Genomic DNA, 72,089 nt, shown 5'->3' on the forward strand with positions numbered 1-72,089 from the left:
GCACTGATAACTATTTATACACACGCCTTGAAAACTAGCATTTTGTTCTTAATAAATTCCATATTGATTTCCTTTGGGTTATCTTACCCTCTTGTCTAACAACTTGGTTCCTGTGTGAGACTTGTTATTCCCGCTGTCAGTTGAGATGCCGGTCGGCCGAGCGGACAGCACGCGGGACTTGTGATCCTGTGGTCCTGGGTTCGATCCCAGGCGCCGGCGAGAAACAATGGGCAGAGTTTCTTTCACCCTATGCCCCTGTTACCTAGCAGTAAAATAGGTACCTGGGTGTTAGTCAGCTGTCACGGGCTGCTTCCTGGGGGTGGAGGCCTGGTCGAGGACCGGGCCGCGGGGACACTAAAAAGCCCCGAAATCATCTCAAGATAACCTCAAGATAGTGCACCAGGAGAAACACTGCAGTGCAACAAGTCTGAACTGCACTCTCACGTCACCCCTTAGGAGTGCACTGGTCCTCTTATCTGCAATGTGTCTATATGAAGCCCTGATTGCTACGAGCTAGGTTAAAGTACAGTGACAGTTATCTTGAAGGTTATCTTGAAATGATTTTCGGGGCTTTTTAGTGTCCCCGCGGCCCGGTCCTCGACCAGGTCTCCACCCCCAGGAAGCAGCCCGTGACAGCTGACTAACACCCAGGTACCTATTTACTGCTAGGTAACAGGGGCATAGGGTGAAAGAAACTCTGCCCATTGTTTCTCGCTGGCGCCCGGGATCGAACCCGGGACCACAGCATCACAAGTCCAGTGTGCTGTCCGCTCGGCCGACCGGCTCCCTTGTGTACTAATTGCGTGATTAATTAGAGCGAAGTGAAGCACTGTCACATCAAGAGCAGTACCAGGGAGGTCGGCTATGTTTTGTGCTACAGTGTGCATTTCCGGCCGTGAGGACAACCCTGAGGTCAGTTTCCAATGGATGTTGCCGCGATTCGTGACGTATCCTGACGCCGCCTACGCATGCGACTGTGTGATTCAAGGAAGCATGCGCGCTTTCATCCGTTGACTAATTCGTAGTCTTGGTTGTTATTGGCTAGAGTCCCTGCTGAGGTCCTCGTGCTCCCAGCTCATACAGGTGTGACTGAGCAGGAACTCTGCAGGGACGACACACCTGCAGGGTCAGGTGTGTCGTTGCAGAATGATTGATAAAGATTATTCCACTCAACAGGTGGCACGGGCATGAATAGCTCGTAATATCGTTGCAAGTAGATGTGGGTATATACATGGTCTGACAGCCAGCAGACCTTGGAAATAATTACCACCAATTTCTAGCTTGGAGCAGTAGCTTAAGGCAAAAGACTGAACATCACCCTAAACGTGACCCCATCCCATGTTGGAATCCCATTAAACGGGAAAGCCAATGAAATTACTAAATTGGCAACTCGTCATAGAGTGATACATAAAACATTCCAACCCAGCCAAGACTACATAAAATACATCAACAAAAAACTCACAACTCAACAAAGCCCATCTACACCAGAGAGTAGCTGAAGGTTCGCCCTCGGCAATATGGTATAATTAGCCCACCAAGTTAGATAGGTTAAATATCCCAAAAGGAATCCACAGGGAAGTAGTAGGTCGGATATATTGACTACGTCTAGGGTTACAGATGCAACTGGGAGCTTGGTGAACCCAGACAGAGAGCATGTATCTTCTGTCAAACAAATTGTGATTGTTTGACAGAAGATGCATCACTGCCTGCCTGTTCCCAGTTAATATCTGTGCTCCTTGCTGCGTGGCCCCGTGTGCTCCTGGCACAGTTGCACCGTGTGCTCCTTGCACAGTTGTCCTGTGTGCTCCTTGCACAGTTGCACCGTGTGCTCCTTGCACAGTTGCACCGTGTGCTCTTTGTACAGATGCACCGTGTGCTCCATGCACAGTGGCCCCGTGTGCTCCTTGCACAGTGGCCCCGTGTGCTCCTTGCACAGTTGCCTCGTGTGCCCCTTGCACAGTTGTCCCATGTGCTCCTTGCACAGTTGCCCCGTGTGCCCCTTGCACGGTTGCACCGTGTGCTCCTTGCACAATTGTCCCGTGTGCTCCATGCACAGGTGTCCGGTGTGCTCTGTGACGGTGTCCCACCCCCTATATTTCTTCCTTCCCAGCTTAGAAGTGTCATATCTCCGTAGCCTGAGTATTCTCTGATGTTCAGGGAACATTTTCATGTGTGGGAAAACGTGGAGCGTGATTAAGCTGGCTGTAAAATGGCCAGCTAAGTTTGATAATGCTAGGGGCTTACGCCTTTTGAAGCACAGGACGGTGTCGAGCCATCCTGTTTCCCGCCAAGACGTCCTGACGCTTCCTGGCACCTGATTGGCCAGGTGAGGTCACGTGCCGGAAATGACCAATGACGAGAACCCTCGGGCGGTGTGACGTCATGAGGCAGAGGGCTCAGGGGGCGGCTGGCGCCTGGGCGATAAGAGTACGTCACGAGCCGTCATAGAGGGAAGACGCGCTCGGGGTGAGCTCCGGGTCTAGAGAGCCCTTACCAGTAGATTCAAACTCCGCTTCGATTCTGCAGACAGTCTGAGAAGCCATCCAACTTCCGTGGAGTGCCCAGAGGCAAGGACGGACCGGATTAGAGAGCCAAGAGCTCTATCAAGAGTCTGCAGCAGAGGGAACGTTGGGCTGGTAACGTCTGCGACGCCCAGAGAACCACGTATTCTACATCAAGCAAGTAGCTACGGCCGGGCCAAATCTGCTGGCAGTGAGGCGAGGGGAAGCTGTGCTGGACTGCGAGGTGTCGGCAGTGCCAGTGAGAGTGGAGGAGGACGACGGAGGTACCTGTCTCCAGTACCCCAGAGAAAAGGAGGAGGAAGGCAGTACTTGTTGGGAGTCAGGACGGTTAGGACGCGTTACCACGAAGGCCACGGAGGAACCTGTGTGTGTGGTGGGAACTAGTCGTCGGCAGAGCAGACGCCAGGACCAGGAACCTTAACATCCCTCAACGGTGGACGAGTCAACTTCGTGGTTGGAGTGAAATAAAGTAGATAATTGTCCCTCCCTTTACCCCTTTTGATCTAGGTGAACTAGAGTATTTTGTATGTGTGAACATTTCTTCTCATTTTATTGTCTAAGTGATAGAATATTAGGCTAGGTGCCAAGAGCATTTAGTTGTGAGTTGGTGCATGTGAGCATTAACGTGGTGATGTTAGTGATCCTGGAAGGGTAGCTGGTGTGCAAAGAGCCAGCAACGTACCCTGAAACGCCCAGCTGATCGCATTGCTAGAGGCGTGGGAAAATCACGACGTTCTGACAGGTAGAAGTGCCAGCTGATCGTGCTGTCAGAGGCGCCAGGTGTGCCCCGCGGCTCGAGGAGTGGACCCAGTCAGCTGACCGTGTTGCTAGAGACGTGTCATCGAGAAGTGTTGCCACCAGCGGACGATTTCCCCCTTTTGGCATTTCTTTATACAATTTGTATGTGTATATATGTTTTTCTTCAGTAAACCTTTTAAACTAATTGATGAGTTTAAGTGAGCCTCCAGTTTCTAGGGCTATATATATATTTATGAGGCCATTAGTGACTCCTTGCACTGCACGTGACATTGCATCCTTAGCCAAGATAATTAATGAGACCACTGACGTGTTGCTGGGACACGAGTATAAACACCCAGCTGCCGACCTCAGGACAGACCAGATACAGCAAGAGAAAATGTCCCAGTGGCAGGACAGGCAGGTTTAGGAGAGTTATAAGAAGCTTGAACCTCCCCACTCGCTAGGGGTGTATAAGGGCAGCCCTTAGTTGACTGAGGGAGCCCAAGGGCGAGCAGTGGCGCCCAGTACTGAGGGGCTAAAACCCGTGGAACGACCCTAACCACAGGTAGGAAGGGGGTGAACACCTGACAGCTCCTTGCACAGTTGCACCGTGTGCTCCGTGCACATTTGCCCAGGGTGCTCCGTGCACATTTGCCCAGGGTGCTCCTTGCACATTTGCCCTGTGTGCTCCTTGCACAGTTGCCCGGCGTGTGCAACTGTGAAAGAACCAGCAAAATTCCTGTCAAGTCTCACAGGGTTGCCATGTTTGGAAGTGTTGGGATGCCTGGCGCAGTCCAGTGACCTCCCCACATGTTGCCACGTGTGTGCTGGCGTGGGACCCCTCCCCCCCCCCCTCTCCCCGCTCCGTCGTGTTACCTTCTCATTTCACCTTCACCAAAATACTCTCAAATGTTTTCATGAAATTCTTTCCCCACCATCAAATTAATACGTTCCATAACTCTTTTCCTCTCAATATTATTATATAAATAGTATACTGAAGGAACAAGACGCAATTGTCTCTGGCTCCAAGTAGCGTCCTGTGCGCCTTGTAGCGTCCTGTGCTCCTTGTAGCGTCCTGTGCTCCTAGTAGCGTCCTGTGATCTCTGTAGCGTCCTGTGCTCCTAGTAGCGTCCTGTGATCTCTGTAGCGTCCTGTGCTCCCTGTAGCGTCCTGTGCTCCCTGTTGCGTCCAGTGCTCCTTGTAGCGTCCTGTGCTCCTTGTAGCGTCCTGTGCTCCTAGTAGCGTCCTGTGCTCACTGTAGCGTCCTGTGCTCCTTGTAGCGTCCTGTGCTCCTTGTAACGTCCTGTGCTCCTTGTAGCGTACTGTGCTCCTAGTAGCGTCCTGTGCTCACTGTAGCGTCCTATGCTCCCTGTAGCGTCCTGTGCTCCCTGTAGCGTCCTGTGCTCCTAGTAGCGTCCTGTGCTCACTGTAGCGTCCTGTGCTCCCTGTAGCGTCATGTGCTCCCTGTAGCGTCCTGTGCTCCTAGTAGCGTCCTGTGCTCCCTGTAGCGTCCTGTGCTCCCTGTAGCATCCTGTGCTCCTTGTAGCGTCCTGTGCTCCCTGTAGCGTCCTGTGCTCCTTGTAGCGTCCTGTGCTCCTTGTAGCATCCTGTGCTCCTTGTAGCGTCCTCTACTCCCTGTAGCATCCTGTGCTCCCTGTAGCGTCCTGTGTTTCCTGTAGCGTCCTGTGCTCCTTGTAGCGTCCTGTGTTTCCTGTAGCGTCCTGTGCTCCTTGTAGCGTCCTGTGTTTCCTGTAGCGTCCTGTGCTCCTTGTAGCGTCCTGTGCTCCTTGTAGCGTCTTGTGCTCCTTGTAGCGTCCTGTGCTTCTTGTAGCGTTCTGTGCTCCTTGTAGCGTCCTGTGCTCCTTGTAGCATCCTGTGCTCCTTGTAGTGTCCTGTGCTCCTTGTAGCGTCATGTGCTCCTTGTAGCGCACTGTGCTCCTAGTAGCGTCCTGTGCTCCTTGTAGCGTACTGTGCTCCTAGTAGCGACCTGTGCTCCCTGTAGCGTCCTGTGCTCCTAGTAGCGGCCTGTGCTCCTAGTAGCGTCCTGAGCTCCCTGTAGCGTCCTGTGCTCCTTGTAGCGTACTGTGCTCCTAGTAGCGACCTATGCTCATTGTAGCGTCCTGTGCTTCTTGTAGCGTCCTGTGCTCCAAGTAGCGACCTGTGCTCCTTGTAGCGTCCTGTGCTCCTTGTAGCGTCCTGTGCTTCTTGTAGCGTCCTGTGCTCCTAGTAGCGTCCTGTGCTCCTTGTAGCGTCCTGTGCTTCTTGTAGCGTCCTGTGCTCCTAGTAGCGTCCTGTGCTCCTTGTAGCGTCCTGTGCTTCTTGTAGCGTCCTGTGGCCTAGTAGCGTCCTGTGCTCCTAGTAGCGACCTGTGCTCCCTGTAGCGTCCTGTGCTCCCTGTAGCGTCCTGTGCTCCTTGTAGCGTTCTGTGCTCCCTGTAGCGTCCTGTGCTCCTTGTACCGTCCTGTGCTCCTTGTAGCGTCCTGTGCTCCTAGTAGCGTCCTGTGCTCACTGTAGCGTCCTGTGTTTCCTGTAGCGTCCTGTGCTCCTTGTAGCGTCCTGTGCTCCTTGTAGCGTCCTGTGCTCCTTGTAGCGTCCTGTGCTCCTTGTAGCGTCCTGTGCTCCTTGTAGCTTCCTGTGCTCCTAGTAGCGACCTGTGCTCCTTGTAGCGTCCTGTGTTTCCTGTAGCGTCCTGTGCTCCTTGTAGCGTCCTGTGCTCCTAGTAGCGTCCTGTGCTCCTAGTAGCGACCTGTGCTTTGATTGTTGCCGCCGAAGGCGGCTAGTTTATTGTGCACCCCATACTCATCCTGTGAGCGGTAGCGCAAAAGCATTACAGAGGGCACAAAAGGTCTTTATCAGACCTCATCTTAGATTATTACATAAACAATTTCTTCAATCCTTCACACTTTATAGATACAATGTCAGCTAGTTACAGAGAAAGTGTTATTACAAGAGCTACATATTTACAGTAAGTCATCATACATTAATGGTAGGTCTTATCGTTAATACATAATAGTTTGGCCAATGGGGATATTACAGAGTCATAGGGGAGCTTCTGTTTATTATTAGTCCTCACAATACACTACTTGTTTCTGAATCTCATCTGTCGTTCATCTACTGGAAGCAAAATGTGGGTACAGTGCAAGGATTTCAGGTAATTTATCCATGGTAATAAGATAGGTTGCCATATCATACAGAGTGAGCTTAGACTTATCTCTAAAAGGCTCAATTTTACAACAATCCAAGATATAGTGTTCGAGTGTGTGTCCCTGCCTATGTCCACACACTTTACACTTTACTTTATCTAGATCCCTATACAAGCCGAACTGCCAGAGAAGGCTGCAGTAAATAAAGACAGTATTGAATGGAATCTTGAGTTATCAAATAGGTCCCTTAAAAGTGTCATTAGACGAGAACTCCTAGATGGATTTGAAGAAAGTAGAACAGTGCAAACTGGAACTAGTAGGTCCATTGTTCATCACAATGAAATGTGTGAAGTAAAACATGTGTATGCGGCAAGTAACAAAGTCAGTAGACTAACAGATGTTGTCACAGCTCGTATAAGACTTGGCGACCTGTGCTCCTTGTAGCGTCCTGTGTTTCCTGTAGCGTCCTGTGTTTCCTGTAGCGTCCTGTGCTCCCTGTAGCGTCCTGTGCTCCCTGTAGCGTCCTGTGCTCCTTGTAGCGTCCTGTGTTTCCTGTAGCGTCCTGTGCTCCCTGTAGCGTCCTGTGCTCCCTGTAGCGTCCTGTGCTTCCTGTAGCGTCCTGTGCTCCTTGTTGCGTCCTGTGCTCCTTGTTGCGTCCTGGTCTCCCTCTAGCGTCCTGTGCTTCTTGTAGCGTCCTGTGCTCCTTGTAGCGTCCTGTGCTCCCTGTAGCGTCCTGTGCTTCTTGTAGCGTCCTGTGCTCCTTGTAGCGTCCTGGTCTCCCTGTAGCGTCCTGTGCTTCTTGTAGCGTCCTGTGCTTCTTGTAGCGTCCTGGTCTCCCTGTAGCGTCCTGTGCTTCTTGTAGCGTCCTGTGCTTCTTGTAGCGTCCTGTGCTTCTTGTAGCGTCCTGTGCTTCTTGTAGCGTCCTGTGCTTCTTGTAGCGTCCTGTGCTCCTAGTAGCGTCCTGTGCTCCCTGTAGCGTCCTGTGCTTCTTGTAGCGTCCTGTGCTTCTTGTAGCGTCCTGTGCTTCTTGTAGCGTCCTGTGCTTCTTGTAGCGTCCTGTGCTCCTAGTAGCGTCCTGTGCTTCTTGTAGCGTGCTGTGCTCCTAGTAGCGACCTGTGCTCCTAGTAGCGTCCTGTGCTTCTTGTAGCGACCTGTGTTCCTAGTAGCGTCCTGAGCTCCCTGTAGCGTCCTGTGCTCCTTGTAGCCTCCTGTGCTCCTAGTAGCGTCCTGTGCCCCTAGTAGCGTCCTGTGCTCCTTGTAGCGTCCTGTGCTTCTTGTAGCGTCCTGTGCTCCTAGTAGCGACCTGTGCTCCCTGTAGCGTCCTGTGCTTCTTGTAGCGTCCTGTGCACCTTGTAGCGTCCTGGTCTCCCTGTAGGGTCCTTTGCTTCTTGTAGCGTCCTGTGCTCCTAGTAGCGTCCTGTGCTTCTTGTAGCGTCCTGTGCTCCTAGTAGTGACCTGTGCTCCTAGTAGCGTCCTGTGCTCCTTGTAGCGTCCTGTGCTCCTAGTAGCGTCCTGTGCTCCTTGTAGCGTCCTGTGCTCCTTGTAGCGTCCTGTGCTCCTTGTAGCGTCATGTGCTCCTAGTAGCGTCCTGAGCTCCCTGTAGCGTCCTGTGCTCCTTGTAGCGTCCTGTGCTCCTAGTAGCGACCTGTGCTCCTAGTAGCGTCCTGTGCTCCTTGTAGCGTCCTGTGCTCCTAGTAGTGTCCTGTGCTCCTAGTAGCGTCCTGTGCTCCTAGTATCGTCCTGTGCTCCTTGTAGCGACCTGTGCTCCTAGTAGCGTCCTGTGCTCCTAGTAGCGTCCTGTGCTCCTAGTAGCGTCCTGTGCGCCCTGTAGCGTCCTGTGCTCCTTGTAGCGTCCTGTGCTCCTTGTAGCGTCCTGTGTTCCTTGTAGCGTCCTGTGCTCCTAGTAGCGTCCTGTGATCCCTGTAGCGTCCTGTGCTCCCTGTAGCGTCCTGTGCTCCTTGTAGCGTCCTGTGCTTCTTGTAGCGTCCTGTGCTCCTAGTAGCGTCCTGTGCTTCTTGTAGCGTCCTGTGCTCCTAGTAGCGTCCTGTGCGCCCTGTAGCGTCCTGTGCTCCTTGTAGCGTCCTGTGCTCCTTGTAGCGTCCTGTGTTCCTTGTAGCGTCCTGTGCTCCTAGTAGCGTCCTGTGATCCCTGTAGCGTCCTGTGCTCCTTGTAGCGTCCTGTGCTTCTTGTAGCGTCCTGTGCTCCTAGTAGCGTTCTATGCTATTTGTAGCGTCCTGTGCTCCTAGTAGCGTCCTGTGCTCCTTGTAGCGTTCTGTTCTCCTAGTAGCGTCCTGTGCTCCAAGTAGCGTCCTGAGCTCCTTGTAGCGTCCTGTGCTCATTGTAGCGTCCTGTGCTCCTTGTAGCGTCCTGTGCTCCTTGTAGCGTCCTGTGTTCCTTGTAGCGTCCTGTGCTCCTAGTAGCGTCCTGTGATCCCTGTAGCGTCCTGTGCTCCCTGTAGCGTCCTGTGCTCCTTGTAGCGTCCTGTGCTTCTTGTAGCGTCCTGTGCTCCTAGTAGCGTTCTATGCTATTTGTAGCGTCCTGTGCTCCTAGTAGCGTCCTGTGCTCCTTGTAGCGTTCTGTTCTCCTAGTAGCGTCCTGTGCTCCAAGTAGCGTCCTGAGCTCCTTGTAGCGTCCTGTGCTCATTGTAGCGTCCTGTGCTCCTTGTAGCGTCCTGTGCTCCTTGTAGCGTCCTGTTCTCCTAGTAACGTCTTGTGCTCCTTGTAGCGACCTGTGCTCCAAGTAGCGTCCTGTGCTCCTTGTGGCGTCCTGTGCTCCTTGTAGCGTCCTGTGCTCCAAGTAGCGTCCTGTGCTCCTTGTGGTGTCCTGTGCTCCTTGTAGCGTCCTGTGCTCCCTGTAGCGTCCTGTGCTCCTTGTAAAGTCCTGTGCTACTTGTAGCGTCCTGTGCTCCTTATAGCGTCCTGTGCGCCTTGTAGCGTCCTGTGTTCCTAGTAGCGTCCTGTGCTCCTTGTAGCGTCCTGTGCTCCTCGTAACGTCTAGTGGTCCTTGTAGCGTCTAGTGCTCCTTGTAGCGTCTAGTGCTCCTTGTAGCGTCTAGTGCTCCTTGTTGCGTCCTGTGCTCCTTGTAGCGTCCTGTGCTCTTTGTAGCGTCATGGTCTCCCTGTAGCGTCATGTGCTCCTCGTAGCGTCCTGTGCTCCTTGTAGCGTCCTGTGCTCCTCGTAGCGTCATGGTCTCCCTGTAGCGTCATGTGCTCCTCGTAGCGTCATGTGCTCCTCGTAGCGTCCTGTGCTCCTCGTAGCGTCTAGTGCTCCTGAGCTACTTAAGCCTATTATATTCCTAGTAAAGATCAGGTAAGGTGGCAGTTCTCTCCTTCCATATTTGTGCCATCATTTTGTGTTGTGAAGCGCCGTTGCATAACGTTCATTAGGTCCACCATCTTCCTCAGTGTGGCCAGTGCTCAGTTTATAATATATGTCGGTGATTTAGGTCCCTAGGATTACTCTCTCTCAGTTCAGTACACTGTTGTTTTGAACGAGGCGTAATTCATCTGTTCGTTCCGTAATTCATCTGTTCGTTCCGTAATTTATCTTTTTGCTCTTTTATCTCTCTGAAGGTTCCGTAATTCCTCTGAACGTTCCGTAATTCATCTGTTCGTTCCGTAATTCATCTTTTTGCTCTTTAACCTTTCTGAGAGAGAGAGAGAGAGAGAGAGAGAGAGAGAGAGAGAGAGAGAGAGAGAGAGAGAGAGAGAAGGGGGGGGGAGAGGGGTCATGGCAGCAGACAGGGTGACAGTTGACACTAATTCATAAAAGAGGAATTTAGGAGATCATTCCAAACAAGAAGAGAGTGGGGAGTCACGGCGGCTCAAGTAGGGTATGTATACAAGACATCGAGACCAGTGTTGGAGCCGCACCCCCTAAATATGTGATGCTGAACCCCTTTCCAAGATCAAGAGGCGTACAGGGTGATCTCCTGGGTAAATTACCAGCACTCCAGTGTCCATTCCTGGTCGACCGACGGCAGCGGGAGTGTGGCTGCCGAGGTCGGCTGTTTGTTCTGTCAGGGAGTGGTTGGGCACTGTCTGCCTGCCCGCACGTAACAGTCTGGTGCATCAACCAGAGCTCCCTTTGGGGGTTTAAATCCCCACTAACCCTCTTCTGGTGATATCTAGCTTGAAGCATTGTATATCCAGCATACAGCATTAAATATCCAGCATGCACCAACTGTATATCCAGCGTGCAGCATTGTATATCCAGCGTGCAGTATTGTATATCCAGCGTGCAGCATTGTATATCCAGCGTGCAGCATTGTATATCCAGCGAGCAGTATTGTATATCCAGCATGTAGCATTGTATATCCTGCATACAGCATTGTATATCCAGCGTGCAGCATTGTATATCCAGCATGCACCATTGTATATCCAGCATGCACCATTGTATATCCAGCATGCAGCATTGTATATCCAGCATGCAGCATTGTATATCCAGCATGCACCATTGTATATCCAGCATGCACCATTGTATATCCAGCGTGCAGCATTGTATATCGAGCGTGTAGCATTGTATATCCAGCGTGCAGCATTGTATATCGAGCGTGCAGCATTGTATATCCAGCGTGCAGCATTGTATATCCAGCGTGCAGCATTGTATATCCAGCGTGCAGCATTGTATATCGAGCGTGCAGCATTGTATATCCAGCGTGCAGCATTGTATATCGAGCGTGCAGCATTGTATATCCAGCGTGCAGCATTGTATATCCTGCATACAGCATTGTATATCGAGCGTGCAGCATTGTATATCCAGCGTGCAGCATTGTATATCGAGCGTGCAGCATTGTATATCCAGCGTGGAGCATTGTATATCGAGCGTGCAGCATTGTATATCCAGCGTGCAGCATTGTATATCCAGCGTGCAGCATTGTATATCGAGCGTGCAGCATTGTATATCCAGCGTGCAGCATTGTATATCCAGCGTGCAGCATTGTATATCCAGCATGCAGCATTGTATATCCAGCGTGCAGCATTGTATATCCAGCATGCAGCATTGTATATCCAGCGTGCAGCATTGTATATCCAGCATGCAGCATTGTATATCCAGCATGCACCATTGTATATCGAGCGTGCAGCATTGTATATGCATTATGCAGCATTGTCAGAGCAACAACCTGGGAGGTCACCATGATTATAAACCAATACACTATTGTATAAACAAGCTCCCGTGCATTCAAAACGAAATATAGTTTTTATGAAACACAACATAATGCTTATAAAACACATCTCAATACTTGTAAAACATCACATACTTTGAAAAATATCACACATTTCAATACTTTGAAAAAACTCATAATGCTTGTAAAAAATGTAACTAAAAATCATGATTGTTAAAAAATTTGATTTTCAACTAGCACACTGTACACGTAGAAGGTCACTGTGTGCTTGTTAAACACAAAACACATGTCAAACAATACCTCACTCCTGTAAAATAACCATTTGTATAAAAATTTACCATGCTCGTAGAACAACACAAAATGCTGAACAATATGCATTGATTGTAAACAAACACCATTTTTTTTTTAAAGACAAGCAACAGTTGTTAAACAATACACTAATCAGGTAAAACAACAAATAAATACTTGTAAAATATCACAATATATGAAGAAAACACAAGATACGTGTAAAACATGACTCGGTGCTTGTCAGACATACAATGCCTTTCAAATATCCACCATGCTTGTAACACAGCTTGCCTGTAAAGCACACAAATTTTGTATAGCAAGGAACAATGCTTGTTAAGGAAACCAGCATGCATGTATCACAAAGTACAATGCTTGAAAACCAGCATTTAATGCTTATAAATCACCAAGTAATGTTTCCTAAAACCACGCACCGTGCTCGTAAAGCCTCCATCTCACCACCAAGCAATAAATGCTTCAGCAAACAATAACTTTTGTTCAGGCTAAAGTGTGAGCAAGAACTGGAACCTGTATCTTCTTGAAAGTAATTTAAAAAGGTCTTATATGTTATTAAATGCCTCGCTTATTTCTACTCGGTTACTGCATTTAATGGCTACTTGAAGGTATTTCTCTTCCGTGGTTGAAATTTCGGTTAGAAATCATTTTGGACTATTTTCAGGCAAGTATTTTGGTTAGGAAAATATTCAAAGCGCATTATTTGTTTTGTTTGAGTACATGCTTTGATTGTCTTTATTCTCATTTGTTTGTTTTCTTTTGTTCATTCTCAACGTTAATTCTCAGTTTCTGAACCAACTCTCACTCTTCACTCTGGAGTTAACTGTCAACTGTCATTCCTCACTCTGGTGTCAACTGTCATGCCTCACTCTGGTGTCAACTGTGATGCCTCACTCTGGTGTCAACTGTCATGCCTCACTCTGGTGTCAACTGTCATGTCTCACTCTGGTGTCAACTGTCATGCCTCACTCTGGTGTCAACTGTCATGCCTTACTCTGGTGTCAACTGTCATGCCTCACTCTGGTGTCAACTGTCATGCCTCACTCTGGTGTCAACTGTCATGCCCCACTCTGGTGTCAACTGTCATGCCTTACTCTGGTGTCAACTGTCATGCCTTACTCTGGTGTCAACTGTCATGCCTCACTCTGGTGTCAACTGTCATGCCCCACTCTGGTGTCAACTGTCATGCCTCACTCTGGTGTCAAGTGTCAGGCAAATGCCATACTGTCACTCTCTACTCCACTCTTGTGTTCCTGTTATTGGTTTTCCTAACGCTGTTTTCCTCCTCTGAGATAATGTGTCTCATCACCCGCTAAATAAGTGTTTTGTGTGTGTTTCTCACTAACGCGCCATCGTTATCACCTCGTTGGTCACTTACGATAGGAAATACTTGGAGATAGTGGAAGAATAATGAAAGGAAAGTAATGGTATTCTTTACCTGGCCTTAAGTTTCTTAGTCTATCCTCAAGGTTGCACGTCTTCTGCTAATAATTCAAATCTTTTTCCAAGCGGTTGAGAACTTCAAATTATATGGTAAAATCCTCCTATACAAGTCCACTACGGGCTCACCATAGCCCGTGTTATCTTACCTTGAGTTGGTTTCGGGGCTTAGCGTCCTCGCGGCCCGGTCATCGCTACTTGGTGCTATTTGGAACTTTTTGTTCCGAGTAGCCGAGTTTATAACAACAACAATCCTCCTACATCCCAATATGTGGCGCTGGTAATATTTCTAGCGTAAATAAAGTGAACACATGTATAAAAACACTCACAAAGTTTAATAAATCGACTTTACCATATGAAGAGTAATGGTATGAATCTGACATAGAATATTCTCAGTCACCGTATTAGCAACTTGCTAAGATTAATGATATCTTTGGAAAGAAAATTACCTGAAGTAGAAGGCCTTTTTTCTGCCCGTGAGCGATATAATCAAATCATCTGCAACGTAAACAATGACAGTGTTTTGTTTGCCATCCATATTACAATATTCTTTCAGGAGTTTAGTGATCACAAACTCACAGACTAACAGTGATAAGAGAAAGTCATGAAGGTTGACACGTTTGTTTGGGATCACGGGTTGTTGGGCATTACCGAGAATTATAATGACGTTTGTTAAATCACATATACTGCTGGCAAAGGTTTCCATCTCAACTGGTCACAATGAAGGACGCAAGATATGACTTTTCACCCATCTGTGTCTATTACAGAGAAGGGTTTTTTTAGTTTGTTTGTTTGTTTGATTGTCTAAGGATGGATGCAAGGTTAGCCTCACCCAACTTTGAAGGGTGGAATAATCTAAGCCACTAGACGGACATAGACAGGTTAACCAGACCACACACTAGAAATTGAAGGGACGACGACGTTTCGGTCCGTCCTGGACCATTCTCAAGTCGATTGTGTCCTGGTCCGTCCTGGAATGATCCAGGACGGACCGAAACGTCGTCGTCCCTTCAATTTCTAGTGTGTGGTCTGGTCAACATACTTCAGCCACGTTATTGTGACTCATCGCCTGCATAGACAGGTTAGTCTCGCCATAATTCAAGAGAGACCAGCGTGATATGGGTCACATTCTGACCCCCGGAGACTTTCTCTGGCACCGTCAACTGGCTACCACAAGCTAAATATTTTTGAAAACAAACGCTTTATAACGTTATCTTAAAGTAATGTACACTTTGAGACTCGCTGATCTCGAAAAAATAACATAAATTTACTGTTATTCATACTTTGGCCACAACAGTATAAAACAGACGATCCTCCCACAACGTCAAAGGCTTCTTTAGCCCCGCCTCCTTCTCAAAGCAGACGGGTAACTATTATTCATGTTAATACTTCACACTACTAGGCTCCTCCCACCAGCAGACCTCCCACGTGCGAATGGTGTACTATTATATTATTTTATAAGAGAAAGCAACACAGAGACAGTGAGTGAAAAGACAGAGACAGAAGAAATGAGACAGCATGAGAAGGAGACAGAGACAGACATACATGCAGAGACCGATATACAGACAAATAGAGAGAGACATAGATAGACCTGTAGAGAGATCGATTCGACCAGGGAAAAGATAGAGAGACAGTCAGAGATAAACTGACACATATAGACAGTATTATACAGAGACAGACAGATGCAAGCACAGAGAACAAGACAGACATAGAGAAAAAATAGCGATAGGGATAAGAAGAACAAGAAAGGGATTGGGGGCGAAAGATGGAATGTTTGAAAAGAGGTAAAGAGAGAGAGAGAGAGAGAGAGAGAGAGAGAGAGAGAGAGAGAGAGAGAGAGAGAGAGAGAGAGAGAGAGAGAGAGAGAGAGAAGACAGAAGAAAATGAGGGAAGAGAAGTAGATAGGAAGGGAGATTTAGAAAAAGTGAGGAGAGGAGCGAAAAGTGTGAGAGGGAGAAGGGTAGAGAGGCGGGAGACAGGCGGAGGTTTGAGAGGGGAGATGGGAAGAGAGAACAGAAGAAAGGGGAAGATTGGTTGGGAGAGAGGGAAGAAGAGAGAGGGGGAACCCGGGCAAAGCCGGTTAACCCTCCATTGAAGGGTTATAAACCCATGAAACTGCTTATCTGCCGAAGCCGTAAATGCAGAGAAATTACTTCAGTTTATTATCCAGATATAAATAATTCTTAAGAACAGTGGAAAAACTTTTGACAAGCCGCCGACTTCCTGTCTTTGTCTAGGTACCCCAGGAAGATTACGGCCCTGAGGTATATTCAGGTAAATATATCTCTCACACTCACCTTATCAACTTGTCTTCATGGCCACCCTTATCTAACCCACTGATACACCCAGGTACACTGTCTTATCTAACCCACTGATACACCCAGGTACACTGTCTTATCTAACTCACTGATACACTCAGGTACACTGTCTTATCTAACCCACTGATACACTCAGGTACACTCTGTCTTATCTAACCCACTGATACACCTAGGTACACTGTCTTATCTAACCCACTGATACACCCAGGTACTCTGTCTTATCTAATCCACTGATACACCCAGGTACACTGTCTTATCTAACCCACTGATACACTCAGGTACACTGTCTTATCTAACCCACTGATACACCCAGGTACACTGTCTTATCTAACCCACTGATACACCCAGGTACACTGTATTATCTACGCTATTGATACACCGAATAATAATAATTTAATAATCTCTCATAATATCATACATTCTCATAATTATCTTCCTTTTGCGATGAACAACATTCGAGATAAAAAAATTCACTCTAAAAATAATCTAAAAATTTAAAATTTGTGTTATTTAATTCGGTAATTTTCACACCAACGATCCGGAGCCGCCCTAGCCCACTTCTCGGTGATTTATGAAGCACAAGCCGCAATACTTCTGCTGTTCTAAATTTTTCTTGGCGCAGAAACACAACAAATGTTTGAACAGCACAGCAAAAAAACAATAACATATTAGCCAATAGACTGCTCGTATTCAAATGGAGATTATCTTCACAGGCTGGAAGCGTTCATGACAGTTTATGGCGTAACTTTTGATCCTGATAGACACAGATAGTGTTCTACTGTGTGGGTATAACACTGAGCTGCTACTGGTATTACACCCAGGCGGCCCAGGTTCCTGTCCCTGTGGGGTCATACATTGGTCAATTGAACATTATCTTGGAGGACTATACGAGCTTTACACCCATGTGGCAGTGCGATCCTCGCATGCTCAAGGACTTCCCTGGTTCAGTGGTTATATTAGTGTGGTTCAGTGCATGGTACCAAGTGTATGGTACCAAGTGTATGGTACCAAGTGTATGGTACCAAGTGTATGGTACCAAGTGTATGGTACCAAGTGTATGGTACCAAGTGCATGGTACCAAGTGTATGGTACCAAGTGTATGGTACCAAGTGTATGGTACCAAGTGCATGGTACCAAGTGTATGGTACCAAGTGCATGGTACCAAGTGCATGGTACCAAGTGTATGGTACCAAGTGTATGGTACCAAGTGTATGGTACCAAGTGTATGGTACCAAGTGCATGGTACCAAGTGCATGGTACCAAGTGCATGGTACCAAGTGCATGGTACCAAGTGCATGGTACCAAGTGTATGGTACTAAGTGCATGGTACCAAGTGCATGGTACCAAGTGCATGGTACCAAGTGCATGGTACCAAGTGCATGGTACCAAGTGCATGGTACCAAGTGTATGGTACCAAGTGCATGGTACCAAGTGTATGGTACCAAGTGCATGGTACCAAGTGCATGGTACCAAGTGTATGGTACCAAGTGTATGGTACCAAGTGCATGGTACCAAGTGTATGGTACCAAGTGTATGGTACCAAGTGTATGGTACCAAGTGCATGGTACCAAGTGTATGGTACCAAGATTCGAATTCTTGGAGGGATAAAGAGGTTGTAGACCAACCCATCATCAGAGCAGAGGGCAGCGATGTTCTCAACTTATAATTGGTACCCTTCTGAATGAGTGAAAAGGCTGCGCTTGAGTAGTTGAAGCTAAGTCAGTATTTGACTTATTGCTTGGGCTGGAGGATAGGTTTGGCCCCCTAGCCAAACATATTGGCTTGGGGGCCATTCATGTTTAACACAAACGCGCGAGCGTAAGCACGCACGCACACACACCCACACACACACATATAGGGTGACTGTGTGGACAGCACGCTGGACACGTAATCCAGTGGCCCGGGTTTGATTCCCGGCGCCGGCGAGAAAACATAATGGGCAGAGTTTCTTTCACCCTGATGCTCCTGTTACCTAGCAGTAAATAGGTACCTCTGAGTTAAACAGCTGTTACGGGCTGCTTCCTGTGTGTGTGTGTGTGTGTGTGTGTGTGTGTGTGTGTGTGTGTTTTTATTTAGTTAGTAGTTAGTAACAATTGACTGACAGATGAGGGGCGAGCCGAAAGAGCTGAGCTCAACCCCGCAAGCATAACTAGATGAATAATGTGCCACAGAGTAAACTTGACCTTGACACACTGCCTGAATTTGTTACTGAAGAACCTACCCTGCTGGTCGGTGACCTTAATGCCAGACACCCTCACTTTGGTGCCAACTGTCATCAGCCCAATGTCAGTGGACGGAAACCACTGTCACTCTATGTCAGGGAAGTGAAAACCTTAGAGTCCTGGGTGATGAACAGCCAACTCACCTCAGAGGAGGAAGACTAGACTATGCTCTCCTGCTGAATGCACAGGACACGGATGCCAGTACACACATTGTGCACAGTTTATGTAGTGACCACTGGGCACTGATTACCACCGTCGACATGAGCAAGAGAAGGAAAGAAACGAATAAAAGAAAAAGGTTATCACTCGGACCAGATATGAGGCCGCACTTCATAAACAGGATGAGTGACTAGTTCACGGAATACCAAATCCCAGAAGACATTGACACATTTGTTGATGACCTTAATCACCAAATTGAGAGCTGTCTCAGAGTTCCGCGCCGTACGCCTGGGCGAAGTAACCCTCAGAGGAAGAAAATAAAATGGTATGAGAACGATTACATAAAGATGTTTAATGCAAATGTGCGAGACATGAGTAGAGAGTACCGGAGATATCCCACTGAAAGTAACCAAGAGTTGTTTAAAACTGTGTGTCAATTAGCCAGGGAAGAGAAGATTAAAGAGCGGGAACGACAATGGCGTGACTTCACTAGCTCTATTGGAAGAGAAACATCTGCAAGACAAGTGTGGGCAAAAATTTCAGATAGCTAAGGGGGGGCAGAGCCCGGCCTGCGGCTCACAAAGACCCCCAGGGTAAGGCTGAGGAACTAATTCACAAGTGGAGTGATGCAGCATCCTCCTCCTCCTCCCTCCCTGCAGAAGTAAGCAGGGAACAGCTCCTGCGACATAGTGACAGAAGGATTAGGATAACAAGAGCACAGTCTAGTGATGACGAGTATAGGGAACCAATCACAGCCCAGGAAGTAAAGGGGGCTATGAAAAAGGGTAAAAGTACTGCACCTGGTGAAGATGGCGTCACCTACGACATACTCAATGCACTGTGTGAAGTGACTGGGAAGCCACTACTCCACTTTTTTAACAAGTCATTCCTAAGTGAAGTGTTACCCACACAATGGAAACATGCAATAATTGTCCCCATACCGAAACCCAATGACCCTAGCAATTACAGACCTATCAGTCTAATGTCATGCACTTGCAAGATGCTTGAAAGAATCATCCTAAACAGACTGTTGCACAAAATAGGCAGGTTAGAGGAGGGGGTCAATGGATTTGTTAAAAGACGGAGCACAGCAAATTGTATAGTTAATTACTTGGCTAATGACATAGTTAAGAACTCTATGTTTGTTGACATCAAAGTAGCCTTCGACAAAATGCAGGGGATTGTGATCTTGGACGAGCTTGCATGCATGTGTGTCAAGGGAAGACTCATGAAATGGATTAAAGCCTACCTCACAGGGAGGAAAGCTAAGGTCTGCTTTAATGAAGCAGTCTCGAGAACAGTGAATATGGAACTCGGGACCCCTCAAGGTGGAGTCTTAAGCCCTACACTATTCAATGTACTTATGAACGCCATTGCAAATATTGGTTTTCCGGAAGGAACACAACAAGTGGGATATGCAGATGATGTCCGAATACAAGCTCCCACCTTGGGAAAAATTAAACAGTCCATTGAACTCCTCGGAAGGAAATGTATTGAGCTCGGTTTCACTCTCTCTACAAACAAGACAAAAGCATACTCTCGTCATAAGAGGGGGAGAAAATGAAGAACTACAAATTAATGGTGTAACACTTGAATGGGTTGACCACTACCGGTACCTTAGCGTCACTGTTGGCTCTAACAAGGGGAAGAAAGAGGAGCTCAACCAACTCATACGAACATGCAAAAGTCGACTCAGGGTACTGAAAGCCATGACCTGGAATGGACATGGAGCCTCTATTGACGTGCTTCAATTGATGTACACAGCCTATGTGCGCTCCGTCATAGACTATGCCGCACTAGGTTTGTGTACCTACTCCCAAAGCGATATTAAAAGGCTTGAATGTATTAAAATGAAGCCATGACAATCACTCTTGGAGTTCCAAGAACTGCCAAAACGTCCAATCTACGAGAGTTGTCCCTCCCCAGTGTTAAAAGCAGAATTAAGGAACTGAATGCTAAGCTTGGAATTAGGATAGCCAGAGATCCCCATTACAATGATATTGCTAAGAAAAAACTGAGCTCTGTGTTACTTACAGGTGGAAACATGAGAAGCAAAAAATGGCATCACAGATCAGTCTGCTACATGGAAGAGCTTCACCTGCTTGAGCAAGGCCCGTGACCTGCCTGTAGAGAGGTTACCTCCCTGGGAGGATGACTCTTGCAGGATTATCATCAATGAAATGGCAACGAAAAAATTCAACATGATACCACAGGGAATGAGGCACAAGTATCGTGTGGAAATTTATAAAGAAGGCGGGGAAGAACTAGATCAAATCTACACTGACGGGTCATCTAATCCTGTCAATGGCAGGGCTGGTGCAGCATACACGGTAATTAGGGATAATACTTTCCAACGCAGAAATAAAGAAAGAGCTCACTGAGAGCTATGCCTCTTCAATGCAAGCAGAGCTAACTGCCATTGTTATGGAGTTAAGGTTTCTTGAACGGAACACTAATAGTGCAGTGAATTGCACTGATTCCAAAGCAGCACTGCAAAGCCTCAGTAAAAATCGGGCAGAAAATCTTGCAATAGTATCTGAAATTAAAAGAGCTGTGAGAGTACTTACCAATCAGGGAAGAATCATCAAGTTTCTGTGGATCCCCTCCCATGTTGGAATATGTGGGAATGAACGAGCAGATGTGCTGGCCGCTGAAGGCGCTGAAGGAGACCATATTGAATACTTCATACCCAAGACTCTACTACAAATTAGAGGTATTGTCAGGCAACATCACCGTGACAAGGTAACTGAGGAAATGAGGATAGAAGCACAAACTAGTGAATCTGTACGATGGTACAACATGGTTGCAGCTGGCAATCCCAATCAGTATGGACGAAGAGGAGGAGAACGCGGGAGAGAATCAGTAATAGCGAGAATCCGTTTTGGATACAAATATCCTTGGAGATTCGAAATGGAAAAAACAGTTTATCAGTGAAGTTGCAGAATCTGTGATGAGAGTGACGGACACCGCCTTGACCACTATCTACGTGAATGTGAACACCTGAGAGACATTAGAAATGTGTAGAATAAGAAACCCTGTATTGTTTGAGTTAGGAAACCACTATTGTCATATATTGATATTGTTCTTAATAGATTTCCCCATTTTGCACCCTCAAGATAACGTAAGCTTTTAAGGGTTGACAGATGTTAATCTTCTTGTTTGAGGAGCTGTTCACTTGAGACACTTAAGCAAGTCCCAGCTGTGACTGGGTACAAGTGACAGGATGAACAACCCAGTGGATTTTCTTCCTATTGGGGAGTGTTGTACATGCTGCTATGGAGGTATGTCCACTCACAAGATGAGTGGCGCTGCCCAATACTGTCACTATGGCGGTGTGTCCACTCACAAGATGAGTGGCGCTGCCCAATACTGTCACTATGGCGGAGTGTCCACTCACAGGATGAGTGGCGCTGCCCAATAAACTCACCCCTCGGGGCAAAATTAAAAAACAAAATTAGGTGAATAAAACTAGATGAACACACACACACAAGGATGAGAGAAACCTGGTTGACGAAGGGTTATTGAACCCGAGGAGCGGCACTGAAAACAATAGGGTGGCATTCCGAAAGGGAAACTTTGAGTAGATAAGAAAATTCCTAACAGATATAACATGGGAAACAGAGCTCAGGGAAAAGATGGCCCAAGACATGATGGACTACATCACGCAGAAGTGTACGGAGGCCGCAGACAAGTGTGTCCCGGTCCAAAAGGAAAACAATGAAATGTAGATGAGAAACCCATGGTTTAATCAGAGATGTAGGCTAGCTAAGCAGAAAAGTAAAAGGGCGTGGAGAAACTATAGAAATAACAGGACACTTGAGAGTAGAGAAAGATACCAGAATGCCAGGAATGTATACGTCAGGTTGAGAAGAGAGGCAGAAGGGCAATACGAAAACGACATCGCAAGCAAAGCAAAGACTCAGCCTAAATTGCTGCACAACCACACCAGGAGAAAAACAACACTAAAGGAACAGGTAATGAAATTGAGGGTAGAGGGCAGGCAGACTAACTACAAACGACAAGGAGGTGTGCGAGGAACTGAATAAGAAACTCCAGGAGGTCTTCACATTAGAGCAAGGAGAAGTTCCAGAGATAAGAGAGGGAATAGATAACCAGGAACCAATTGAAGAGCTTGAGATTACCAGCGAGGATGTAAGGAAGCTTTATCTAGAGTTGGATGTGACAAAGGCTATAGGCCCAGGTAGAATTTTCTCATGGATATTAAAGGAAGAGGCAGAAACACTATGCCTGCCACTCTCCATAGAGTATAACAAATCACTGGTAACATGTGAACTGCCAAAAATTTGGAAGACGGCTAATGTAGTCCCGATATACAAGAAAGGGAATAGATAGGAGGCACTGAACTACAGGCCAGTGTCCTTAAGTTGCATACCATGCAAGTTGCTTGAGAAGACTGTGCGAAAAAAGCTAGTGGAACATCTGGAGCGAAAGAACTTTTTAACACAGCATCAACATGGGTTCAGGGATGGCAGGTCCTGCCTCACAGGATTAATTGAATTCTACGACCAGGCAACAAAAATCAGGCAAGAAAGAGAAGGGTGGGCAGACTGCATATTTTTGGATTGCCGAAAGCCTTTGATACAGTACCACACAAGAGGCTAGTGAAAAAGCTTGAGATAGAGGCTGGAGTGAAAGGGAAGGTACTCCATTGGATAAGGGAGAACCTAATCAACAGAAGACAGCGAGTCACTGTGAGGGGTGAGGTCTCAGATTGGCGAGACGTCACCAGTTTCTGATATATGTAAATGATCTTCAAGAGGGTATAGAATCGTTCCTCTCATTGTTTGCTGATGATGCAAAAATTATGAGATGGATTAAAACAGAGGAAGATAGTAGGAGGCTACAAGATGACCTAAACAGACTGAATGATTGTGCTGACAAATGGCTACTAAAGTTCAACCCAAGTAAATGTAAGGTAATGAAACTAGGCGTTGGAAACAGGAGGCCAGATACAGAATAGGAGATGAAGTACTTAATGAAACGGACAGAGAGAGGAGTTGATATCACACCAAACCTGTCACCTGAAGCCCACATAAACAGAATTACATCTGCGGCATACACGAGGCTGGCTAACATCAGAACAGCCTTCGGGAACCTGTGTAATGAATCATTCAGAATCTTGTATACAACATATGTAAGACCAATCCTGGAGTATGCGGTCCCAGCATGGAGCCCGTACCTTGTCAAGCACAAGACGAAGCTGGAAAAAGTTCAGAGGTATGCCACTAGACTAGTCCCAGAAGTAAGAGGCATGAGTTACGAGGAGAATCTGCGTGAAATGCACCTCACGACACTGGACGACAGAAGAATAAAGGGAGATATGATCACCCCCTACAAAATTCTCAGAGGAATTGACAGGGTTGATAATGATAAACTGTTTAACACGGGTAGTACGCAAACAAGGGGACACAGGTGGAAACAAACTACCCAAATGAGCCACAGAGACGTTAGAAAGAACTTTTTCAGTGTCAGTAGTTAACAGATGGAATGCATTAGGCAGTAATGTGGTGGAGGCTGACTCCATACACAGTTCCAAATGTAGATATGATAGAGCCCAGTAGGCTCAGGAATCTGTACACCAGTTGATTGATAGTTGAGAGGCGGGACCAAAAAGCCAAAGCTCAACCCAGGCAAGCACAACTAGGTGAGTACACACACACACGCGCCCATCACTTCCCTCCCCGCCTGCACTCGACCCTTTCTGTATTTTCTAAAGAGTATTGCAACATTTTGTCTGTCTATAAAATAGGATGCAAATAGCCGAAGCTACTCAATCAGTTTTGGACCCGTCAAGTTACCTAAATAAAGTTCATCAGACTGGCCGCCCAACAAACCTGTGTACATTGTAAAGAGACTAACATCACTCTTGGTGGTTAGCACAAGGGAAATTTTTATACAAATATGAAAATTGAAGCTCAACAAATCCCCTTTAGCAGATGGGGGCATTGCCAGGGTGCTTAAGGAATGTATTGAACAGCTTAGTTAGCCCTTGTCTTGCATGTTTAATGAGCATAAAGACTCGAGCAGATTACCAGTGTTGTTTTGGGGCTGCTAACGTTATCCAGACTGTTAACAAGGAAGATGGATCACTTCATCCAACTATCGTCCAATCACCATAACATCTATTCGGGGCAAATTGCTTGAATCGATAATTGCTAATAAGTATAATAAAGTTAATTTCAGGGATTAGAAACGTTCCTTATGAAGAAAGATCAATAAAGCTTAATTTACGCAATTTAGGAAGATGAAGAGGGCCGTATACATGAAATATTCATTGGAACATCAGAACATTGGAATAAAGGAGACTGAAGTCTGATAGCATATATCCGGTTATTTGTGTATATATGTATATATATATATATATATATATAAATATATATAAATATATATATATATATATATATATATATATATATATATATATATATATATATATATATATATATATATAAATATATATATAAATATATATATATATAAATATATATATAAATATATATATATATATGTCGTACCTAATAGCCAGAACGTACTTATCAGCCTACTATTCAAGGCCCGATTTGCCTAATAAGCCAAGTTTTCATGAATTAATGTTTTTTCGACTACCTAACCTACCTAACCTAACCTAACTTTTTCTGCTACCTAACCGAACCTAACCTATGAAGATAGGTTAGGTTAGGTAGGGTTGGTTAGGTTCGGTCATATATCTACGTTAATTTTAACTCCATTAAAAAAAAATTGACCTCATACATAATGAAATGGGTAGCTTTATCATTTCGTAAGAAAAAACTAGAGAAAACATATTAATTCATGAAAACTTGGCTTATTAGGCAAATCGGGCCTTGCATTGTAGGCTGATAAGTGCGTTCTGGCTACTAGGTACGACATATATAAATATATATATATAAATATATATATATATAAATATATATATATATAAATATATATATATATATAAATATATATATATATATAAATATATATATATATATATATATATATATATATATATATATATATATATATATATATATATATATATAAATATATATATATATATAAATATATATATAAATATAAATATATATATATATAAATATATATATAAATATAAATATATATATATATATATAAATATATATATATATATATAAATATATATATATATAAATATATATATATATAAATATATATATATATAAATATATATATATAAATATATATATAAATATATATATAAATATATATATATATATATATATATATATAAATATATATATATATATAAATATATATATATATATAAATATATATATATATATATATAAATATATATATAAATATAAATATTATATATAAATATAAATATTATATATATATATACTAAATATATTAAAGTTTCATTGTTCATACTTTGTGTTTTACGTGTTCCTCCCTCTCACTTACCACAGACAACAGGCAAGCAGTCTATCTTTTTGCTTAAAGTGTGACCAGGCTTTGACACCTGCCATTGGAGGACTGCCGAACATCTACCCTTCAACACTTTCCCGTCACATTAATATGTGTCACATTAATATGTCACATTAATATGTGACGGGAAAGTGTTGAAGGGTAGATGTTCGGCAGTCCTCCAATGGCAGGTGTCAAAGCCTGGTCACACTTTAAGCAAAAAGATAGACTGCTTGCCTGTTGTCTGTGGTAAGTGAGAGGGAGGAACACGTAAAACACAAAGTATGAACAATGAAACTTTAATATATTTACTTTAAACATAAATGAAAATAAAGACAAAAAATCTCGGGGGAATGAAAAATACAATTAAATAACAAAGATAAATGCAAAGACAATGTGAGACACAATAGTATAAAGGTGAAAGGGTAAAATGGTGCTGAGAATATCGGCTATGGCTGAGACCTCCCTTCGTATACAAGCCAGTGAGCTTAGTATGCCAGAGAGAGATGTCAACTCTAAGAGCACAAAGAATATTCTGAAGTTGATAGCTGGTCAGGGCTCCGACTTCGATTCAGGGTAGATGGCGCAGAGGTGCAGTGTGTAGGTGCGCGGTCGGCGAGTCACCAATCAGGAGCAGGCAGGCTGGAATCGGTAGTTTGCTGGTTGACGACAAGCCCGTGTGGAGGGTGTGTGGAGTAGGGGGAATCTTGGGTACGTTTTGCCTCCTGGTCAAAACGTTTTGTGCTACCGGTGGACGTATCTTGAATGTAGCATCTTATACTTATTAACTGGACGTAACTTGAGGTAGGGAAGAGCAGGCTTAATCTCTGTAGAAAGAGATTATCGTCACAATCTAAATATTATGTATATATATATATATATATATATATATATATATATATATATATATATATATATATATATATATATATATATATATATGAATATATATATATATATATATATATATATATATATATATATATATATATATATATATATGTATATATATACCAATGTCTAACTTATTCTTATGGCTAACTTAGTCCTATGTCTGACTTATTCCTATGTCTAACCTGAACACGAAACAATACAGTGAACCCAGGACTATTACGTAGCCCTGTAATTAGATGCCTAAACAAAAGCCCTGTTTAAGAACAAGTATTTACCCAGGTCATTTACACAAATAAACTTATCAAAATTTTAATATTTATTGTTTTGAATTGAGGTTTGTGTTTGTGTATTTTCTCATTTTCTCGTATTTACCTCATTTATATCCGATTTTCTGTAGTGGGGCAAATAATTGGAAAATAATTGGAAAATTGACAATTAAGGGAGGAGGAAATTTACCATGAAATAAAATGGTCTATAGATTTATTTTAAAATGTAATGGGTGTGGGGAAAATATTCACTACAAGTGTTGGTGATTGTTAATTGTCTAACAAAACACTTAATATTTCAAATCAAACAATTCTCTCTGTTTACAAATAAACAAATATGATTGTTTATATTCATTAAATTGTGTTGTGGTTAATATTTGTTTTCTAATTTATTAAGTATTATGTGTAATATGTAATTAAAATTACTGCGAATAACTGAGTACAAGAGGCGATGTAGGCAGCGCTCCCCCCCCCCCCCACCTTTTGAACTGCCCTTCATCGCAGTCAAATGAGCCACCAACTTTACCTTGAATAGTCGTTTAAAAGTATCTTTTGAAGGAATCCCGATTAGTTTATTTATGAAGTAATTGGCCATAACGTTTTCGACTTAAATTCATAAATAATCATACTTTGGCGTCATAAACAAATATCAATTAATATATATTCTCTCGGGTGAAGCAGCTAGGTGGAGGCAGACCTTATTCCTTAGTCAATTGTTATTACCACGTTGTTAAGACATTCATCAAGACGACGCCTGATCGAGTTCTCTGCCTCACACTAACTACCGTTAACTGACACTTCACACTGTTCTGTTGTGCAGTAGTTTAGCCAAATATTCGTATACAGGAGTAGTTGTAAGAGGTGGTTGTGAGAGGTTATGGGAATGCCACCCATAATCATATGATGAGCATCGTTTAGATCTTTAAGCATATCTTCCTAACAAGTGTTATTTGTTTTCCTTCGCTTGTGACTGTAGCAGCTATTTCTCTCTCCCCCCCCCCCCAGTCCCATCCCAAATCCTTATCCTGATCCCTTCCAAGTGCTATATAGTCGTAATGGCTTGGCGCTTTCCCCCTGATAATTCCCTCCCTTCCCTCCGGCAGGAATGGTTTTGGAGATAAACGTTTCGCCCACTACAGACTGACGCGTGCTAGAGCGGCCATATTGGAACCTGCACGCGATTGAACCACGACCAACCAATCCAGGCTTTTGTCCTTTAAATAACCCAATTATCACTAACACCATGTGGACTGGATAACGGTTGAAATTATACAGTCAAAGGATGGCAATCATTTAAGTTTGGTTCGATACAGGAGTTAAATTATGATCTGAGGTCTTCTGACAGTGTGGCCAAGGTCGAAATAATTTTTATACCACATTCTTTATTTGTTCGTGCAGGGTGCATGATTAGGCGTTTGGTTGTTCACTTGAGCGAAGAACAGAATAACAGGAATTAGAACTTTGGAATCAAGTTTAAATGAATAGGATTCTCCATATCTACTGAACTGTATGAATTCAAACTAAATAAAATTGAAAGAACTGATAAAGGGTTGTGTGGTAGCCTAAAGTGACCCAATAATTCATTCAGTCCATTTCGCCACAAACTAGTTACCACAGTTACCACAGTTACCACAGTTACCACAGTTACCACAGTTACCACAGAGCTGTTTTAGACATTTTACCACAATGAGAGTAAAATAATAAAGTTAAAAATACGCAAAAAAAGGGAAAAAAGTAATCATTGAATTCATTGTACATGATTAAATAAAATATTATTAATGAACATGCACAATCAACAATTTTATATAACACAGATTTTGTTTATTTTGAATCTATGCAGAAGCCAACACAATTATTTTGAAGTGCAAATATTTAAACAAGCAAATTAATGCAATCATTTACGTAAATTTGCTGCACAAACAAAAATCATTACAAATTCGGAATGGAAAACGTGTCTCTCACATAGTTTTAAACTGAGAACAATTGAGAGATATACATCGTTCTGGCGCCCTTGTCCTCCCGAGAGGGTGTCTAGGCCTCTATGGCTAAGTGCTGTCTCTCCTTGTGTGCTCTGAACGGTAATGCTCGATATTATTCTAATTAATGATTAATAAGCAAATACCAACAACACAATAGATACAGTGAAAATACTGAGCAGCAAATTATATATTTCAACAGATTCCTGTACCAAATGATTTTCCAGACAAATATAATGTCCAAGAGAAAGTAATCTCACACTCTCAGACTAGAGTCAACAGGCGGCCGGAGATGTACAAATCATATATGTTTACTGTGTACATAATTAATACAAGTCCTCTTCTCTCTCTCCTCAACTTCTACGTACCTCTCACTCTCTCCTATATAGTTCAAACAAGATTACTCAAAGAAAGTATTTGAGAAATAATACAAATGCAGCCAAAAAGTGAGTGATTACAATGTACAATCCTCTCATCCACTTGTGTACATCTTATCATCCTTCACTCTTCGACTGTGTACAGAATGAAAACAAAACTTGTCTAATATCTTTTCTTAATGGAGTTTTATGATTTGTGGAAATTTATTATTGCTTCTTTGTCATCTTTCTTTGTAAACATTCAAGTGGTATTATGTCCGCTCCAGAGTACAGACACCAAAACTGAACTGTAAACATTCAAGTGGTATTATGTCCGCTCCAGAGTACAGACACCAAAACTGAACTGTAAACATTCAAGTGGTATTATGTCCGCTCCAGAGTACAGACACCAAAACTGAACTGTAAACATTCCAGTGGTATTATGTCCGCTCCAGAGTACAGACACCAAAACTGAACTGTAAACATTCCAGTGGTATTATGTCCGCTCCAGAGTACAGACACCAAAACTGAACTGTAAACATTCCAGTGGTATTATGTCCGCTCCAGAGTACAGACACCAAAACTGAACTGTAAACATTCCAGTGGTATTATGTCCGCTCCAGAGTACAGACACCAAAACTGAACTGTAAACATTCCAGTGGTATTATGTCCGCTCCAGAGTACAGACACCAAAACTGAACTGTAAACATTCCAGTGGTATTATGTCCGCTCCAGAGTACAGACACCAAAACTGAACTGTAAACATTCCAGTGGTATTATGTCCGCTCCAGAGTACAGACACCAAAACTGAACTGTAAACATTCAAGTGGTATTATGTCCGCTCCAGAGTACAGACACCAAAACTGAACTGTAAACATTCCAGTGGTATTATGTCCGCTCCAGAGTACAGACACCAAAACTGAACTGTAAACATTCCAGTGGTATTATGTCCGCTCCAGAGTACAGACACCAAAACTGAACTGTAAACATTCCAGTGGTATTATGTCCGCTCCAGAGTACAGACACCAAAACTGAACTGTAAACATTCCAGTGGTATTATGTCCGCTCCAGAGTACAGACACCAAAACTGAACTGTAAACATTCCAGTGGTATTATGTCCGCTCCAGAGTACAGACACCAAAACTGAACTGTAAACATTCCAGTGGTATTATGTCCGCTCCAGAGTACAGACACCAAAACTGAACTGTAAACATTCCAGTGGTATTATGTCCGCTCCAGAGTACAGACACCAAAACTGAACTGTAAACATTCCAGTGGTATTATGTCCGCTCCAGAGTACAGACACCAAAACTGAACTGTAAACATTCCAGTGGTATTATGTCCGCTCCAGAGTACAGACACCAAAACTGAACTGTAAACATTCCAGTGGTATTATGTCCGCTCCAGAGTACAGACACCAAAACTGAACTGTAAACATTCCAGTGGTATTATGTCCGCTCCAGAGTACAGACACCAAAACTGAACTGTAAACATTCCAGTGGTATTATGTCCGCTCCAGAGTACAGACACCAAAACTGAACTGTAAACATTCCAGTGGTATTATGTCCGCTCCAGAGTACAGACACCAAAACTGAACTGTAAACATTCCAGTGGTATTATGTCCGCTCCAGAGTACAGACACCAAAACTGAACTGTAAACATTCCAGTGGTATTATGTCCGCTCCAGAGTACAGACACCAAAACTGAACTGTAAACATTCCAGTGGTATTATGTCCGCTCCAGAGACAGACACCAAAAACTGAACTGTAAACATTCCAGTGGTATTATGTCAATCCGTATGAGTACCAGAGTACAGACACCAAAAACTGAACTGTAACATTCCAGTGGTATATGTCCGCTCCAGAGTACAGACACCAAAAACTGAACTGTAAACATCCAGTGGTATTATGTCCGCTCCAGAGTACAGACACCAAAACTGACCTGTAAACATTCCAGTGGTATTATGTCCGCTCCAGAGTACAGACACAAAACTGAACTGTAAACATTCCAGTGGTATTATGTCCCGCCTCCAGAGTACAGACACCAAAACTGAACTGTAAACATTCCAGTGGTATTATGTCCGCTCCAGAGTACCAGACACCAAAACTGAACTGTAAACATTCAGTGGTATTATGTCCGCTCCAGAGTACAGACACCAAAACTGAACTGTAAACATTCAGTGGTATATAGTCCGCCCAGAGTACAGACACCAAAACTGAACTGTGAAACATTCAAGTGGTATTATGTCCGCTCCAGAGTACAGACACCAAAACTGAACTGTAAACATTCAAGTGGTATTATGTCCGCTCCAGAGTACAGACACCAAAACTGAACTGTAAACATTCCAGTGGTATATGTCCGCTCCAGAGTACAGACACCAAAACTGAACTGTAAACATTCCAGTGGTATTATGTCCGCTCCAGAGTACAGACACCAAAACTGAACTGTAAACATTCAAGTGGTATTATGTCCGCTCCAGAGTACAGACACCAAACTGAACTGTAAACATTCAAGTGGTATTATGTCCGCTCCAGCAGTTACAGACACCAAAACTGAACTGTAAACATTCCAGTGGTATTATGTCCGCTCCAGAGTACAGACACCAAAACTGAACTGTAAACATTCCAGTGGTATTATGTCCGCTCCAGAGTACAGACACCAAAACTGAACTGTAAACATTCCAGTGGTATTATGTCCGCTCCAGAGTACAGACACCAAAACTGAACTGTAAACATTCCAGTGGTATTATGTCCGCTCCAGAGTACAGACACCAAAACTGAACTGTAAACATTCCAGTGGTATTATGTCCGCTCCAGAGTACAGACACCAAAACTGAACTGTAAACATTCCAGTGGTATTATGTCCGCTCCAGAGTACAGACACCAAAACTGAACTGTAAACATTCCAGTGGTATTATGTCCGCTCCAGAGTACAGACACCAAAACTGAACTGTAAACATTCCAGTGGTATTATGTCCGCTCCAGAGTACAGACACCAAAACTGAACTGTAAACATTCCAGTGGTATTATGTCCGCTCCAGAGTACAGACACCAAAACTGAACTGTAAACATTCCAGTGGTATTATGTCCGCTCCAGAGTACAGACACCAAAACTGAACTGTAAACATTCCAGTGGTATTATGTCCGCTCCAGAGTACAGACACCAAAACTGAACTGTAAACATTCCAGTGGTATTATGTCCGCTCCAGAGTACAGACACCAAAACTGAACTGTAAACATTCCAGTGGTATTATGTCCGCTCCAGAGTACAGACACCAAAACTGAACTGTAAACATTCCAGTGGTATTATGTCCGCTCCAGAGTACAGACACCAAAACTGAACTGTAAACATTCCAGTGGTATTATGTCCGCTCCAGAGTACAGACACCAAAACTGAACTGTAAACATTCCAGTGGTATTATGTCCGCTCCAGAGTACAGACACCAAAACTGAACTGTAAACATTCCAGTGGTATTATGTCCGCTCCAGAGTACAGACACCAAAACTGAACTGTAAACATTCCAGTGGTATTATGTCCGCTCCAGAGTACAGACACCAAAACTGAACTGTAAACATTCCAGTGGTATTATGTCCGCTCCAGAGTACAGACACCAAAACTGAACTGTAAACATTCCAGTGGTATTATGTCCGCTCCAGAGTACAGACACCAAAACTGAACTGTAAACATTCCAGTGGTATTATGTCCGCTCCAGAGTACAGACACCAAAACTGAACTGTAAACATTCCAGTGGTATTATGTCCGCTCCAGAGTACAGACACCAAAACTGAACTGTAAACATTCCAGTGGTATTATGTCCGCTCCAGAGTACAGACACCAAAACTGAACTGTAAACATTCCAGTGGTATTATGTCCGCTCCAGAGTACAGACACCAAAACTGAACTGTAAACATTCCAGTGGTATTATGTCCGCTCCAGAGTACAGACACCAAAACTGAACTGTAAACATTCCAGTGGTATTATGTCCGCTCCAGAGTACAGACACCAAAACTGAACTGTAAACATTCCAGTGGTATTATGTCCGCTCCAGAGTACAGACACCAAAACTGAACTGTAAACATTCCAGTGGTATTATGTCCGCTCCAGAGTACAGACACCAAAACTGAACTGTAAACATTCCAGTGGTATTATGTCCGCTCCAGAGTACAGACACCAAAACTGAACTGTAAACATTCCAGTGGTATTATGTCCGCTCCAGAGTACAGACACCAAAACTGAACTGTAAACATTCCAGTGGTATTATGTCCGCTCCAGAGACCAGACACCAAAACTGAACTGTAAACATTCCAGTGGTATTATGTCCGCTCCAGAGACCAGACACCAAAACTGAACTGTAAACATTCCAGTGGTATTATGTCCGCTCCAGAGTACAGACACCAAAACTGAACTGTAAACATTCCAGTGGTATTATGTCCGCTCCAGAGTACAGACACCAAAACTGAACTGTAAACATTCCAGTGGTATTATGTCCGCTCCAGAGTACAGACACCAAAACTGAACTGTAAACATTCCAGTGGTATTATGTCCGCTCCAGAGTACAGACACCAAAACTGAACTGTAAACATTCCAGTGGTATTATGTCCGCTCCAGAGTACAGACACCAAAACTGAACTGTAAACATTCCAGTGGTATTATGTCCGCTCCAGAGTACAGACACCAAAACTGAACTGTAAACATTCAAGTGGTATTATGTCCGCTCCAGAGTACAGACACCAAAACTGAACTGTAAAGATTCAAGTGGTATTATGTCCGCTCCAGAGTACAGACACCAAAACTGAACTGTAAACATTCAAGTGGTATTATGTCCGCTCCAGAGTACAGACACCAAAACTGAACTGTAAACATTCAAGTGGTATTATGTCCGCTCCAGAGTACAGACACCAAAACTGAACTGTAAACATTCAAGTGGTATTATGTCCGCTCCAGAGTACAGACACCAAAACTGAACTGTAAACATTCCAGTGGTATTATGTCCGCTCCAGAGTACAGACACCAAAACTGAACTGTAAACATTCCAGTGGTATTATGTCCGCTCCAGAGTACAGACACCAAAACTGAACTGTAAACATTCCAGTGGTATTATGTCCGCTCCAGAGTACAGACACCAAAACTGAACTGTAAACATTCAAGTGGTATTATGTCCGCTCCAGAGTACAGACACCAAAACTGAACTGTAAACATTCAAGTGGTATTATGTCCGCTCCAGAGTACAGACACCAAAACTGAACTGTAAAGATTCAAGTGGTATTATGTCCGCTCCAGAGTACAGACACCAAAACTGAACTGTAAACATTCAAGTGGTATTATGTCCGCTCCAGAGTACAGACACCAAAACTGAACTGTAAACATTCCAGTGGTATTATGTCCGCTCCAGAGTACAGACACCAAAACTGAACTGTAAAGATTCAAGTGGTATTATGTCCGCTCCAGAGTACAGACACCAAAACTGAACTGTAAAGATTCAAGTGGTATTATGTCCGCTCCAGAGTACAGACACCAAAACTGAACTGTAAAGATTCCAGTGGTATTATGTCCGCTCCAGAGTACAGACACCAAAACTGAACTGTAAACATTCAAGTGGTATTATGTCCGCTCCAGAGTACAGACACCAAAACTGAACTGTAAACATTCCAGTGGTATTATGTCCGCTCCAGAGTACAGACACCAAAACTGAACTGTAAACATTCCAGTGGTATTATGTCCGCTCCAGAGTACAGACACCAAAACTGAACTGTAAACATTCAAGTGGTATTATGTCCGCTCCAGAGTACAGACACCAAAACTGAACTGTAAACATTCAAGTGGTATTATGTCCGCTCCAGAGTACAGACACCAAAACTGAACTGTAAACATTCCAGTGGTATTATGTCCGCTCCAGAGTACAGACACCAAAACTGAACTGTAAACATTCCAGTGGTATTATGTCCGCTCCAGAGTACAGACACCAAAACTGAACTGTAAACATTCCAGTGGTATTATGTCCGCTCCAGAGTACAGACACCAAAACTGAACTGTAAACATTCAAGTGGTATTATGTCCGCTCCAGAGTACAGACAACACCAAAAACTGAACTGTAAACATTCAAGTGGTATTATGTCCGCTCCAGAGTACAGACACCAAAAACTGAACTGTAAACATTCCAGTGGTATTATGTCCGCTCCAGAGTACAGACACCAAAACTGAACTGTAAACATTCCAGTGGTATTATGTCCGCTCCAGAGTACAGACACCAAAACTGAACTGTAAACATTCCAGTGGTATTATGTCCGCTCCAGAGTACAGACACCAAAACTGAACTGTAAACATTCCAGTGGTATTATGTCCGCTCCAGAGTACAGACACCAAAACTGAACTGTAAACATTCCAGTGGTATTATGTCCGCTCCAGAGTACAGACACCAAAACTGAACTGTAAACATTCCAGTGGTATTATGTCCGCTCCAGAGTACAGACACCAAACTGAACTGTAAACATTCCAGTGGTATTATGTCCGCTCCAGAGTACAGACACCAAAACTGAACTGTAAACATTCCAGTGGTATTATGTCCGCTCCAGAGTACAGACACCAAAACTGAACTGTAAACATTCCAGTGGTATTATGTCCGCTCCAGAGTACAGACACCAAAACTGAACTGTAAACATTCCAGTGGTATTATGTCCGCTCCAGAGTACAGACACCAAAACTGACCTGTAAACATTCCAGTGGTATTATGTCCGCTCCAGAGTACAGACACCAAAACTGAACTGTAAACCATTCCAGTGGTATTATGTCCGCTCCAGAGTACAGACACCAAAACTGAACTGTAAACATTCCAGTGGTATTATGTCCGCTCCAGAGTACAGACACCAAAACTGAACTGTAAACATTCAGTGGTATTATGTCCGCTCCAGAGTACAGACACCAAAACTGAACTGTAAACATTCCAGTGGTATTATGTCCGCTCCAGAGTACAGACACCAAAACTGAACTGTAAACATTCCAGTGGTATTATGTCCGCTCCAGAGTACAGACACCAAACTGAACTGTAAACATTCCAGTGGTATTATGTCCGCTCCAGAGTACAGACACCAAAACTGAACTGTAAACATTCCAGTGGTATTATGTCCGCTCCAGAGTACAGACACCAAAACTGAACTGTAAACATTCCAGTGGTATTATGTCCGCTCCAGAGTACAGACACCAAAACTGAACTGTAAACATTCCAGTGGTATTATGTCCGCTCCAGAGTACAGACACCAAAACTGAAACTGTAAACATTCCAGTGGTATTATGTCCGCTCCAGAGTACAGACACCAAAACTGAACTGTAAACATTCCAGTGGTATTATGTCCGCTCCAGAGTACAGACACCAAAACTGAACTGTAAACATTCCAGTGGTATTATGTCCGCTCCAGAGTACAGACACCAAAACTGAACTGTAAACATTCCAGTGGTATTATGTCCGCTCCAGAGTACAGACACCAAAACTGAACTGTAAACATTCCAGTGGTATTATGTCCGCTCCAGAGTACAGACACCAAACTGAACTGTAAACATTCCAGTGGTATTATGTCCGCTCCAGAGTACAGACACCAAAACTGAACTGTAAACATTCAAGTGGTATTATGTCCGCTCCAGAGTACAGACACCAAAACTGAACTGTAAACATTCAAGTGGTATTATGTCCGCTCCAGAGTACAGACACCAAAACTGAACTGTAAACATTCCAGTGGTATTATGTCCGCTCCAGAGTACAGACACCAAAACTGAACTGTAAACATTCCAGTGGTATTATGTCCGCTCCAGAGTACAGACACCAAAACTGAACTGTAAACATTCCAGTGGTATTATGTCCGCTCCAGAGTACAGACACCAAAACTGAACTGTAAACATTCCAGTGGTATTATGTCCGCTCCAGAGTACAGACACCAAAACTGAACTGTAAACATTCCAGTGGTATTATGTCCGCTCCAGAGTACAGACACCAAAACTGAACTGTAAACATTCCAGTGGTATTATGTCCGCTCCAGAGTACAGACACCAAAACTGAACTGTAAACATTCCAGTGGTATTATGTCCGCTCCAGAGTACAGACACCAAAACTGAACTGTAAACATTCCAGTGGTATTATGTCCGCTCCAGAGTACAGACACCAAAACTGAACTGTAAACATTCCAGTGGTATTATGTCCGCTCCAGAGTACAGACACCAAAACTGAACTGTAAACATTCCAGTGGTATTATGTCCGCTCCAGAGTACAGACACCAAAACTGAACTGTAAACATTCAGTGGTATTATGTCCGCTCCAGAGTACAGACACCAAAACTGAACTGTAAACATTCCAGTGGTATTATGTCCGCTCCAGAGTACAGACACCAAAACTGAACTGTAAACATTCCAGTGGTATTATGTCCGCTCCAGAGTACAGACACCAAAACTGAACTGTAAACATTCCAGTGGTATTATGTCCGCTCCAGAGTACAGACACCAAAACTGAACTGTAAACATTCCAGTGGTATTATGTCCGCTCCAGAGTACAGACACCAAAACTGAACTGTAAACATTCCAGTGGTATTATGTCCGCTCCAGAGTACAGACACCAAAACTGAACTGTAAACATTCCAGTGGTATTATGTCCGCTCCAGAGTACAGACACCAAAACTGAACTGTAAACATTCCAGTGGTATTATGTCCGCTCCAGAGTACAGACACCAAAACTGAACTGTAAACATTCCAGTGGTATTATGTCCGCTCCAGAGTAACAGACACCAAAACTGAACTGTAAACATTCCAGTGGTATTATGTCCGCTCCAGAGTACAGACACCAAAACTGAACTGTAAACATTCCAGTGGTATTATGTCCGCTCCAGAGTACAGACACCAAAACTTGAACTGTAAACATTCCAGTGGTATTATGTCCGCTCCAGAGTACAGACACCAAAACTGAACTGTAAACATTCCAGTGGTATTATGTCCGCCTCCAGAGTACAGACACCAAAACTGAACTGTAAACATTCCAGTGGTATTATGTCCGCTCCAGAGTACAGACACCAAAAACTGAACTGTAAACATTCCAGTGGTATTATGTCCGCTCCAGAGTACAGACACCAAAACTGAACTGTAAACATTCCAGTGGTATTATGTCCGCTCCAGAGTACAGACACCAAAACTGAACTGTAAACATTCCAGTGGTATTATGTCCGCTCCAGAGTACAGACACCAAAACTGAACTGTAAACATTCCAGTGGTATTATGTCCGCTCCAGAGTACAGACACCAAAACTGAACTGTAAACATTCCAGTGGTATTATGTCCGCTCCAGAGTACAGACACCAAAACTGAACTGTAAACATTCCAGTGGTATTATGTCCGCTCCAGAGTACAGACACCAAAACTGAACTGTAAACATTCCAGTGGTATTATGTCCGCTCCAGAGTACAGACACCAAAACTGAACTGTAAACATTCCAGTGGTATTATGTCCGCTCCAGAGTACAGACACCAAAACTGAACTGTAAACATTCCAGTGGTATTATGTCCGCTCCAGAGTACAGACACCAAAACTGAACTGTAAACATTCCAGTGGTATTATGTCCGCTCCAGAGTACAGACACCAAAAACTGAACTGTAAACATTCCAGTGGTATTATGTCCGCTCCAGAGTACAGACACCAAAACTGAACTGTAAACATTCCAGTGGTATTATGTCCGCTCCAGAGTACAGACACCAAAACTGAACTGTAAACATTCCAGTGGTATTATGTCCGCTCCAGAGTACAGACACCAAAACTGAACTGTAAACATTCCAGTGGTATTATGTCCGCTCCAGAGTACAGACACCAAAACTGAACTGTAAACATTCCAGTGGTATTATGTCCGCTCCAGAGTACAGACACCAAAACTGAACTGTAAACATTCCAGTGGTAATTATGTCCGCCTCCAGAGTACAGACACCAAAACTGAACTGTAAACATTCCAGTGGTATTATGTCCGCTCCAGAGTACAGACACCAAAACTGAACTGTAAACATTCCAGTGGTATTATGTCCGCTCCAGAGTACAGACACCAAAACTGAACTGTAAACATTCCAGTGGTATTATGTCCGCTCCAGAGTACAGACACCAAAACTGAACTGTAAACATTCCAGTGGTATTATGTCCGCTCCAGAGTACAGACACCAAAACTGAACTGTAAACATTCCAGTGGTATTATGTCCGCTCCAGAGTACAGACACCAAAACTGAACTGTAAACATTCCAGTGGTATTATGTCCGCTCCAGAGTACAGACACCAAAACTGAACTGTAAACATTCCAGTGGTATTATGTCCGCTCCAGAGTACATACACCAAAACTGAACTGTAAACATTCCAGTGGTATTATGTCCGCTCCAGAGTACAGACACCAAAACTGAACTGTAAACATTCCAGTGGTATTATGTCCGCTCCAGAGTACAGACACCAAAACTGAACTGTAAACATTCCAGTGGTATTATGTCCGCTCCAGAGTACAGACACCAAAACTGAACTGTAAACATTCCAGTGGTATTATGTCCGCTCCAGAGTACAGACACCAAAACTGAACTGTAAACATTCCAGTGGTATTATGTCCGCTCCAGAGTACAGACACCAAAACTGAACTGTAAACATTCCAGTGGTATTATGTCCGCTCCAGAGTACAGACACCAAAACCGAACTGTAAACATTCCAGTGGTATTATGTCCGCTCCAGAGTACAGACACCAAAAACTGAACTGTAAACATTCCAGTGGTATTATGTCCGCTCCAGAGTACAGACACCAAAACTGAACTGTAAAACATTCCAGTGGTATTATGTCCGCTCTCAGAGTACAGACAACTGAACTTAAACATGCAAGTGGTATTATGTCCGCGCCAGAGTACATAAACCAAACTGAACTGTAAACATTCCAGTGGTATTATGTCCGCTCCAGAGTACAGACACCAAAACTGAACTGTAAACATTCCAGTGGTATTATGTCCGCTCCAGAGTACAGACACCAAAACTGAACTGTAAACATTCCAGTGGTATTATGTCCGCTCCAGAGTACAGACACCAAAACTGAACTGTAAACATTCCAGTGGTATTATGTCCGCTCCAGAGTACAGACACCAAAACTGAACTGTAAACATTCCAGTGGTATTATGTCCCGCTCCAGAGTACAGACACCAAAAACTGAACTGTAAACATTCCAGTGGGTATTATGTCCGCTCCAGAGTACAGACACCAAACTGAACTGTAAACATTCCAGTGGTATTATGTCCGCTCCAGAGTACAGACACCGAAACTGAACTGTAAACATTCAAGTGTATTATGTCCGCTCCAGAGTACAGACACCAAAACTGAACTGTAAACAGTCCAGTGGTATTATGTCCGCTCCAGAGTACAGACACCAAAACTGAACTGTAAACATTCAGTGGTATTATGTCCGCTCCAGAGTACAGACACCAAAACTGAACTGTAAACATTCCAGTGGTATATGTCCGCTCCAGAGTACAGACACCAAACTGAACTGTAAACATTCCAGTGGTATTATGTCCGCTCCAGAGTACAGACACCAAACTGAACTGTAAACATTCCAGTTGGTATTATGTCCGCTCCAGAGTACAGACACCAAAACTGAACTGTAAACATTCCAGTGGTATTATGTCCGCTCCAGAGTACAGACACCAAACTGAACTGTAAACATTCCAGTGGTATTATGTCCGCTCCAGAGTACAGACACCAAAACTGAACTGTAAACATTCCAGTGGTATTATGTCCGCTCCAGAGTACAGACACCCCCAAAACTGAACTGTAAACATTCCAGTGGTATTATGTCCGCTCCAGAGTACAGACACCAAAACTGAACTGTAAACATTCCAGTGGTAATTATGTCCGATCCAAGAGTACAGACACCAAAACTGAACTGTAAACATTCCAGTGGTATTATGTCCGCTCCAGAGTACATACACCAAAACTGAACTGTAAACATTCCAGTGGTATTATGTCCGCTCCAGAGTACAGACACCAAAACTGAACTGTAAACATTCCAGTGGTATTATGTCCGCTCCAGAGTACAGACACCAAAACTGAACTGTAAACATTCCAGTGGTATTATGTCCGCTCCAGAGTACAGACACCAAAACTGAACTGTAAACATTCCAGTGGTATTATGTCCGCTCCAGAGTACAGACACCAAAACTGAACTGTAAACATTCCAGTGGTATTATGTCCGCTCCAGAGTACAGACACCAAAACTGAACTGTAAAGATTCAAGTGGTATTATGTCCGCTCCAGAGTACAGACACCAAAACTGAACTGTAAACATTCAAGTGGTATTATGTCCGCTCCAGAGTACAGACACCAAAACTGAACTGTAAACATTCAAGTGGTATTATGTCCGCTCCAGAGTACAGACACCAAAACTGAACTGTAAACATTCCAGTGGTATTATGTCCGCTCCAGAGTACAGACACCAAAACTGAACTGTAAACATTCAAGTGGTATTATGTCCGCTCCAGAGTACAGACACCAAAACTGAACTGTAAACATTCCAGTGGTATTATGTCCGCTCCAGAGTACAGACACCAAAACTGAACTGTAAACATTCAAGTGGTATTATGTCCGCTCCAGAGTACAGACACCAAAACTGAACTGTAAACATTCAAGTGGTATTATGTCCGCTCCAGAGTACAGACACCAAAACTGAACTGTAAACATTCAAGTGGTATTATGTCCGCTCCAGAGTACAGACACCAAAACTGAACTGTAAACATTCAAGTGGTATTATGTCCGCTCCAGAGTACAGACACCAAAACTGAACTGTAAACATTCCAGTGGTATTATGTCCGCTCCAGAGTACAGACACCAAAACTGAACTGTAAACATTCAAGTGGTATTATGTCCGCTCCAGAGTACAGACACCAAAACTGAACTGTAAACATTCAAGTGGTATTATGTCCGCTCCAGAGTACAGACACCAAAACTGAACTGTAAACATTCAAGTGGTATTATGTCCGCTCCAGAGTACAGACACCAAAACTGAACTGTAAACATTCCAGTGGTATTATGTCCGCTCCAGAGTACAGACACCAAAACTGAACTGCGTAATGTAAATAAGTTCTAACAAAGAGCGAGATAAAGATGAGGAATATTTTGTATTTTCTTGCTGCTATCACTTGTTGGAATAAATCCCAGAATTCCACACGCTTTATTCCCAACATTTATGTATTGATTTTGTTGATTAGTTGCCTACAGCTCATGCTGAGCTGTTGTTTTATCCCCCCCATGCCTTCCTTGTGACATTTATGTTATCGTCTGTTGACTGGCTATCTTACCCCTTGTCTCCAGGCTGTGTTATCCTGTCTTCATGCTGTGTTATCCACGTCCTCGCTGCTGTGTTATCCACGTCCTCTCTGCTGTGTTATCCCTGTCTCCATGCTGTGTTATCCACGTCCTCTCTGCTGTGTTATCCACGTCCTCTCTGCTGTGTTATCCTCTGTCTCCATGCTGTGTTATCCCTGTCTCCGTGCTGTGTTATCCTGTCTTCATGCTGTGTTACCCTGTCTCCGTGCTGTGTTATCCTCTGCCTCCATGCTGTGTTGTCCTCTGCCCACATGCTGTGTTATCCTGTCTCCATGCTGTGTTATCCCCTGCTTGCAGTCAGCACACAATACGTGCATCTCTTATTTTTTTAACGACGTAAACAGTTTGTTTCCAGCAAAGCAGAAGACAGTCCACCAAACATGACAGGTGTGGACAGTCCATTCAACATGACAGGTGAGGACAGTCCATCCAACATGACAGGTGTGGACAGTCCATCTAACATGACAGGTGAGGACAGTCCACCAAACATGACAAGTGAGGACAGTCCACAAAACATGACAGGTGAGGACAGTCCATCAAACATGACAGGTGAGGACAGTCCATCAAACATGACAGGTGAGGACAGTCCACCAAACATGACTGGTGAGGACAGTCCATCAAACATGACATGTGAGGACAGTCCACCAAACATGACAGGTGAGGACAGTCCACCAAACATGACAAGTGAGGACAGTCCACCAAACATGACAGGTGAGGACAGTCCATCAAACATGACAGGTGAGGACAGTCCACCTAACATGACAGGTGTGGCCAGTCCACCAAACATGACAGGTGTGGACAGTGCACTGAACATGACAGGTGTGGACAGTCCACCAAACATGACAGGTGAGGACAGTCCATCAAACATGACAGGTGTGGCCAGTCCACCAAACATGACAGGTGTGGACAGTGCACTAAACAAGACAGGTGTGGACAGTACATCAAACATAACAGATGAGGAAAGTCCACCAAACATGACAGGTGAGGACAGTCCACCAAACATGACAGGTGAGGACAGTCCATCAAACATGACAGGTGAGGACAGTGCACTAAACATTAGTGGTGTATGCAGCCCAGCAGGGAGACCGAATTGAGAGCAAGAATGGCCTCTGCTGGGCTTATTGAGACATTTGAACGACGCATAAGTTGTTATACTCCGGTTGACAGTCATCAGATCCCATACTTCACAACCACAAGTAATGTAAAACAGATAAGTAACCCATATTTCTCCCAGGCTTCAAGATTTCACACAAGTCGAGAGGAATAATTCAACAAAAAATGCATGTCCAAACTACGAACTGTAATCCATATATCCATTACTTTTGAGGGGTAGACCAGGATAATATTATCACCGCGTATTAAAAGTCACTATAACACATATACTTCGATTAAATCCCATGTTGCAACCACCCAGTACTGTGCCCTAACCTAACCTGCTACAGGTTCTCCATATCATCTGAGCAGGATGGGAATAAGACTAGACAAACCAAACAAATGTAACTCGTCTTAGTATGGCCTGAACGTCAGTCTCCGCTATTCCATACTACAAAACTTTCAACACTTTCTCTAAATAATCAGCAAATTATCATAATTATATTGTTGACTGCTGAACGATTCAGCTTAAATAGATGAGAGAGAGCGGCGCATTGAGTCGACCAACCTTCACGTTGCTCTGTAATCTGGCCCTTACAGCAGGTCCGTATATGACGGGATCAATATAATTGTTGGTAGGTAATGGACAGTAATGGCAATCAATAGTGTGCGGGGCGTGCATGGCATGCTAGCGTGCGTAGCGTGCGTGACGTGCGTAGCGTGCATGACGTACGTAGCGTGCATGACGTGCGTGGCGTGCGTAGCGTGCATGACGTGCGTGACGTGCGTAGCGTGCGTGACGTGCGTAGCGTGCGTGACGTGCGTAGCGTGCGTGACGTGCGTAGCGTGCATGACGTGCGTAGCGTGCGTGACGTGCGTAGCGTGCGTGACGTGCGTAGCGTGCGTGACGTGCGCAGCGTGCGTGACGTGCGTAGCGTGCATGACGTGCGTAGCGTGCGTGACGTGCGTAGCGTGCATGACGTGCGTAGCGTGCGTGACGTGCGTAGCGTGCATGACGTGCGTAGCGTGCATGGCGTGCGTGACGTGCGTAGCGTGCATGACGTGCGTAGCGTGCGTGACGTGCGTAGCGTGCATGACGTGCGTAGCGTGCATGGCGTGCGTAGCGTGCGTGATGTACGTAGCGTGCGTGACGTACGTAGCGTGCGTGACGTACGTAGCGTGCGTGACGTACGTAGCGTGCGTGACGTGCATGGCGTGCGTGACGTGCGTGACGTACGTAGCGTGCGTGGCGTGCGTGACGTGCGTAGCGTGCATGACGTGCGTAGCGTGCGTGGCGTGCATGACGTGCGTAGCGTGCATGACGTGCGTAGCGTGCATGGCGTGCATGACGTGCGTAGCGTGCATGACGTGCGTAGCGTGCGTAACGTGCGTGGCGTGCGTAGCGTGCATGACGTGCGTAGCGTGCATGACGTGCGTGACGTGCGTAGCGTGCGTGGCGTGCATGACGTGCGTGACGTGCGTAGCGTGCATGACGTGCGTAGCGTGCATGACGTGCGTGGCGTGCGTGACGTGCGTAGCGTGCGTAGCGTGCATGACGTGCGTGGCGTGCGTGACGTGCGTAGCGTGCGTGACGTGCGTGACGTACGTAGCGTGCGTGACGTGCATGGCGTGCATGGCGTGCGTAGCGTGCGTGACGTGCATGGCGTGCGTAGCGTGCGTGACGTGCGTAGCGTGCATGACGTGCGTAGCGTGCATGACGTGCGTAGCGTGCGTGACGTGCGTGACGTGCGTAGCGTGCATGACGTGCGTAGCGTGCATGACGTGCGTAGCGTGCGTGACGTGCGTGACGTGCGTAGCGTGCATGACGTGCGTAGCGTGCATGACGTGCGTAGCGTGCATGACGTGCGTAGCGTGCATGACGTGCGTGGCGTACGTGACGTGCGTGGCGTGCGTAGCGTGCGTGGCGTACGTGACGTGCGTAGCGTGCGTGACGTGCGTGACGTGCGTAGCGTGCATGACGTGCGTAGCGTGCGTGGCGTGCGTAGCGTGCATGACGTGCGTAGCGTGCATGACGTGCGTAGCGTGCGTGACGTGCGTGGCGTGCGTGGCGTGCATGGCGTGCATGACGTGCGTGGCGTGCATGGCGTGCATGGCGTGCGTAGCGGAATAATAACGTCGCTGAAGATGTGATGGCCAAACCACACTTCAGAAAATGGAAGAAAATGCGTCGTTTCGGTCCGTTCGTTTCGGACCATAACCAAGTGCTGTGACTGAAAGTGGCAGATACAAATATATATATGGTAAGAGTGTGAAATGAAAGATCAGATGCATGTAAGAGGAAGAAGAAGGTAAGAATAAGAAGAAAGGTAAGAATAAGAAGAAAGGAAAGAATAAGAAGAAAGGTAAGAATAAGAAGAAAGGTAAGAATAAGAAGAAAGGTAAGAATAAGAAGAAAGGTAAGAATAAGAAGAAAGGAAAGAATAAGAAGAAAGGTAAGAATAAGAAGAAAGGTAAGAATAAGAAGAAAGGTAAGAATAAGAAGAAAGGTAAGAATAAGAAGAAAGGTAAGAATAAGAAGAAAGGAAAGAATAAGAAGAAAGGTAAGAATAAGAAGAAAGGTAAGAATAAGAAGAAAGGTAAGAATAAGAAGAAAGGTAAGAATAAGAAGAAAGGTAAGAATAAGAAGAAAGGTAAGAATAAGAAGAAAGGTAAGAATAAGAAGAAAGGAAAGAATAAGAAGAAAGGTAAGAATAAGAAGAAAGGTAAGAATAAGAAGAAAGGTAAGAATAAGAAGAAAGGTAAGAATAAGAAGAAAGGTAAGAATAAGAAGAAAGGTAAGAATAAGAAGAAAGGTAAGAATAAGAAGAAAGGAAAGAATAAGAAGAAAGGTAAGAATAAGAAGAAAGGAAAGAATAAGAAGAAAGGTAAGAATAAGAAGAAAGGTAAGAATAAGAAGAAAGGTAAGAATAAGAAGAAAGGTAAGAATAAGAAGAAAGGTAAGAATAAGAAGAAAGGTAAGAAAAAGAAGAAAGGAAAGAAAAAGGTTAAAGGTAAGAATAATATTTTGAAAGGCAAGAATATGATTAAAGTAAGAATAAGCACAGGGTAAGAATATAATAAAAGCTAAGATCAAGAAGAGATTTAAGAATAAGATGAAGGGTAAGAAAAAGAGGAAGGAATAAGTGAAATTGAAAAAAAGAGACTTAAGTAAAGTAAAGGAAAGGTAAGAAGCAAGAAAAATGGAAGAATAGGAAATGGCGTAAATAAGAAAAAGTTAGAAAAAAACAGGAAAGGGAAATAAAGAAAAACTGCACAAGGCCTAAAACCCTAGTAACGTGTTTGTGTACTCACCTAGTTGTTCTCACATAGTTGTGGTTGCGGTGGTTGAGCTTTGGCTCTTTGGTCCCGCTTCTCAACTGTCAATCAACTGGTGTACAGGTTCTTGAGCCTACTGGGCTCTATCATATCTACATTTGAAACTGTGTATGGAGTCAACCTCCACCACATCACTTCCTAGTGCATTCCATTTACTAACTGTTCTGACACTGAAAAAATTCTTTCTAATGTCTCTGTGGCTCATTTGGGCATTCAGCTTCCACCTGTGTCACCTTGTGTGTATACTACTCGTGTTAAATAATCCATCCTTGTCTACACAGTCAATTCCCCTGAGAATTTTGTATGTGGTGATCATATCTCTTCGAGCTCTTCAGTGTTCCAGCGATGTGAGGTGCATTTCACGCAGCCTTTCCTCATAACTCATGCTTCTTAGTGCTGGGATTAGCCTAGTGGCATATCTCTGAACTTTGTCCAGCTTCGTCTTGTGTTTGACAAGGTACGGGCTCCATGCTGGGGCCGCATACTCCATGATTGGTCTCACATACGTGGTATACAAGGTTCTGAAAGATTCCTTACATAGGTTTCTGAGGGCAGTTCTGATGTTAGCCAGCCTCGCATACGCCGCCGATGGTATTATTTTGATGTAGGCTTCAGGAGACAGGTTTGGCGTGATATCAACTCCAAGATCTTTGTTCTTGATTCAGTAATGTTTCCAATGAAATTTCTTTTATAACTTATTATTGAAGAAGACTCCCAACCAACTTGATGATAATATTCTGACAAATGAATAAATGGAGACTGAGATAATTGGCAGTTTTTACACATTGTTATGCTGCGAAATTCGAAATTTCAAATCTTTGGATGTTTGACCTCTATGCATGTATTTGAATCTTTATACGGTATTTTCAAAATTACACAGTTATCACATCGAGGGCTGTTTCTAACCAATAATTTTCCAACTGTGTTTTCATAATTAAACAACACATGTATATACAAAAGTTTCAAGGTGTTATGAATCAATAATACTTGATTCTGACATTTATCATGATAAGCATGTAGATTATTTATTTCATTCTTCAGTTAATTAGGAGATTGATAATACATCCTATTGTTTTCTTGCGTATATTGCTTAAGTTAACTGTAGCATGCTGTAGTGTGCTTATAGGATATATTTCTTTGATATTATTGCATGTTTATTCATGTGGGTGGGGACAGTCGTCTCGTGGGGGGGGGGATGCCCATATTTGGTGTCTCCACTGATGCGGGACATTGTACCCAACTTAATATTATAATTCACCTCTTTAATTAATCTGTAATATAGTATGTGCACTTTTTATAATTGCCCCTAATTAGTAACAAATGTATTGACTGTTGTTTATAATATTGTTTGCCAGCATCACTCTCGGCCAGTAGAGTACCTGAGAGTATTCTTGTCTATCTCAGTTTGGTAACTTGTAGACGCCTCGCCGAGTCGGCGTCTGGCTGGTCAGTCGCGGGGGTGGAGCTCACTGGAGTGGATCTGTTGAAATTGAAATTGAAATAAGTTTATTGAGGTAAAATACACACAAAGGGATGAGGTAGCTCAAGCTATTCTCACCCCGTTCAGTACAACGTGTTAGTACATACATAGACACACATCACAAACAATAAACCTGTTACCAAACATTCTGAGAGATAAACATGTACATTTCCTCCTTCACAAGTGGTATGGTATCAGACGTACACAAATACTTTTATGACCTAGTTATACGGATAATTCAACAAAATATTACAGTCTTGGTGCAAAATTCTTATATCTCTGGATCTGTAGTTATGAGTTATTGACACCTGTTTATTGCTTAGTGGCATAGCTAATGTTCTGGAAAGACCATTATTTGTTTATCCATTTATTCATATATTATAATTCAAGTGATTAGTGCTTATTAGATTATATTTTACCTCAATGATTATTTCTGGTGATTCTTGGCTGGCTGTGTTTATTTTATATATCTGTGTTTTTGTTACCACTTTATGAAATATATTTGTGTGTGTGTGAAGCAGTCGTTTCTTTCATCCCTAGACAAATATTGGCAAGGCCGCTAGTATTATTAATTTACGACGGCAAGGCACATGAACCATACCCATATGAATAGGGGGCCATAACACTAGGCCTAGCCAATATTTTTTATCCCTGAAAAATATGGTAGGTATAACACATTTTTGGGCGATCGTTCTCAGTGCATATTTTGTTATAATAAATACGTTGTAAATTGCTACATCAAACTTCCAAAAAACCTAATGGATAAATAAACTTGAGACCAATAAAATCTATATCCTCAATTCTTAATCTAAGAATACTGGACTAAAAATCCGAAGAGCTCTTAAATACTTAGAACAAAAAAAAAAATAATTGTTTCACACTGTAGCTGTCCTGAGAAATAATGAACATGAAATAAACTATTCTGAAGACACTAAACATATATGAAAAATCTTCCCTCTGAATATGGATATTAAAAAATAGCAAACATTTATCCATTTCAGTCTTTATAGTTAATTTTATGGAGGTGACTTGATCAAAAATTTTAGCTAAGAATTCATCTGAATTTACAGTTGTTGGCCAAAGTCACAAAATATTTTTTTCTGTTTTTTTGAGATATATACAAGAGTTGTTACATTCTTGTAGAGCCACTAGTACGCGTAGCGTTTCGGGCAAGTCCTTAATCCTATGGTCCCTGGAATACGATCCCCTGCCGCGAAGAATCGTTTTTTCATCCAAGTACACATTTTACTGTTGCGTTAAACAGAGGCTACAGTTAAGGAATTGAGCCCAGTAAATCCTCCCCGGCCAGGATACGAACCCATGACATTGCGCTCGCGGAACGCCAGGCGAGTGTCTTACCACTACACCACGGAGACTAAATATCATATCATCAATATACCTAAATCATGGAATGATTCCTGGGACAATATTACAAACAAATAACTTTTCGGAAATCCCAAGTAAAAATCTGAGAGCAATTGATATAGAGGATTTCCCATTGCCATTCCAAAAGTTTGCAGATAATTCGAAATGGGATATGAAATCTTCAAAGAAACGGAAAGATAGAAGGATCAAGGCGTCGATATCATTCCGAATCCCTTTCCCGAATAACACATGAAAAGGATTTCATCAGCAGGATATGCAAAACAGGCTACCATCAGAACTGCATTTAGAAATTTGGAGTGTGGGATCCATACCTATTCCAGCACAAGACATTGGAGATGGTTCAAATGTATGCCACCACAACAGATCCAGAACTACGTGGCATTAGTTACGAAGAAAGGCCACGTGAATTAATCCTCACGTCGGCGGAAGAAAGAAGAGTTTAGGGAGATATGATTACCACATACAAAATTCTCATGGTAATAGGATGGATATATAAAAACACTATTTAAAATGGATGGTTCTCGCCCAAGAGGATATAGGTGGGAAACTGAGTACCCAAATGAGCAACAAGACATTAGAGAGAATTTGTTATATATCGGAGTATTTCTCAAACTGAATCACTTGGCAGTGATGTGGTGGAGGCAGACTTCATACACATTTTGAAATGCAGAGCCGATAAACTTAGGAACCTGAACGCCAGTTGACTGACAGTTGAAAGGCGGGACCAAAGACCATAAGCTCTACCCCCGCAATTACAATTACGTGAGGTTACACGCACGCACGCGCGTATGCACGCACAGACATTTAAAGATTTTTTCAGTGTCACAGTAGTTAACAAATGGATAGCATTAGGCAGTGATGTGGTGGAGGCTGACTCAATATATAGTTTCTAATGTAGATTTGATAGAGATCAGTAGGCTCAGGAACCTGTACACCAGTTGATTGACAGTTGAGAGGCGGGACCAAAGAGCCATAGCTCAACTCCCGCAAGCACAACTAGGTGAGTACACACACACACACTTTTTATCTGGAAACGACCATATTTTAAGATTTGAACCAATACCTAAACGACGTAGCCATGAGCTGGAGCTCACCTAAAACACACACACATGTGTATTTTGTCGTGCTTGACTGTGCAGTTCAGTGCTGGAGTGTTCTGGCGACCTTCACTCTGTAATGGATCTGTCAGCAAGTGATTGATGGTCGTCGTATATAATGTTCTGTTACTGGCAGTATGCTCAGGCTCTCAAAGAATGTGAAAAGGTAAGGTTACTCTTACAACTGGAGGTATTTATATATTTGTATTCTGTCTCTCTCACGCCAATATATATATATATATATATATATATATATATATATATATATATATATATATATATATATATATATATATTTATATATATATATATATATATATATATATATAAAAACTCACACCCCAGAAGTGACTCGAACCCATACTCCCAGGAGCAACGCAACTGGTATGTACAAGACGCCTTAATCCACTTGACCATCACGACCGGACATAATGAGGTGATAGCCGAGGCTATTTGAACCACCCCACCGCCGGCACTCGGTTAGTAATCTTGGGCATAGCATTTTACCAAAACACCTATGCCCAATGTAACCTATGCCCAAAACACCTATGTAAAATGCTATGCCCAAGATTACTATCCGAGTGCATATTTTGATTATGCGCTAAATGAGGAGGAGGCAAACCAAGCAACCTTGGAGGATTTTGACCTCACGAGTGATGAGGTCGAAAGGAATCTGTTGGTGCTGAATGTGACAAAGGCTGTTGGGCCTGACAGAATCTCACCATGGATACTAAAAGAAGGTGCAGAAGCATTAAGCGTGCCACTCGTTATGGTGTATAACAGGTCATTGGAAACAGGAGACCTACCGGAAAGCTGGAAGACAGCTAATGTTATTCCAATATACAAAAAGATTGACAGGAAAGAGGCACTAAACTACAGGCCAGTTTCCCAAACTTGTATACCATGCAAGGTGATGGATAATATCGTGAGGAAAAGGCTCGTAGAGCATCTGGAGGGAAATAGCTTTGTAACACACAAACAGCATGGGTTCAGAGATAGTAAATCATGCCTCACAGGGTTAGAAGAATTCTATGACCAAACAACAAAAATTAGGCAAGAAAGAAAAGGGTGGGCAGACTGCATTTTCTTGGACTGTCAGAAAGCTTTTGACACAATACCCCATAAAAGGCTGTTACGAAAGTTGGAGCAACAGGCAGGAGTAAAAGATAACCTGCTCCAGTGGAAAAGGGAACTAAGCAACAGGAAACAGTGAGTAACTGAGACGGGGAAGACATCAGAGTGGCGAGATGTCACCAGCGGAGTCTCACAGGAATGCTGAAGGAATGGTCGAACAAATGGTTGTTAGAGTTGAACCCAACCAAATGTAATGTAATGAAGATAGGTGTAGGGAGCAGGAGGCCAGATACAAGGTATCATCTGGGAGAGGAAATTCTTCAGGAGTCAGAGAAGGAAAAAGACTTGGGGGTTGATATCACGCCAGACCTGTCTCCTGCAGCACATATCAAGCGGATAACATCAGCGGCATATGCCAGGCTGGCCAACATACGAACGGCATTCAGAAACTTCTGTAAAGAATCATTCAGAACTTTGTATACCACATATGTCAGGCCAATCCTGGAGTACGCAGCCCCAGCATGGAGTCCATATCTAGTCAAGGATAAGACTAAACTGGAAAAGGTTCAAAGGTTTGCCACCAGACTAGTACCCGAGCTGAGAGGTATGAGCTACGAGGAGAGACTACGGGAATTAAACCTCACTTCGCTGGAAGACAGAAGAGTTAGGGGGGACATGATCACCACATTCAAGATTCTGAAGGGGATTGATAGGGTAGATAAAGACAGTCTATTTAACACAAGGGGAACACGCACAAGGGGACACAGGTGGAAACTGAGTGCCCAAATGAGCCACAGAGATATTAGAAAGAACTTTTTTAGTGTCAGAGTGGTTGACAAATGGAATGCATTAGGAAGTGATGTGGTGGAGGCTGACTCCATACACAGTTTCAAGTGTAGATATGACAGAGCCCGATAGGCTCATGAATCTGTACACCTGTTGATTGACGGTTGAGAGGCGGGACCAAAGAGCCAGAGCTCAACCCCCGCAAACACAACTAGGTGAGTACAACTAGGTGAGTACAGGGCTCTGTACTTGGACCCATCCTGTTTCTTATATATGTAAACGATCTTCCAGAGGGTATAGACTCATTCCTCTTAATGTTTGCTGGTGATGCAAAAATTATGAGAAGAATCAAGACCGACGATGATAGACAGAGACTACAGAACGACCTGGACAGCCTGGAGGAGTGGTCTAGAAAATGGCTACTAAAGCGCAACTCAGGAAAGTGCAAAATAATGACATTAGGCGAAGGGAGCAGAAGGCTGAACACAATGTACCATCTGGGAGTTGAAATCCTACAAGAGTCAAATAGAGAGAAGGATCTGGGGGTTGATATCACACCGAACCTGTCCCCAGAGGTCCACATCAAAAGGATATCCACAGCGGCATATGTTAGACTGGCCAACGTAAGAACTGCCTCTAGAAACTTATGTAAGGAATCGTTCAGGACCCTGTATACCACTTATGTCAGACCAATTATGGAATATGCAGCTCCATCTTGGAGTCCATACGTAGTTAAACACAAGACAAAGTTAGAGAAGATTCAGCGGTATACCACGTGACTCGTCCCGGAACTAAGAGGTATGAGTTACGAGGAAAACCTAAAGGAGATAAAACTCACGTCCCTGGAAGACAGGAGAGTAAGGGGAGACATGATAACCACCTACAAAATTCTCTGGAGAATTGATAGGGTGGACAAAGACAAACTCTTTAGCACAGACGCAACACGTACAAGGGGACACGGGTGGAAGCTGAGTACCCAAATGAGCCAACAGGACGTTAGAAACAACTTTTTCAGTGTTAGAGTAGTTAACAGGTGGAATGCATTAGGCAGTGATGTGGTGGAGGCTGACTCCATACAGTTTCAAACGTAGATATGATAGAGCCCAGTAAGCTCTGGAATCTGTACACCAGTTGATGATGCGGATGATGATGATGTGTTGATGATGCAATTGTACACCAGTTGAGATGTAAGATGGACCAAAGAATCAAAGCTCAATCCTCACAAGCACAACTAGGTGTGTACTTCTGTTGTCTGTGTGGTATATTGACGTTACGTCACTCACTGCTGTTGTCTCTATGGTATATTGACGACTAAGTATCTGAGGCGGCCTACCGTACCTGATCAACACCGTCCACTTTAGAGAAGAACCACAACACTGTTATTAACTAGACACCTCTCTTATCCTCCTGTCATTTACAGCAAGATATACTCTTGTAAGAGTGTATATCCTACTGTACACGTGAGGTGGTTAAGAGAAGTGGCTAGTCAACCTGTCCTCCTACCAAGAACGTCGCTTTTCGCTCGTATGCGCTACATAAAATGACCTACTGTCCCGTTTTCTGTTTTGGGTCTTCTGGTAGGTTAAGAGAGGACACTTTAATTTGGCCGTTTTCTATACGTTGAGAGACCTTAGGCGGACGGGCTGCTTACACTGAGTATATCCTGTCAACATTTCGGACGCTATTCTGACGCTCCACAACAGAACCTGAGTTTTGTGTTGCCTTCTATATTCCATGTTCCAATTTTTGACAAAATGGGAATAAATTTATTGTTTGCTTCTTTTAAAGTCATGATACTGCAGGAAGATCAAAAAGGAAACACAGTTTGTCCAGTTAAAGTTTAATGCTTCAGTTATCTTGACTCTTTCCCTGACACAATTTTTTTTATCTTTACAGCTCACAATAATGTATTTAAATTATTTAGAACAAAAATGAATATACCTTTCTTTACCAAAAAAGTATATTTCTGATTGAATACGTTTCGTTGTAGAGTAGCGAGCATATTAAATATATAAAACTAAAATATTTCACTATTATCAAACACATATATAATACGCTGGACATACTTTGAGAGCAATTAAAATCTTCAGGAACAAATCCACAAGGGCCGTGACGAGGATTCGAACCTGCGTCCGGGAGCATCCCACACACTGCCTTAATCGACTGAGCTAGTAGGCATCCTTCAGTCTCGGGAGATTATGGAGTTGCGCCCTAGTTGTCAATCCTGGTGCAGCGTCTGGTGTGACTGATGAGGCCAATCCCAGAGTGGCAGTCCATCCCACACCGAGCACAAACGAAGTCCGATTCTGGTCTGTCTTCCTGGTTACCGGCTTTCCTTCTCTGTCTCTTTGCCTCCGATTCCTTGGCAAGTGACTCCTCGAACTTGGAGAGACCTCGTTGAACAGACTGCCTCCAGGCTGAACGGTCTGTAGCCAGTGTCTCCCATATAGCAAGATCGACGTCCATGGCTTTCAGGTCCCTTTTGCATACGTCTTTGTACCGTAGCTGGGGCTTGCCTACTGGACGCTTTCCCTGCCTCAGCTCTCCATACAGGAGATCCTTGGGGATCCTGCCGTCGCCCATTCGCACAACGTGCCTGAGCCAGCGCATTCGTCTCTGTTTCAGCATTGTGTACATGCTGGTGATTCTTGCTCTCCCCAAAACGTTGTTGTTTGTCACCTTGTCCTGCCAGGTGATGTCCAAGATGTGTCTAAGGCAGCGCATGTGGTAGGCATTCAGCCGTCTTTCCTGACGGGCGCGGAGTGTCCAAGACTCACTGCCATAAAGGAGAGTGCTCAGGACACAGGATCTGTAAACCTGAATCTTAGTATACTCAGTTAGCCTATTGTTGGCCCACACTCTCTTTGTCAGTTTGGACATGGTAGTAGATGCCTTACCGATGCGTTTGTTTAGCTCCGTATCAAGAGAGAGGGAGTCAGAGATTGTGGAGCCCAGGTACACGAAGTCGTGAACAACTTCCAGTTTGGAATCAGAGATGCCGATGTCAGGTGGGGAGTCCACTCCTTGTCCCATGACTTGTGTTTTCTTCAGACTGATGGTGAGTCCGAAAGACTGAGAGGCCTCGCTGAAGCGGGTTATGAGCCGTTGGAGGTCTTCAGCTGAGTGGGCAGTGACTGCTGCGTCGTCGGCAAAGAGGAAGTCGCGCAGACACCTCAGCCGAACCTTTGTCTTGGCTCTCAGCCTGGCGAGGTTAAAGAGCCTTCCATCCGACCTGGTCCGGAGGTAAATGCCTTCCGTGACAGATCCGAAGGCGTGCCGCAGCATAACTGCGAAGAAAATCCTGAATAGGGTTGGAGCCAGTACGCAGCCCTGCTTTACTCCACTTCGGATGTCAAAGGCGTCTGATGTTAGGCCATCAAAGACCACGGTGCCCCTCATGTTCTCATGGAAAGATCTGATGATGCTGAGGAGCCTGGGTGGGCATCCGATCTTGGGGAGGATCTTGAACAGGCCATCCCTGCTGACGAGGTCGAAGGCCTTCGTCAGATCTATGAAGGCTACAAAGAGTGGCTGCTTCTGTTCCCTGCATTTCTCCTGCAGTTGTCTGAGGGAAAAAACCTTGTCGATGGTGGACCTGCCAGCTCTGAATCCACATTGTGATTCTGGATAAACTCTCTCTGCAAGTACTTGGAGCCTCTTCAATGCGACTCGAGTAAACAGCTTTCCGACAATACTGAGGAGGGAGATTCCACGGTAGTTGTTGCAGTCGCCCCTGTCACCTTTATTCTTATACAGTGTGACGATGTTGGCATCCCTCATGTCCTGTGGCACCTCTCCTTCTTCCCAGCAGAGGCAGAGAATTTCCTGCAGCTCCATGAGCAGGCTATCTCTGCAGCACTTCAAGGTCTCAGCAGGAATGCCATCTTTGCCAGGAGCTTTACCAGAAGCAAGGGAGTCCAGGGCATCGCTGAGTTCTTCCAGGGTCGGTTCACTGTCGAGCTCCATTAACACAGGCAGACACTCAATGGCGCTCAGGGCATCTTCGGTGACCACATTGTCCCTGGCGTATAGCTCAGAGTAGTGCTCGACCCAGCGCTTCAGCTGCAGTGTCTGGTCCTGAATCACCTCGCCAGTGGCAGATTTCAGAGGAGCGGTCTTCCTCTGGATTGGGCCGAGGGCCTGCTTGATGCCGTCATACATTCCCCTTACATTGCCTGTATCCGCTGCAGTCTGTATCTGGGAGCAGAGCTGGAGCCAATAGTTGTTGGCACATCGCCTGGCGCTCTGCTGCACTTTGCAGCGGACGGCCCGAAGGATCTGTAAGTTGCGCTGACTTGGGCAGGCTTTGTAGGCTGCCAAGGCGTTTCTCTTCTCTTCGATTACAGGTGTCATCTCTTCCGAGTGAGCCTCGAACCAGTCTGCCGACCTGCTGGTCTTCTTGCCAAAGGTGGAAATGGCAGCGTTGAACACAGCGTCTCTGAAGTGCTGCCATCTTTTACAGGCAGTGACCCCAGCTGGGCCAGGGAGAGCTTCCTCGAGCACATGTGCAAAATCTTCCACCTTGTCCTGGTTGCGGGTCTTGGTGGTGTCGATGCGAGGTCTGCCCGCCTTTTTCGAGTGATGAATCTTCTTTGGTTGCATCTTGACCCTGTTACATACCAGGGAGTGGTCGGTGTCACAGACAGCACTCTGGTAGCTACGCGTAATCTTGACGCTGGGTAGACTTGCACGCCTGGTAAGAATCAGGTCAAGCTGGTGCCAGTGCTTGGATCTGGGGTGTCTCCAAGATACTCGGTGTTGAGGCTTTGTGCTGAAGAACGTGTTGGTGACACAAAGACCATGAAGGCAGCAGAGTTCTAGCAGACGTTGCCCGTTCTCATTCATCCTTCCTATGCCGAATTGACCCAGGCAAGTGGGCCAAATGTTGTGCTCGGCACCCACTCTGGCGTTGAAGTCGCCGAGGATGAACAGTGGCTCCTTTACAGGGATTCTCGCTATGACTCTGTTGAGGTCATCGTAGAATTTTTCCTTTGCCTCTGCTGGAGAAGTCAGGGTTGGTGCATATGCACTAATTACATTGACTGGTCCTGTTTGGGAGTACAGTTGCAGAGACAGAATTCGTTCGGTTTCCCCCATCGGTGGCATAATATGTCCCAACAGTGCATTCCTGACGGCAAATCCCACACCATGTTCTCTGGTCTCATCTGGAGGTTTTCCTTGCCAGAAGAAAGAGAAGGTCCTCTCTCTCACAGATCCTGATCCCGGGAGCCTGGTCTCTTGGAGAGCAACAATATCCATCTGCAGCTTGCTCAGCTCCCTATCGATGATTGCTGTTTGCGATGACGCCCGAAAAACAGCAATCGACTGAGCTACGACAGGGTTAAAAGGGTTGAAACCGAAGTTGTACTGAACTTACTGGATCCCGTAGCCTCTTCGAGGCACAAACCAGGCTTTTACACAACCCCCCCTTCCCCTGCACCCGAGCTATGTCAATAGGACGCAGGTTCGAATCCTCGTCACGGCCCTTGTGGATTTGTTCATTTGATGCATCATGTTAGTGTGATCTCTGTGTGTGATAACATCCTCAGTCCACGCGAAGATTTGCACACTTCTCTTACTATTCCTTGCAACTTCCGGTCTGAGATATTGTTGAAATGTGCAAGAGAAATGCCACATGTTGCCTCTGTTGTAATTGTTCTTCTTCACAACGTCACGAGTCACTTTTGTGATCATTTGGGAGAGTACACAGTGGGAGTGTCCTGAGTATGTGTCCTCGGACACCCGGTAACGCCCCTGGTGTATGTCTGTGTCTGCTGGTGATAACACAGTAACTCTCCTGGTGTATGTCTGTGTCTGCTGGTGATAACACAGTAACTCTCCTGGTGTATGTCTGTGTCTGCTGGTGATAACACAGTAACTCTCCTGGTGTATGTCTGTGTCTCTTGGTGATAACACAGTAACTCTCCTGGTGTATGTCTGTGTCTGCTGGTGTTAACACAGTAACTCTCCTGGTGTATGTCTGTGTCTGCTGGTGTTAACACAGTAACTCTCCTGGTGTATGTCTGTGTCTGCTGGTGTTAACACAGACTAACTCTACTGGTGTATGCCTGTGTCTGCTGGTGTTAACACAGAGTAACGCCCCTGGTGTATGTCTGTGTCTGTGTCTGCTGGTGTTAACACTGTAACTCTCCTGGTGTATGTCTGTGTCTGCTGGTGTTAACGCAGTAACTCTCCAGGTGTATGCCTGCGTCTGCTGGTGTTAACACAGTAACTCCCCTGGTGTATGTCTGTGTCTGCTGGTGTTAACACAGTAACTCTCCTGGTGTATGTCTGTGTCTGCTGGTGTTAACACAGACTAACTCTCCTGGTGTATGCCTGTGTCTGCTGGTGTTAACACAGTAACTCCCCTGGTGTATGTCTGTGTCTGCTGGTGTTAAAACAGTAACTCCCCTGGTGTATGTCTGTGTCTGCTGGTGTTAACACAGTAACTCCCCTGGTGTATGTCTGTGTCTGCTGGTGTTAACACAGTAACTCTCCTGGTGCATGTCTGTGTCTGCTGGTGTTAACACAGTAACTCTCCTGGTGTATGTCTGTGTCTGCTGGTGATAACACAGTAACTCTCCTGGTGTATGTCTGTGTCTGCTGGTGTTAACACAGTAACTCTCCTGGTGTATGTCTGTGTCTGCTGGTGTTAACACAGAGTAACTCTCCTGGTGTATATCTGTGTCTGCTGGTGTTAACACAGTAACTCTCCTGGTGTATATCTGTGTCTGCTGGTGTTAACACAGTAACTCTCCTGGTGTATATCTGTGTCTGCTGGTGTTAACACAGAGTAACTCTCCTGGTGTATGCCTGTGTCTGCTGGTGTTAACACAGTAACTCTCCTGGTGTATGTCTGTGTCTGCTGGTGTTAACACAGAGTAACTCTCCTGGTGTATGTCTGTGTCTGCTGGTGTTAACACAGAGTAACTCTCCTGGTGATTGTCTGTGTCTGCTGGTGTTAACACAGTAACGCCCCTGGTGTATGCCTGCGTCTGCTGGTGTTAACACAGTAACGCCCCTGGTGTATGCCTGTGTCTGCTGGTGTTAACACAGTAACTCTCCTGGTGTATGTCTGTGTCTGCTGGTGTTAACACAGTAACGCCCCTGGTGTATGTCTGTGTCTGCTGGTGTTAACACAGTAACTCTCCTAGTGTATGTCTGTGTCTGCTGGTGTTAACACAGAGTAACTCTCCTGGTGTATGTCTGTGTCTGCTGGTGTTAACACAGTAACGCCCCTGGTGTATGCCTGTGTCTGCTGGTGTTAACACAGTAACGCCCCTGGTGTATGCCTGCGTCTGCTGGTGTTAACACAGAGTAACTCTCCTGGTGTATGTCTGTGTCTGCTGGTGTTAACACAGACTAACTCTCCTGGTGTATGTCTGTGTCTGCTGGTGTTAACACAGTAACTCCCCTGGTGTATGTCTGTGTCTGCTGGTGTTAACACAGTAACTCCCCTGGTGTATGCCTGTGTCTGCTGGTGTTAACACAGTAACTCCCCTGGTGTATGTCTGTGTCTGCTGGTGTTAACACAGTAACTCCCCTTGTGTATGTCTGTGTCTGCTGGTGTTAACACAGTAACTCCCCTGGTGTATGTCTGTGTCTGCTGGTGTTAACACAGTAACGCCCCTGGTGTATGTCTGTGTCTGCTGGTGTTAACACAGTAACTCCCCTGGTGTATGTCTGTGTCTGCTGGTGTTAACACAGAAACGCCCCTGGTGTATGTCTGTGTCTGCTGGTGTTAACACAGTAACTCCCCTGGTGTATGTCTGTGTCTGCTGGTGTTAACACAGTAACTCCCCTGGTGTATGTCTGTGTCTGCTGGTGTTAACACAGTAACGCCCCTGGTGTATGTCTGTGTCTGCTGGTGTTAACACAGACTAACTCTCCTGGTGTATGTCTGTGTCTGCTGGTGTTAACACAGTAACTCCCCTGGTGTATGTCTGTGTCTGCTGGTGTTAACACAGTAACTCTCCTGGTGTATGTCTGTGTCTGCTGGTGATAACACAGTAACACTCCTGGTATATGTCTGTGTCTGCTGGTGTTAACACAGTAACGCCCCTGGTGTATGCCTGTGTCTGCTGGTGTTAACACAGTAACTCCCCTGGTGTATGTCTGTGTCTGCTGGTGTTAACACAGACTAACTCTCCTGGTGTATGCCTGTGTCTGCTGGTGTTAACACAGTAACTCCCCTGGTGTATGTCTGTGTCTGCTGGTGTTAAAACAGTAACTCCCCTGGTGTATGTCTGTGTCTGCTGGTGTTAACACAGTAACTCCCCTGGTGTATGTCTGTGTCTGCTGGTGTTAACACAGTAACTCTCCTGGTGCATGTCTGTGTCTGCTGGTGTTAACACAGTAACTCTCCTGGTGTATGTCTGTGTCTGCTGGTGATAACACAGTAACTCTCCTGGTGTATGTCTGTGTCTGCTGGTGTTAACACAGTAACTCTCCTGGTGTATGTCTGTGTCTGCTGGTGTTAACACAGAGTAACTCTCCTGGTGTATATCTGTGTCTGCTGGTGTTAACACAGTAACTCTCCTGGTGTATATCTGTGTCTGCTGGTGTTAACACAGTAACTCTCCTGGTGTATATCTGTGTCTGCTGGTGTTAACACAGAGTAACTCTCCTGGTGTATGCCTGTGTCTGCTGGTGTTAACACAGTAACTCTCCTGGTGTATGTCTGTGTCTGCTGGTGTTAACACAGTAACTCTCCTGGTGCATGTCTGTGTCTGCTGGTGTTAACACAGTAACTCTCCTGGTGCATGTCTGTGTCTGCTGGTGTTAACACAGTAACTCCCCTGGTGTATGTCTGTGTCTGCTGGTGTTAACACAGTAACTCTCCTGGTGCATGTCTGTGTCTGCTGGTGTTAACACAGTAACTCTCCTGGTGTATGTCTGTGTCTGCTGGTGATAACACAGTAACTCTCCTGGTGTATGTCTGTGTCTGCTGGTGTTAACACAGTAACTCTCCTGGTGTATGTCTGTGTCTGCTGGTGTTAACACAGAGTAACTCTCCTGGTGTATATCTGTGTCTGCTGGTGTTAACACAGTAACTCTCCTGGTGTATATCTGTGTCTGCTGGTGTTAACACAGTAACTCTCCTGGTGTATATCTGTGTCTGCTGGTGTTAACACAGAGTAACTCTCCTGGTGTATGTCTGTGTCTGCTGGTGTTAACACAGAGTAACTCTCCTGGTGATTGTCTGTGTCTGCTGGTGTTAACACAGTAACGCCCCTGGTGTATGCCTGTGTCTGCTGGTGTTAACACAGTAACGCCCCTGGTGTATGCCTGCGTCTGCTGGTGTTAACACAGTAACGCCCCTGGTGTATGCCTGTGTCTGCTGGTGTTAACACAGTAACTCTCCTGGTGTATGTCTGTGTCTGCTGGTGTTAACACAGTAACGCCCCTGGTGTATGTCTGTGTCTGCTGGTGTTAACACAGTAACTCTCCTGGTGTATGTCTGTGTCTGCTGGTGTTAACACAGAGTAACTCTCCTGGTGTATGTCTGTGTCTGCTGGTGTTAACACAGTAACGCCCCTGGTGTATGCCTGTGTCTGCTGGTGTTAACACAGTAACGCCCCTGGTGTATGCCTGCGTCTGCTGGTGTTAACACAGAGTAACTCTCCTGGTGTATGTCTGTGTCTGCTGGTGTTAACACAGACTAACTCTCCTGGTGTATGTCTGTGTCTGCTGGTGTTAACACAGTAACTCCCCTGGTGTATGTCTGTGTCTGCTGGTGTTAACACAGTAACTCCCCTGGTGTATGCCTGTGTCTGCTGGTGTTAACACAGTAACTCCCCTGGTGTATGTCTGTGTCTGCTGGTGTTAACACAGTAACTCCCCTTGTGTATGTCTGTGTCTGCTGGTGTTAACACAGTAACTCCCCTGGTGTATGTCTGTGTCTGCTGGTGTTAACACAGTAACGCCCCTGGTGTATGTCTGTGTCTGCTGGTGTTAACACAGTAACTCCCCTGGTGTATGTCTGTGTCTGCTGGTGTTAACACAGAAACGCCCCTGGTGTATGTCTGTGTCTGCTGGTGTTAACACAGTAACTCCCCTGGTGTATGTCTGTGTCTGCTGGTGATAACACAGTAACACTCCTGGTATATGTCTGTGTCTGCTGGTGTTAACACAGTAACGCCCCTGGTGTATGCCTGTGTCTGCTGGTGTTAACACAGTAACTCTCCTGGTGTATGTCTGTGTCTGCTGGTGTTAACGCAGTAACTCTCCTGGTGTGTGTCTGTGTCTGCTGGTGTTAACACAGTAACTCTCCTGGTGTATGTCTGTGTCTGCTGGTGTTAACACAAAGTAACTCTCCTGATGTATGTCTGTGTCTGCTGGTGTTAACAAAGAGTAACTCTCCTGGTGTATGCCTGTGTCTGCTGGTGTTAACACAGTAACTCTCCTGATGTATGTCTGTGTCTGCTGGTGTTAACAAAGAGTAACTCTCCTGGTGTATGCCTGTGTCTGCTGGTGTTAACACAGTAACTCTCCTGGTGTATGTCTGTGTCTGCTGGTGTTAACACAGTAACTCCCCTGGTGTATGTCTATGTCTGCTGGTGTTAACACAGTAACTCCCCTGGTGTATGTCTGTGTCTGCTGGTGTTAACACAGTAACGCCCCTGGTGTATGTCTGTGTCTGCTGGTGTTAACACAGTACCTCCCCTGGTGTATGTCTGTGTCTGCTGGTGTTAACACAGTAACGCCCCTGGTGTATGTCTGTGTCTGCTGGTGTTAACACAGTAACTCCCCTGGTGTATGTCTGTGTCTGCTGGTGTTAACACAGTAACTCCCCTGGTGTATGTCTGTGTCTGCTGGTGTTAACACAGTAACGCCCCTGGTGTATGTCTGTGTCTGCTGGTGTTAACAAAGAGTAACTCTCCTGGTGTATGCCTGTGTCTGCTGGTGTTCACGAATACAACAATGTTCACAAACTCCACAGACTGTCTGTGAGTGTCTGCTGGAGTTCAACAACACCCCAGCAACATCTGCGGTGTGTGCCAGCAGGAGAAGCTTCCTCACACATAACAGTGTAAGCTGCCTCTCAGTGTGGCTGTGTCTTCACTCTCTCTCAAGCAAGAGACGGACTTGTTATCTCAGAAAAAATGAAGCCGCAATTCCATGTGTCCTTAGATGCTCCGTTGATTATCATCATAGTTTATACAACAAATCAGCCTCAGATGCAATAATATATGGATAGCAATTCCGCATCCGGCAGAGGCCGCTTGTGTTGCAGGAATTGCAGCAATTCATGTAACATTGTCTGAAACATTGTTGTTGTTGAAACAATAAGCCAAAAAATTGACTTATTATTTAAAAAAATTAATTGCAACATATCCTGTAGTCGGTCGATATAAAACATTCGACTTTTTGTATTTGTAATTAAGTAAATACGTTTGGTGCATTCTTTTAATGTAACCGGCCGGTGATTGATCCAGAAATTGGGCTGTCGTTCAATATGCAAATAACTAGCGGTAGCTGACTGTCAATTGACAAAACATCGAGTTACCATTAAACTTGCTGACCAGCATCAGGCTGCTGGTCTGTAAACATGCTGGCCAGGATCAGGCTGCTGGTCTGTAAACATGCTGGCCAACATCAGGGTGCTGGTCTGTAAACATGCTGGCCAATATCAGGCTGCTGGTCTGTAAACATGCTGGCCAGGATCAGGCTGCTGGTCAGTAAACATGCTGGCCAACATAGGGCTGCTGGTCAGTAAACATGCTGGCCAACATCAGGCTGCTGGTCAGTAAACATACTGGCCAACATCAGGCTGCTGGTCAGTAAACATGCTGGCCAACATCAAGCTGCTGGTCAGTCAACATGCTGGCCAGCATCAGGCTGCTGGTCAGTAAACATACTGGCCAACATCAGGCTGCTAGTGATGCGGTAAATCAAACAAAATGCAGAAAAATTCTTTGGGGCCTGAATGGTCCCCAGGACAATATGCAACTGAAAACTCACACCCCAGAAGTGACTCGAACCCATACTCCCAGGAGCAACGCAACTGGTATGTACAAGACGCCTTAATCCACTTGACCATCACGACCGGACATAATGAGGTGATAGCCGAGGCTATTTGAACCACCCCACCGCCGGCACTCGGATAGTAATCTTGGGCATAGCATTTTACCAAATCACCTCATTCTTTGGGGCACACGTGAGGAACACAAATGCGAACAAGCCTGAATGGTCCCCAGGACAATATGCAACTGAAAACTCACACCCCAGAAGTGACTCGAACCCATACTCCCAGGAGCAACGCAACTGGTATGTACAAGACGCCTTAATCCACTTGACCATCACGACCGGACATAATGAGGTGATAGCCGAGGCTATTTGAACCACCCCACCGCCGGCACTCGGATAGTAATCTGAGTTTTCAGTTGCATATTGTCCTGGGGACCATTCAGGCTTGTTCGCATTTGTGTTCCTCACGTGTGCCCCAAAGAATGAGGTGATTTGGTAAAATGCTATGCCCAAGATTACTATCCGAGTGCCGGCGGTGGGGTGGTTCAAATAGCCTCGGCTATCACCTCATTATGTCCGGTCGTGATGGTCAAGTGGATTAAGGCGTCTTGTACATACCAGTTGCGTTGCTCCTGGGAGTATGGGTTCGAGTCACTTCTGGGGTGTGAGTTTTCAGTTGCATATTGTCCTGGGGACCATTCAGGCTTGTTCGCATTTGTGTTCCTCACGTGTGCCCCAAAGAATGAGGTGATTTGGTAAAATGCTATGCCCAAGATTACTATCCGAGTGCCGGCGGTGGGGTGGTTTAAATAGCCTCGGCTATCACCTCATTATGTCCGGTCGTGATGGTCAAGTGGATTAAGGCGTCTTGTACATACCAGTTGCGTTGCTCCTGGGAGTATGGGTTCGAGTCACTTCTGGGGTGTGAGTTTTCAGTTGCATATTGTCCTGGGGACCATTCAGGCTTGTTCGCATTTGTGTTCCTCACGTGTGCCCCAAAGAATGAGGTGATTTGGTAAAATGCTATGCCCAAGATTACTATCCGAGTGCCGGCGGTGGGGTGGTTCAAATAGCCTCGGCTATCACCTCATTATGTCCGGTCGTGATGGTCAAGTGGATTAAGGCGTCTTGTACATACCAGTTGCGTTGCTCCTGGGAGTATGGGTTCGAGTCACTTCTGGGGTGTGAGTTTTCAGTTGCATATTGTCCTGGGGACCATTCAGGCTTGTTCGCATTTGTGTTCCTCACGTGTGCCCCAAAGAATGAGGTGATTTGGTAAAATGCTATGCCCAAGATTACTATCCGAGTGCCGGCGGTGGGGTGGTTCAAATAGCCTCGGCTATCACCTCATTATGTCCGGTCGTGATGGTCAAGTGGATTAAGGCGTCTTGTACATACCAGTTGCGTTGCTCCTGGGAGTATGGGTTCGAGTCACTTCTGGGGTGTGAGTTTTCAGTTGCATATTGTCCTGGGGACCATTCAGGCTTGTTCGCATATATATATATATATATATATATATATTGTGACGATAATCTCTTTGAAGAGAGATTTAGCCTGCTCTCTCCTACATCATGTTACTTCAGTACATCTACAACATCTAGATACTACAATCAAAAGTAGTATATATTTAGTAGAATACGTTTCTACAGGGGGTAATACGTACCCTACACTCGCTCTCCAACCCCCCCTCCTCGCTGTTGCCACACCACCCTCGTCGATCACCAAACTACCACTTCAAGCCAGCAGAGTGCACCTGGAGCTGCCGTGAGGTACAGACGTGTCGTCCGGCCTCTGGTAGTTTGGGGTGTTTGCCGTTTTTCGTCGCCAGGGGTGTGGGTGTCCCCACCCTCCCTGCAGTTGCTGCTTGGCTAGTGGTGATGTCGCGCGCTTGCGATGGGGGTCCCTCTCCCTCCTGTGTTGAGAGTAAACTCCGTGGGACTGGAGTTTACAGGCCGTGTTGGCTATCCTTTAGTTGAGCTTGTCATGTGTGACATGCTCCATGTCCCGGTCGACGACGTCTACGGAATTGAGCTGGTAACTGCTCACTGGGTTATCAAGTTGGCAGGGGAGGAGGTGTATCGTGCTTTCCTCCGCCGTTACGAGGGGCGTTCCCTGTCGCTGCCGGATGGTGCCGGCTCTGTGACCATTACAGATCGTAGTGGTGCCGTGACCTACGTGAGTGTGCATGGGGCGCCCTTGGAGTTTCCCGAAGTTCTACTCCGGCGTTACTTCCAGCAGTTTGGCGCGGTCGTCAGTGTGCGGGTGCACACGCTGTCCTCAGGGAGGTACAAGGGTATGCGGACGAACATTCATACCCTTGGGATGCGCCTGAGGTCTGACATCCCTTCTTCGGTCCGGCTTCTGGGGTACTACGTCCAGGTTTACTATACCCGGCAACCCCGTACCTGCTTTCGGTGTAGCCTGTTGGGGCATCAGGCTGCCGGGTGCTCGGAGGCTGCTGTCGCTCCTGTGAACCTGTTCCAGGAGGATGATTTCCCGCAGCTCCCTGTTTGGGTAGATTCCGTGAGCGAGGATGTTGACGTCCCGTTGGCTGCTGCGGCTCCCCCTGCGTCGCCCAGCAGTCCTCCTGATGGTGCGGCGGCTCCTCCGTGTGTTCCAGTGTCGTCGGCTGATCTTCCTGCCCCTGTCGCTGTCACAGCTGCTCCCGGGGGTCTTCCAGATGGTCTCTGCGTGTCGTCGACGTCTTCGTCTTCCTCGTCTCCTGCTGTTGCATCTGGCTCTGCGCCTTCGCCGGGTGTTTCAGCTGAGCTGGGTGCTGGGGGGGGCTGCGGAGCGTCCTGTTGTTGTTGCGGCCCAGTTCCACCTTCGGTTGAGGCTGCTGCCGTCATGCGACGGGCATCGGTTCGCACGGCTTGTGAAGCCCGTGGTTCTGGGTCGACCTCTGGCTCTGAGGATGTGCGGCCGGAGCCCAAACGGCCCCGGCGATCTTCTACTGCTTGGGCTGATGTGGGGGATTTCGATGCCAGTGGGTCTTCAGGCAATGATGTGGTGGATCCGGGTGCTTCGCGATCTATGTCGATGGTGGTTGCTGACGTCAATGTGCCTGCTGATGACGACGATTGTGCATATGATTCACCTTATGTTCTTTCTTCTGCAGAAGGTTCTCCGCAGTGGGGGGTGGTCGCTCCTACGGACGTTGGTGGTGAGGGTGCTGGTGCGGGCCGCGACCTTGTGTTGTTGCTGAAGGATGATGTTCGGCGTGGGAGGACCCTGCAGGTGACACGTCCAGTGGTTGCCGCAGAGCCCTGTGGAACTGCCAAGGAGGCTGTGAGTGCGCTGCCCGTTGCCCGGCCCCGTGGGAGAAAGCCCCTACCAATCGTCTTGGCCTCCGGCATAGCGTATGATAGGAAGAATAACCCTTTGTCGTTTTACTTTGTTGACCGCGTGCAGCCTGTTCCGTGGTGCCCCTCGACCGTCTGGGTTCCACAGGCTCGGTGTTTTGTTGTGGGTGTGCCGGACTTGATGCCTGATCTTCGTACGGCCCATGCTCACTCTGTTCCGGACAACATCATGTTGCTTTGGGAGGCGTATTGTATTCGTTTCCCGGCGGTGGAGTGGCCGGAAAAGTATGAGCAATCTGAGTAGTTTGTGTGATTGCTGTGTGTCTAGTGTATGCATGGGACCTGTGGTATGTTCTGCTATGCGTTTTATTTCTTGTGCGCCCTTCAGGCCGGTGTTATTTTTAGTTTTCTTAATGTCCCTGTTTATTGTGTTCCTTACATGTTTTAACATACTTTGTGTGTAGCTATACCATTTACCCAAGATTACTATCCGAATTTTGGTTCCCGGAAAATAGACATCTTAGTAGTGATTTTTCGTTTTTAGAAAATTACCAGTGTGGTCATAAAAGATTCTTGTGGGGTGGCACACGTCACAGTTGTGGAGTTAAAGGATTCTTATGGGAGAAATTAGAGGCTAAAGTCTCCGCTGTGTTCTTGAAGGATTTTTATGGGAGAAATTAAATTTTTTTCAAAGACCAGTTTAAAACCGAAATATTTCAGAGACCATTTTTGGAGAATGTGTTCATAGAAGTTTTGTTAATGAAAATAGACATATTAGCAGTAACTTTTCAGAGATCCGTTTAAGACCGAAATTTCTTCAGAGTTTAGTTTATGACCAAAATTAGTCAGAGACCATTTTTGGAGAATATGTTCATAGAAGATTTGTAAAGGAAAATTGACCTCTTAGCAGTAACTTTAATTTTATATCCATTTACTGCTGTCATACCCGTTTAAGACCGAAATTTGAGAGACCAGTTTAAGACCGAAATTTGACAGAGACCAGTTTAAGACCGAAATATTTTCAGTGATCAATTTAAGACCTAATTTCTTCAGAGTCTAGTTGAAGACCGAAATTTGATATAGACTATTTTAAGCCCAAAATGTGACAGAGAAAAATGTAAGACCTAATTATTTCAGAGTTATATTTACATATGCGTTATAAAAATAATTTTTATTTTTAAGATTAAACTCTACAGACTTGAGCAGATATTTTTAGAAGTTCATCAGATATTAGCTCTTGAACTCATCTCTGCCAGTTTTATACTTGTATAAGTCTAGTTTCACTATTAACAATCATTTTCACTGACATTTATAACATAGTTATCTCATGCGTTATAATAAAAGAAAACAGGATTACCGAGCTCCAGCTCTCGTCCACTAACTTAGTTTACTTTTACAACTTCGTTAATACAGGATCAATTTTCCTGAAATATAAACCTGCTATATTTCAAACTCTCTCTTCAAACTATATCTCTCTTGTTCCCTACAAATTCCCCTCATATTTTCTGTGTTCTTTTTCATGTTCTATGCTTATTCTTCACAAGTCCATTATTCATTCTTTGTATACTCTATACAATTGTGAAACCAATTACCACATAACGTGGTGAAGGAGGGGTCCCTCGATTGTTTCAAGCGCGGGTTGGACATGTATATGAGTGGGATTGGGTGGTTAAAAATAGGAGCTGCCTTGTATTGGCCAATAGGCCCTCTGCCTTGTATTGGCCAATAGGCCTTCTGCCTTGTATTGGCCAATAGTTTCCTTTATTTTTATGTTTTTATGTTCTTATGAACTCTTTCATGTTTCCTTGTTCTCTTCACTATCAATTCATATTCCCCACATGCTCATTGTGTTCTTCCCATTCGTCTTACATGTTCTCTGTTTCTTTGCATGCTCCATAAGACTTAAACAACTATTATCAGATGTCTTATCATATGTAAATACACAACTCCTCCTTCCTTCACAAGTCCCCACATATTCTCCGCTCATGTCGTGATCCTTTCTTGCAAGATCCCTCACTGCTTTACATGTCCCATACATGTTCCCCGTTCACCTTGTTACTGATTCTTTACTCCAAGGTTTATTAAACCAAGTTACTCATTCATTTACCAGGTTTATTTCTTGTCAACATTGTTCTTAAACAGTTCTTCACTTTATACAATATCAGATTTAGCAAGACATTATTTTCTTGTCGTTTTTAACTAACATTATTCGCCAATCAACTGAAAATAGTCACGTTCATCATTTCTTAACTAAAAGTATTCGTTAATCAACTGAATATAGTCACTTTCATCCTATTTTCATCCTTTCTTAACAAAAATAACACTTCCATCAACTGCAAATAGTCAAGTATAACTTCTTTCAGTGTAACGGGGGGTGGGGGAAATAGCTCTATCTTGTCCATTATTCCACCCCCCAGTTAACTAACGAGGCCGGGGGAAACAGCTCTCTCTAGTCCGTTATCCCGTCCCCAGTTAGCTAACTATTCTAGAGCACTCCCAGAGTTCCTACGGCAACCTCTCTCATTCAACACCTTGTAACCTAGATATATGACTACCTAGGTGCTAAGACTACAAGGCGCCGTAACTTTGATCATCTACCCGAAACTCTAGAGAGAACTCTAGAATACCTTTCACTGACACAAACGTTTAAGAGAAACGAAAAGGAAAGAAATGAATAGTGAAGTAATTAGTGAGGGTTTGGGGTGAGAGAGGTAGAGAGGTGGGAGGAGCGAGGAGGGTCATTAGTTGAAAGTGAGAGTTTGGAGAGTGGTGGAGGGAGAGGTGTAGATAGGTAGAAGTAGAAGAGTAGATAGTAGAAGTAGAAGAGTAGATAGTAGAAGACGAAATGCTGCCACCATCCATTCATGATCATTACATACACGACAAGGAATGGAACTTGTCTGTATCACAATATTCTCAAAAGATGTTATTACCATGTATCAACTCCAAACATGTACTCATTAATATCATGAACCCAGTAACTGCATAGGCTTTCTCACCTCAACTCAAAACTCTAGGGGACGAAGTTAAAGGCAATTTAAATAATAAATTCAATTATATTTCACATGATAACTATCATAATTTACGCAATTCAAATGTTCCAGTTTAATATGCAAAGTGAGGAGTCATCATCCAAGAATTTGAGAACCCTACAACTTGACTGCCCCTGATCATCACACAACATATTTAAACACGACCAAGTCACCTTAATGCTCAACTCACCAAGTGTCTGCCTATAGCTGGATTGAGAGGGGGAGGAGACTGGGGTTGACAGAGACTGTCCCGCCCTGCCGGCCGACAGCCTCCCTGCTAGGCCGTCTTCTCTCCTCTGCTGGCTGCTGTTCTTCTCTGCCTCGTTAATGCTCTCGAATCGATCGCTCTCCGAGTATATATATTGGGGAACCTAGTAACTAACTCCGCCCACAAGTAGATAGCCTCAGGCACTCTACCAAGCCTCTCCTTAAACATCGGCATGTTTGAAGGCTACCAGGCTCCAATTATAAGATTAGCAGAAGCAAGGTGAAATTCGCATGATCTGACCTCAGGTCACTTGAGGCCATTAACGCTTAGAGGTGTGACTTTCCGGTGGACAAACTGGCGCCTTCTCAAATCCTTGTCTGTGACTCCTGAATCTCTTATGTATTTTAAATACAACTAAACCAAACACCTTACAGTGTTACATCAGCACTTTCGTAACTGGCAGTATACTTCGCTGTGTAACAAAAGTAGTCAAAGACACTGCTCAAGACATCAATAACACACTCAAAGACACCAACGACACCCTCAAAGACATCAAATTACAACTCATGTCATCAAAGTTGTTTCACCTTCGTTCATCAAAGAAACTGTCTAAGACATCTTCGTGCATAAAACGTTGTTCTCTAACTCACCTTCATTCATCCAAGTTGTTCTCAAACTCACCTTCGTCCATCAAAATTGTTCTCTAACTCACCTTCGTTCATACAAGTTGTTCTCAAACTCACCTTCGTCCATCAAAATTGTTCTCTAACTCACCTTCGTTCATTCAAGTTGTTCTCAAACTCACCTTCGTCCATCAAAATTGTTCTCTAACTCACCTTCGTTCATACAAGTTGTTCTCAAACGCACCTTCGTCCATCAAAATTGTTCTCTAACTCACCTTCGTTCATCAAAGAAACTGTCTAAGGCATCTTCAAGCATCAAAGTTATTCTCTAAATCACCTTCGTTCATCAAAGAAACTGTCTAAGGCATCTTCAAGCATCAAAGTTATTCTCTAAATCACCTTCGCTCATTTAAGAATCTC

At 44.7% G+C, this 72,089-nt stretch overlaps 1 protein-coding gene across 1 annotated transcript; it reads left to right on the forward strand.

The window, feature by feature from the left end:
• The first annotated feature begins 19,824 nt into the window (after positions 1–19,824).
• Positions 19,825–43,377, forward strand: LOC123759204 (collagen alpha-1(XXIII) chain-like). Its single transcript, XM_045744086.2, has 3 exons — positions 19,825–20,077; positions 20,326–20,519; positions 42,628–43,377. The coding sequence occupies exons 1-3, from the start codon at positions 19,825–19,827 to the stop codon at positions 43,375–43,377; spliced, it is 1,197 nt and encodes a 398-aa protein (XP_045600042.2).
• The last annotated feature ends 28,712 nt before the right edge of the window (positions 43,378–72,089 follow it).

This window comes from Procambarus clarkii, chromosome 15, assembly GCF_040958095.1.
Source record: "Procambarus clarkii isolate CNS0578487 chromosome 15, FALCON_Pclarkii_2.0, whole genome shotgun sequence".
NCBI lineage: Eukaryota > Metazoa > Arthropoda > Malacostraca > Decapoda > Cambaridae > Procambarus > Procambarus clarkii.

What these genes read in the sequence shown, in the direction of transcription:
- LOC123759204 (XM_045744086.2), top strand. Translation starts at nt 19,825, where the DNA reads ATGACAATCACTCTTGGAGTTCCAAGAACTGCCAAAACGTCCAATCTA. An exon ending in GCTTCACCTGCTTGAGCAAG is followed by an intron (nt 20,078 to 20,325) that starts GCCCGTGACCTG and finishes TTTCCAACGCAG; the next exon opens with AAATAAAGAAAGAGCTCACT. An exon ending in TATCTGAAATTAAAAGAGCT is followed by an intron (nt 20,520 to 42,627) that starts GTGAGAGTACTT and finishes CGACGTAAACAG; the next exon opens with TTTGTTTCCAGCAAAGCAGA.